A 60948-nucleotide genomic window follows, 5' to 3' on the forward strand; every position below is an offset into this window, starting at 1 on the left:
ACACGTCATCACTACATAGGGTTCACATAGCGTTCACATAGGTTCACATAGGGTCATCAATCAACATTTTGACACGTGACATCTACTTTAATCTCTCTGCCAGCGGTCACTTGGCCTCCTTTGATAATTAAAAAATTATAATAATAGCGAATCAGCATTGAGCTAAACTGAGTGAGGTCAACTGTGAATGGTCCTTTAGATTTGGCTTCAGACCAATCACATCACATCAAAAGCAAAACGTCAGAAAAAAATGTAATTGTGGCATCTCATTGTGTCATTGTCCTCCGGTGGATAGCTAGAGAGCTAAAATCTTCCCTTTCCTAAATATCCATGGATGGATTTGGACTTGTGGTTTTACTTAATTCTCCGTACTGGCCAATGACTATAATGGCAATTCTGATCCAACCATAAATGCATACATTTTGCCCCTGGTCTGAGGGGATAGAAGTTCAAAATGTTCATTGGAAAACATCTCTGGTCGTTGTAGGTGTGTTTGAAATGCATTGCTCGACTGAGGGACAGATAATTGTATGTGTGGGATACAGAGATGATGTAGACATTCAAAAATCATGTTAAAAAACTATTATTGAAGATATTTACTTCCTGACTTATTTAGGCTTGCCATAATTAAGGGGTTGAATACTTATTCTCAAGAAATTTCTGCTTTTCATTTTCAATTATTTTTTATTTTTTTTAACAAATAAACTCAGCAAAAAAATAAACGCCCTCTCCAACTGCGTTTTTTTCAGCAAACTTAACATGTGTAAATATTTGTATGAACATAACAAGATAGAACAACTGAGACATAAACTGAACAAGTTCCACAGACAAGTGACTAACAGAAATGGAATAATGTATCCCTGAACAAAAGGGGGGAGTCAAAATCAAAAGTAACAGTCTGTATCTGGTGTGGCCACCAGCTGCATTAAGCACGGCAGTGCATCTCCTTCTTGTGGACAGCACCAGATTTGCCAGTTCTTCCGGCTTGTGGCCGGAGACTTTAATGTAGGGAAACTTAAATCAGTTCTACCAAATTTATATCAACATGTTAAATGCACAACCAGAGACGCGTACAAATCTCTCCCTCGCCCTCCATTTGGGAAATCCAACCACAACTCTATCCTACTGATTCCTGCTTACAAGCAAAAATTAAAGCAGGAAGCACTTGTGACTCGGTCTATAAAAAAGTGAAAAGCTGAAGCAGATGCTAAACTGTTTTGTTAACATGTTCCGGGATTCTTCCGATGGCATTGAGGAGTACACCACATCTGTCACTGGCTTTATCAATAAGTGCATCGAGGACGTCGTCCCCACAGTGACTGTATGTGCATACCCCAACCAGAAGCCATGGATTACAGGTAACATTCACACTGAGCTAAAGGGTAGAGCTGCCGCTTTCAAGGTGCGGGACTTACATGCTCCGGGCATGTGCTGACCAACTGGAAGGTGTCTTCACTGACCTTTTAAACATGTCCCTGATTGTGTCTGTAATACCAAAATGTTTCAAGCAGACCACCATAGTCCCTGTGCCCAAGAACACAAAGGCAACCTGCCTAAATGACTACAGACCCATAGCACTCACGTCCATAGCAATGAAGTGCTTTGAAAGGTTGGTAATGGCTCAAATCAACACCATTATCCCAGAAACGCTGGACCCACTCCAATTTGCAGACAGATCCACAGATGATGCAATCTCTAATGCACTCCACACTGCCCTTTCCCCCATGGACAAAAGGAACACTTATGTGAGAATGCTATTCATTCACTACAGCTCAGCGTTCAACACCATAGTACCCTCAAAGCTCCTCACTAAGCTAAGGATTCTGGGACTAAACACCTCCCTCTGCAACTGGATCCTGGACTTCCTGACGAGGGTAGGTAGCAACACATCTGCCACGCTGATCCTCAACACTGGAGCTCCACAGGGGTGCGTGCTCAGTCCCCTCCTGTACTCCCTGTTCACCCACGACTGCATGGCCAGGCACGATTCCAACACCATCATTAAGTTTGCAGATGACAAAACAGTGGTAGGCCTGATCACCAACAATGACGAGACAGCCTATAAGGAGGAGGTCAGAGACCTGACCGGGTGGTGCCAGAATAACAACCTATCCCTCAAAGTAACCAAAACTAAGGAGATGATTGTGGACTACAGGAAAAGGAGGACCGAGCACGCCCCATCTACGGGGCTGTAGTGGAGCCGGTTGAGAGATTCAAGTTCCTTGGTGTCCACAACAACAACAAACTAGAATGGTCCAAACACACCAAGACAGTAGTGAAGAGGGCACAACAATGCCAATTCCCCCTCAGGAAACTAAAAAGATTTGTCATGGGTCCTGAGATCCTCAGAAGGTTCTACAGCTGCAACATCGAGAGCATGCTTCCATCACTGCCTGGTACAGAAATTGCTCGGCCTCCGACTGCAAGGCACTACAGAGGGTAGTGCGTACGGCCCAGTACATCACGGGGCTAAGCTGCCTGTCATCCAGGACCTCTACACCAGGTGGTGTCAGAGGAAGGCTCTACAAATTGTCAAAGACCCCATCCACCCCAATCATAGACTGTTCTCTCTACTACCGCATGGCAAGATGTACCGGAGTGCCAAGACTATGACAAAAAGGCTTCTCAACAGTTTTTACCCCCAAGCCATAAGACTCCTGAACAGGTAATCAATTGGCTACCCGGACTATTTGCATCATGTGACCCCCCCAACCCCTCTTTTTACACTGCTGCTACTCTCTGTTTATCATATATGCATAGTCACTTTAACTATACATTCATGTACATACTACCTCAATTGGGCCGACCAACCAGTGCTCCCACACATTTGCTAACCGGGCTATCTGCATTTTGTCCCACCACCCACCAACCCCTCTTTTACGCTACTGCTACTCTCTGTTCATCATATATGCATAGTAACTTTAACCATATCTACATGTACACACTACCTCAATCAGCCTGACTAGCCGGTGTCTGTTTGTAGCCTCGCTACTTTTATAGCCTCGCTACTGTATATAGCCTTTCTTTTTACTATTGTTTTATTTATTTACTTACCTATTGTTCACCTAACATATTTTTTGCACTATTGGTTAGAGCCTGTAAGTAAGCATTTCACTGTAAAGGTCTACACTTGTTGTATTCGGCGCACGTGATGAATAAACTTTGATTTGAGATGTTACCCCACTCTTCCACCAAAGCACATTTCTGGGGGGGAATAGCCCTAGCCTTCACCCTGGTGAGGATCTGCCTTACAACAGACCTACAATCCCTCAGTCCAGCCTCTCCCAGCCTATTGTGGACAGTCTGAGCACCGATGGAGGGATTGTGCATTCCTGGTGTAACTCCGGCAGTTGTTGTTGCCATCCTGTACCTGTCCGGTGGGTGTGATGTTCGGATGTACCGATTCTGTGCAGGTGTTGTTACACGATCAGCTGTCCGTCCTGTCTCCCTGTTGCGCTGTTTTAGTCATCTCACAGTACGGACATTGCAATTTATTGCCCTGGCCAGATCTGCAGTCCTCATACCTCCTTGCAGCATGCCTAAGGCACATTCATGCAGATGAGCAGGGACCCTGGGCATCTTCCTTTCAGTAGAAAGTCCTCATTAGTGTCCTAAATGTTTAAACCCTTTACAATGAAGATCTGTGAAGTTATTTGGATTTTTACTAATTACTTTGAAAGACAGGGTCCTGAAAAATTGTTGTTTCGGTTTTTTTGTATTTTGTAATAATTCCACTTTGACATTATAGGGTATTGCGTATAGACCAGTGATGGAACAAATCACAATTTAATACAAATGTGGAAAATCTAAAGAATCTAAAGACGGTGACATCTTGTGGAAGCCCTAGGAAGTGCATTCTCATCCATATCTAAGGTGGACATCCAATGGCACTGTTTTCTAAATTGAGTTCTCACTTCCTGTTTGAATTTCTTTTCAGGTTTTTGTCTGCCATATGAGTTCTGTTATACTCACAGACATAATTCAAACAAAAAATATTTTCCACCAAAATTTGCAAATAAATTTATTAAAAATCCTACAATGTCATTTTCTAGATTTTTTTTCTCTCATTTTGTCTGTCATAGTTGAAGTGTACCTATGATGAAAATTACAGGCCTCTCTCATCTTTTTAAGTGGGAGAACTTGCACAATTGGTGTCTGACTAAATACTTTTTTGCCCCACTGTATAAAAGCAACAGATACCATTAATAAGAAGGGGCTAGAAGCATCTTATATGGTGAGCTACCAAGTGGCTGGGACAGGCAAGCCCCGTACTATTGTGGAGAACTTAATTCTTCCTGCTGCCGCGGATATGGCTGGGTCAATAATGGGGAGAAAAGGCCCAACAAACTACAGACAATTCCTTCATCAAACAACACTGTTTAATGACGCATCAGTGACATGGCGGGAGATGTTTTGAAACAGTTACCGCGTCACATACAAGCCAGTGAGTTCTATGCGTTCCAGCTGGATGAGTCAACAGACGTGGCAGGCCTGGCACAGATCCTGGTATATTCCAAGCCGGTCATGGGTGCATCTCAGGTCCTAAACGATATCATAACCATAACAGGACTGTGCAGCCGTCTTCATCGACTTGGCCAAGGCTTTCGACTCTGTCAATCACCGCATTGTGATCAGCAGACTCAACAGCCTTGGTTTCTCAAATGACTGCCTTACCTGGTTCACCAACTGCTTCTCAGATAGAGTTCAGTGTGTCAAATCGGAGGGCCTGTTGTCCGGACCTCTGACAAACTGGCCCGTCTATAGGGGTGCCACAAGGTTAAATTCTCGGGCTGACTGTATACATCAATGATGTCGCTCTTGCTGCTGGTGATTCTCTGATCCACCTCTACGCAGTGTGAGGTTATTTTCCTGACACCACACTCCAAGGGCCCTCACCTCCTCCCTGTAGGCCGTCTCGTCGTTGTTGGTAATCAAGCCTACCACTGTTGTGTCGTCCGCAAACTTGATGATTGAGTTGGAGGCGTGCGTGGCCACGCAGTCGTGGGTGAACAGGAAGTACAGGAGAGGGCTCAGAACGCACCCTTGTGGGGCCCCAGTGTTGAGGACCAGCGGGGAGGAGATGTTGTTGCCTACCCTCACCACCTGGGGGCGGCCCGTCAGGAAGTCCAGTACCCAGTTGCACAGGGCGGGGTCGAGACCCAGGGTCTCGAGCTTGATGACGAGCTTGTAGGGTACTATGGTGTTGAATGCCGAGCTGTAGTCGATGAACAGCATTCTCACATAGGTATTCCTCTTGTCCAGATGGGTTAGGGCAGTGTGCAGTGTGGCTGAGATTGCATCGTCTGTGGACCTATTTGGGCGGTAAGCAAATTGGAGTGGGTCTAGGGTGTCAGGTAGGGTGGAGGTGATATGGTCCTTGACTAGTCTCTCAAAGCACTTCATGATGACGGATGTGAATGCTACGGGGCGGTAGTCGTTTAGCTCAGTTACCTTAGGTTTCTTGGGAACAGGTGGCCCTCTTGAAGCATGTGGGAACAGCAGACTGGTATAGGGATTGATTGAATATGTCCGTAAACACACCGGCCAGCTGGTCTGCGCATGCTCTGAGGGCACGGATGGGGATGCCGTCTGGGCCTGCAGCCTTGCGAGGGTTAACACGTTTAAATGTTTTACTCACCTCGGCTGCAGTGAAGGAGAGACCGCATGTTTTCGTTGCAGGCCGTGTCAGTGGCACTGTATTGTCCTCAAAGCGGGCAAAAAAGTTATTTAGTCTGCCTGGGAGCAAGACATCCTGGTCCGTGACTGGGCTGGATTTCTTCCTGTAGTCCGTGATTGACTGTAGACCCTGCCACATTCCTCTTGTGTCTGAGCCGTTGAATTGAGATTCTACTTTGTCTCTGTACTGACGCTTAGCTTGTTTGATAGCCTTGCGGAGGGAATAGCTGCACTGTTTGTATTCGGTCATGTTACCAGACACCTTGCCCTGATTAAAAGCAGTGGTTCGCGCTTTCAGTTCCACACGAATGCTGCCATCAATCCACGGTTTCTGGTTAGTGAATGTTTTAATCATTGCTATGGGAACGACATCTTCAACGCACGTTCTAATGAACTCGCACACCGAATCAGCGTATTCGTCAATATTGTTATCTGACGCAATACGAAACATGTCCCAGTCCACGTGATGGAAGCAGTCTTGGAGTGTGGAGTCAGCTTGGTCGGACCAGCGTTGGACAGACCTCAGCGTGGGAGCCTCTTGTTTTAGTTTCTGTCTGTAGGCAGGGACCAACAAAATGGAGTCGTGGTCAGCTTTTCCGAAAGGGGGGCGGGGCAGGGCCTTATATGCGTCGCGGAAGTTAGAGTAACTATGATCCAAGGTCTTTCCACCCCTGGTTGCGCAATCGATATGCTGATAAAATTTAGGGAGTCTTGTTTTCAGATTAGCCTTGTTAAAATCCCCAGCTACAATGAATGCAGCCTCCGGATAAATCGTTTCCAGTTTGCAGAGAGTTAAATAAAGTTCGTTCAGAGCCATCGATGTGTCTGCTTGGGGGGGGATATATACGGCTGTGATTATAATCGAAGATAATTCTCTCGGTAGATAATGCGGTCTACATTTGATTGTGAGGAATTCTAAATCAGGTGAACAGAAGGATTTGAGTTCCTGTATGTTTCTTTCATCACACCATGTCACGTTAGCCATAAGGCATACGCCCCCGCCCCTCTTCTTACCAGAAAGATGTTTGTTTCTGTCGGCGCGATGCGTCTCTCTGGTGAGCCATGTTTCCGTGAAGCAAAGAACGTTGCAGTCTCTGATGTCCCTCTGGAATGCTACCCTTGCTCGGATTTCATCAACCTTGTTGTCAAGAGACTGGACATTGGCAAGAAGAATGCTAGGGAGTGGTGCACGGTGTGCCCGTCTCCGGAGTCTGACCAGAAGACCGCCTCGTTTCCCTCTTTTTCGGAATCGTTTTTTTGGGTCGCTGCATGGAATCTACTCCGTTGTCCTGTTTGTAAGGCAGAACACAGGATCCGCGTCGCGAAAAACATATTCTTGGTCGTACTGATGGTGAGTTGACGCTGATCTTATATTCAGTAGTTCTTCTCGAGTGTATGTAATGAAACCTAAGATGACCTGGGGTACTAATGTAAGAAATAACACATAAAAAAACTAAAAACTGCATAGTTTCCTAGGAACGAGAAGCGAGGCGGCCATCTCTGTCGGCGCCGGAAGGCTTGTTAGGCTATGTGTGGAAGCCAGGAGATGCTAAATATATTTGTTAATTAATGGTCAATTACCGTGAGACTGACAGTTATTTGCTTGACAATCACCGGCTGACTAAATGTTGTGAACGCCACAGCCCTAGTTGTGTCAATGCCAGGCTATAAAATAAAGTGTTACCAAATTATCTATTAATCCTACATAATTTCATAAGAACTACTAGATGGCCTAGGACTGCGTTTCTGAGAAAGGGTTTCCCAAACTGTTCATGTTTCTCATGGGGTTGTAGGGTGTGTTATTCATAAGGGGCGGCAGGGTAGCCTAGTGGTTAGAGCGCTGGACTAGTAACCGGAAGGTTGCAAGTTCAAACCCCGAGCTGACAAGGTACAAATCTGTCGTTCTGCCCCTGAACAGGCATTTAACCCACTGTTCCTAGGCCGTCATTGAAAATAAGAATTTGTTCTTAACTGACTTGCCTGGTTAAATAAAGGTAAAATAAAAATAAAATAAATAAGGGAAATAGTTTGTACTTAAATAGTGAGGTAAGAGTCAGTAATGGTGACACATTATTTGAACCCGTTATTTGAATCTATTAAGAAATAAGTGATCAGAGAAAAGCTTTAGAAAAATCACAAAAGCTTTATTTTCCCTCTCACATGAATTGTCATTGAAAAATAACTTGACATTATATTATACAAATACTGTAAAACTCCCCCTGTAAAAATTCTAATACAAGATTTATGCTGCCATCATATAAAATGAAGTCCCTTGAGCAGTATCTTCTTCAATAAAGTACCTCATACTGTGAAATTATTACAAATTATTATTGTTTCAGTCAAAATGTTCCAGTGAAATGACTTTCCTTACTGATCCACAAATGTCCAGACATCCAGCTGGTGAGACACTAAGTCAGTAGCTGCTACTTGATATGGCCTTGTTACATGAATGATTTCTTTACAACAGTACCAAACATGGTGCCTCTCACTGGAAATAGAAGATCATCCTTATTCCAGAAACTACAGAACGTTGGATGCTATTTAAACATTCTCTCAGTTAACTTGCAACATATTTTTGATTTGCTTGGAGGTAGTCTCGTCATTCAGATGTTTTGTTGTGTACCTGAACGTGAAGAAAGAGAGTACAGTCTGAACATCTATCCAAAACAACTCTAGTGTTACCTAAAAACAATATTAACAGTAGATTGCAGCTAAATGGTATAAATCATCTTAACATCCACATATTTGCTCTGAAGAATTGCTGAGTCATTTGATGTACTGATGGAAAGGTCTGGACTCTAGGGTAAGATAACATAGATAAGGAAGCATTTTATTGTCTGCTTCACAGAAATGTGCCTCATAAATAAACTCCTTACAGGACATAAAAATAGATACCATACAACATACAAAAGCATGTGGTGGGCAGGGGACTGAACAGAGTGGTGATAACATATTATCACTTCTGGCAAAACAGTGTTCAAGAACAAATCAACAACATGCTAGTATAGTAGTGGCCTGAGGGCACACACTTAATGTGTTATAGCTGCTGCCTTACCAGGAACTAACAAGGATCCTTAATAAATACAAATACAAAACACAAACAATGTAATATAACATGGGTGGACAACTTCAGTCATGGGTGGCTGCAATGCCAAACTCTTACACATCTGATTAATCTAATCATGGTCAACTTTGAAGACCCATAAATTGGTTGATTACATGAGTCAGGTGTGTTAGTGTGGCCCTTTAACACGGAAGTTGTGACCCCTGTCATTGAAAAGTAATTTAACATGTAGTTAGCATGTAAGTACACACACACTATTATACATTCAAGATGGCAGATAACCATAGCATGTATAGGACAGAGAAGCCACTTACCTGAGAGCATTTAGCAGGCCTTCCACACTGCTTTGAGGCTGATCCTTTAAGACTTTGATGCACCCTTTCATCTATATCAAAACAAAGTCAGTTACACATTTATGGTTCCATATGTCAGTGTCCCTGTATGTAATTCCTGCGGGATCCCTAGGAGGTGCACATTTTTGTTTTAGCCCAGCAGTAACACACCTGATTCAACTAATCATGGGCTGGTTGTTAGTGGATTATTTAATTTGTGTTGTTGGACTAGAACAACGTTTCCCCTCCCTGTTGATACAACAGTGATATATTAAGTCGTTTTTCAGGTATGACAACATCTGGGGCTGTATGTATTAAGCATCTCAGAGTAGGAGTGCTGATTAAGTATCAGTTTGGCCTTTTAGATCACAATGAATCAGATTACATAGACAGGGGAGACCTGATCCTAGATCAGCAGTCCTGCCCTGAGACGCTTGATACATACGGCCACAATAAATGTCATAAGAACTCTGTTAACGCACCTCGATCTTGGAGGACTTGACGAAGGCTCCAGCAGGGTGAACATAGTCATAAAGAATGATCACTCCCACCATCACACGCAAACAGAAGGACACAGTATCCTCGCTGGCAAAACGGCTACGGTATTCCCTGTGGACGCACACACACACAAACACGCGTGCGCAAAGACACGTGTGTAGACACACAAGCGAACACACGCAGTCACATGCATGCCCCCAAACACACAGACAAACCAAAAAACAAACAGCATTTATAAATAGATGTTTAGTGTTCAAAGAAATTAAAATTCAAAGCAGATGCAACAAAGCAGACAGACTTCATGGTAGAAAGTACAGTACAGAGTCATTTGTGATCTGATTTTCTGAATGTCACAGAGGGGAAAATAAATTGGACTAGAAAAGAGGTCTGTCTCACGGAGTTTCCAGCATGACTTTGCATACGCTGGCCATCGTGCACAAGCAGTCCGTTGTGTTTTCAATGGGTAGATCTGTGTTCTGGTCAAATCAACAGAAAACACCATCTTATTGACACAGCTTTTGTAACCTTTCACATTGATGTTTTCCTAAAGCAAAACAGCACTAAACGGTGCAATTTTATTTGACTGTGCGATACTGTTTGAAGAAAAACTGCTGTACGATAAGCCAGAAGATGAGAATAAACTACGTAGCTAACATATTTTGCCATGTCTGTTTTCCATGATCACTGTCAAATAAACTGATACTGTAGCTCCCTCTTTATCAGAGACAGATGCTGCCCTGTTCCATTACATTTGGCAAATTACAATTCAACTAAAGTATCATCAAGTTGTCCAGTGAACTGCCTATCCAGGACTTTCACACTATGAAATAGGAGCTATTATTCTTAAACAATGTAATGCTTTTTCACTTACGTCTGAAACAAACTTTGTTGTAGCGTCGCTTAGCGTTTTCAGCATGGGCGTGGCATTGGCGTAGAACAGAGACATCCGATTGGCCAGCTCATTGTTGACTTCGTTCTCCTCCTCTGCCTGAAAGCAAAAGATTTGGGCCAGGATTGAATCAGATCAGTGGTAACCCATGTTAGCAGACAAACACGTAGCTTTTCATGGATTTTGTTTCAGCGGTGTCTGAGATGTAACTGCGTTAGAGCTGTCAAATCGGTGACCGCATGGCTGATCATTGTCACAAAACAACACCGTCCTTATAACCCACAAGAGTTAGAAGCTCTAAACAAGAATGTCAGGCTATGTAAAATCATTAAAGAAACTGATAGGGATTTCTATCAGCCTAATTGAGGTGTAGAGTACATCATGCATTCCTGTGTTCAAACTTGTAATGTGGCTGCATGGGATTTCTACTAATGCGACTTAGTGAATCCAATGGCAATGTCCACGATAAGTAACATAAGGAGCCGCTTGTGTATTTGACAGATCTAATGTAGTTATACCTCAGACACCGCCTAAACAAAAGCAATGAAAAGCTATGTGTTTGTCGGCTAACATGGGTTACAGCTGATCTAATTGAATCCTGGCCTTGGGTGTCTTTCAAACAAAAATAGAATTGAAAGAAGTATACAACAGGATTAGTGCTGTTAGGATGTCATAAATGTTTTATAATTCTTTAAGTGTTAATATAACACCATACTTCACAAGAAGGCCGGACAGAAAAAACACCAGCATCAAAACTTATGCTATATCCTTAAATATATATATTTTTTTTACAAATATTGAATTTAGTATATAATTTCAAATTCATATGCAAAATACAGTTGAAGTTGGAAGATTACATAGACTTAGGTTGGAGTCATTAAACATAATTTTTCAACCACGCCACAAATGTCTTGTTAACAAACTATAGTTTTGGCAGGTCGGATAGGACATCTACTTTGTACATGACACAAGTAATTTTTCCAACAATTGTTTACAGACAGATTATTTCACTTATAATCCACTGTATCACAATTCCAGTGGGTCAGAAGTTTACATGCACTAAGTTCACTGTGCCTTTAAACAGCTTGGAAAATTCAAGAAAATTATGTCATGGCTATAGAAGATTCTGATAGGCTAATTAATGTAATTTGAGTCAATTGGAGGTGTACCTGAAGGTACCACGTTCATCCGTACAAACAATAGTACGCAAGTATAAACACCATGGGACCACGCAGCCGTCATACCGCTCAGGAAGGAGACGCATTCTGTCTCCTAGAGATGAACGCACTTTGGTGCGAAAAGTGCAAATAAATCCCAGAACAACAGCAAAGGACCTTGTGAAGATGCTGGAGGAAACAGGTACAAAAATATCTATATCCACAGTAAAATTAGTTCTATATCGACATAACCTGAAAGGCCGCTCAGCAAAGAAGAAGCCACTGCTCAAAAACCGCCATAAAAAGCCAGACTACGGTTTACAACTGCACATGGGGACAAAGATTGTACTTTTTGGAGAAATGTCCTCTGGTCTGATGAAATAAAAATATAACTGTTTGGCCACAATGACCATTGATATGTTTGGAGGAAAAAGGGGGAGACTTGCAAGCCGAAGAACGCCATCCCAACCGTGAAGCACGGGGTGGCAGCATCATATTGTGGGGCTGCTTTGCTGCAGGAGGGACTGGTGCACTTCACAAAATAGATAGGAAGGAAATGTAGGAAGGAAATGTATGTGGATATATTGAAGGAACATCTCAAGACATCAGTCAGGAAGTTAAAGCTTGGTCGCAAATGGGTCTTCCAAATGGACAATGACCCCAAGCACATTTCCAAAGTTGTGGCAAAATGGCTTAAGGACAGCAAAGTCAAGGTATTGGAGTGGCCATCACAAAGCCCTGACCTCAACCCTATAGAAAATTTGTGGGCAGAACTGAAAAAAGCATGTGCGAGCAAGGAGGCCTGCAAACCTGACTCAAACCAGCTCTGTCAGGAGGAATGGGCCAAAATTCACCCAACTTATTGTGGGAAGCTTGTGGAAGGCTACCTGAAACGTTTGACCCAAGTTAAACAATTTAAAGGCAATGCTACCAAATACTAATTGACTGTACTGTATGTAAACTACCCACTGGGAATGTAATGAAAGAAATAAAAGCTAAAATAAATAATTATTATTACTATTATTCTGAAATGTCACATTCTTAAAATAAAGTGGTGATCCTAACTGAACTAAGACAGGGAATTTTTACTAGGTTTAAATGTCAGGAATTGTGAAAAACGGAGTTTAAATGTATTTGGCTAAGGTGTATGTAAACTTCTGACTTCAAGTGAGGGAATTTTTACTAGGTTTAAATGTCAGGAATAGTGAAAAACAGAGTTTAAATGTATTTGGCTAAGGTGTATGTAAGTGCAACTTGTGAATTTTGGGCAATTCATTCTATCAAAACTGTAATAAGACATTACACAGTCAGCACACTACTTGCTGTGCTGTTCTGCATGCATTCTACGTGTCATTTTACATGCGCTCTTCTGCCTCATTTACATAGGCCCTCAAGTAATTATTCACAAGTCGCATGGGCTCTTAATTGGAGACACAAGGTCAATGCTCCCCCTGTCTCGTCAACACCCATGGGGCTTTCCCTTTGACCAATGGGAGGATGAGGTGACTAATGTACTACTGTTAGAATCCATATACTGTGGGTATGTTTAACTCTGTGTGTGTGTGTGTGTGTGTGTGTGTGTGTGTGTGTGTGTGTGTGTGTGTGTGTGTGTGTGTGTGTGTGTGTGTGTGTGTGTATACAGTATCAGTCAAAAGTTGATATGAAAAAGTATGCACTCACAAATGTAAGGCGCTCTGGATAAGAGCATCTGCTAAATGACTTAAATGTAAATGTACACTCACGGCAACATTGTTGATGCGCATGCGGTTGAGTGTTCTCCTGTAGTAGCTGAAATCATTCTGGATGGCAGGGTTCGTCATCTGTAGTAGAGGGTGCAAATGTCAACACAAAATCACTCATGATTATCTTCAATGTCCCACAGTGGGGAGTTGAGGAGGGATTGTGCCAATTTGAAATCCAGTTATTAGTACTTAGCCTGTCGTACTAGCCTATCTCCTGAACTCTGACTGTCTTGATGGCTAGTTGACTATTTAAAACAGGTGTGTTCATGCTGCGCTGGAACAAAAGTGTGACAGCAACACTTAGCTTGCTTAAAAATATATAATTCTTGTTCACAATTCATTGTATCCTCTGTCTCGCAAACAAACATAACAACACCTTAGCCAGCTGCACAGACGAAATATAGCAATTTGATGGCATTTCAAGCTGAGGAGTGAGATTACCAATCAATCTAGAATGGGTAACTACTAATAGGCTGGTGCTATTTATCTAACTAAAAGCTTCGCTCAACCCTAAACCTCATCTGGATCTATTATTGAATAATGTGGCTATTGAGCAAGTTGAAGAGACTAAACTGCTGGCTTTCACACTAGATAAACCAACTGTCATGGAGAAAACATATAGCCTCAATGGTACTAAAATGGGAAGAGGTCTGTCTATGATAAGGCATTGCTCTTTCTTGACATCTCAATCAACCAGACAGGTCCTACAGGCCCTAGTTTAGTCGTACCTGGACTACTGTCCAGATGTGTGGTCATGTGCTGCAAAGAAGGACATAGGCAAATTGCAGTTGGTCCAGAACAGAGCAGCATTTAGTTGTCCACATATTGCACTTAGATGTCCACGAATGTCAATGACATGCATGTCAATTTCTCCTTGCTCAAAGTTGAAGAGAGATTGACTGCATCACTATTGATCTTTGTGCAAGGTGTTGATGTGTTGAAGGTACCGAACTGTCTGTTCCAGCAGTTGGCACACAGTTTGGACACTAACTGGTATCACACACATAACCAGAGGTCTACTCACAGGTCTACTCACAGTCCCCAAGTCCAGAACAGAAGCTGGGAAACACAATATTAAATAGAGCCATGGCTACATGGACGTTCTGCCACCCCAGGTAACTCAAGCTAGCAATAAAAACAGAAAATAACGGATAAAAGAACACCTTACGACACAACGGGGACTGTGAAAAGACACACATTTTGATATATTTTGAATGGTATAATGTATTGTAATGTATATTATGTATTGCTATGTATATTATGTATTTTATATATTGTTATGTATATTATGTAATGTATTATGTTGTGCTATGTATATGATGCATTGTATTATCATGCCGTGTATTATGGATTGTTTTATGTTGTGCTATGTATATGATGTGTTGTATTATAGTGTATTGCATTATGTATTGTATTATGTAGTGTTATGTATATGATGTGTTGTATTATGTATTGTGTTATGTATATTGTGCATTGTATTATGTAGTCTATTATGTATTGTATAATATGTTATGTACAGTATAATATGCATTGTATTATGTAGTGTTATGCATAATTACGTATTGTATTATGTAGTGTAGTATGCAATGTTATGTATATTATGTATTGTATTATGTAGTGTTATGTACTGTATATTATGTATTGCTATGTATATTATGTATTGTTTTATATATTGTTATGTACATTATGTCATGTATTATGCATTGTATTATGTTTTTTAATTCATTTTAATTTTATTTCACCTTTATTTAACCAGGTAGGCTAGTTGAGAACAAGTTCTCATTTGCAACTGCGACATGGCCAAGATAAAGCATAGCAGTGTGAACAGACAAACAGAGTTACACATGGAGTAAACAATTAACAAGTCAATAACACAGTAGAAAAAAAGGGGAGTCTATATACATTGTGTGCAAAAGGCATGAGGAGGTAGGCGAATAATTACAATCTTGCAGATACACTGGAGTGATAAATGATCAGATGGTCATGTACAGGTAGAGATATTGGTGTGCAAAAGAGCAGAAAAGTAAATAAATAAAAACAGTATGGGGATGAGGTAGGTAAAAATGGGTGGGCTATTTACCGATAGACTATGTACAGCTGCAGCGATCGGTTAGCTGCTCAGATAGCAGATGTTTGAAGTTGGTGAGGGAGATAAAGTCTCCAACTTCAGCGATTTTTGCAATTCGTTCCAGTCACAGGCAGCAGAGAACTAGGACGAAAGGCGGCCAAATGAGGTGTTGGCTTTAGGCATGATCAGTGAGATACACCTGCTGGAGCGCGTGCTACGGGTGGGTAGCAAACTGAGATAAGGCGGAGCTACCTAGCATGGAATTGTAGATGACCTGGAGCCAGTGGGTCTGGCGACGAATATGTAGCGAGGGCCAGCCGACTAGAGCATACAGGTCGCAGTGGTGGGTGGTATAAGGTGCTTTAGTGACAAAATGGATGGCACTGTGATAAACTGCATCCAGTTTGCTGAGTAGAGTGTTGGAAGCTATTTTGTAGATGACATCGCCGAAGTCGAGGATCGGTAGGATAGTCAGTTTTACTAGGGTAAGTTTGGCGGCGTGAGTGAAGGAGGCTTTGTTGCGGAATAGAAAGCCGACTCTAGATTTGATTTTCGATTGGAGATGTTTGATATCAAATCAAATCAAATCAAATTTTATTTGTCACATACACATGGTTAGCAGATGTTAATACGAGTGTAGCGAAATGCTTGTGCTTCTAGTTCCGACAATGCAGTAATAACGAACAAGTAATCTAACTAACAATTCCAAAAAACTACTGTCTTATACACAGTGTAAGGGGATAAAGAATATGTACATAAGGATATATGAATGAGTGATGGTACAGAGCAGCATAGGCAAGATACAGTAGATGATATCGAGTACAGTATATACATATGAGATGAGTATGTAAACCAAGTGGCATAGTTAAAGTGGCTAGTGATACATGTATTACATAAGGATGCAGTCGATGATATAGAGTACAGTATCTACGTATGCATATGAGATGAATAATGTAGGGTAAGTAACATTATATAAGGTAGCATTGTTTAAAGTGGCTAGTGATATATTTACATAATTTCCCATCAATTCCCATTATTAAAGTGGCTGGAGTTGAGTCAGTGTCATTGTCAGTGTGTTGGCAGCAGCCACTCAATGTTAGTGGTGGCTGTTTAACAGTCTGATGGCCTTGAGATAGAAGCTGTTTTTCAGTCTCTCGGTCCCAGCTTTGATGCACCTGTACTGACCTCGCCTTCTGGATGATAGCGGGGTGAACAGGCAGTGGCTCGGGTGGTTGATGTCCTTGATGATCTTTATGGCCTTCCTGTAACATCGGGTGGTGTAGGTGTCCTGGAGGGCAGGTAGTTTGCCCCCGGTGATGAGTTGTGCAGACCTCACTACCCTCTGGAGAGCCTTATGGTTGAGGGCGGAGCAGTTGCCGTACCAGGCAGTGATACAGCCCGACAGGATGCTCTCGATTGTGCATCTGTAGAAGTTTGTGAGTGCTTTTGGTGACAAGCCTAATTTCTTCAGCCCCCTGAGGAGGCTGCTGTGCCTTCTTCACGATGCTGTCTGTGTGAGTGGACCAATTCAGTTTGTCTGTGATGTGTATGCCGAGGAACTTAAAACTTGCTACCCTCTCCACTATTGTTCCATCGATGTGGATAGGGGGGTGTTCCCTCTGCTGTTTCCTGAAGTCCACAATCATCTCCTTAGTTTTGTTGACGTTGAGTGTGATGTTATTTTCCTAACACCACACTCCGAGGGCCCTCACCTCCTCCCTGTAGGCCGTCTCGTCGTTGTTGGTAATCAAGCCTACCACTGTTGTGTCGTCCGCAAACTTGATGATTGAGTTGGAGGCGTGCGTGGCCACGCAGTCGTGGGTGAACAGGGAGTACAGGAGAGGCCTCAGAACGCACCCTTGTGGGGCCCCAGTGTTGAGGATCAGCGGGGAGGAGATGTTGTTGCCTACCCTCACCACCTGGGAGCGGCCCGTCAGGAAGTCCAGTACCCAGTTGCACAGGGCGGGGTCGAGACCCAGGGTCTCGAGCTTGATGACGAGCTTGGAGGGTACTATGGTGTTGAATGCCGAGCTGTAGTCGATGAAGAGCATTCTCACATAGGTGTTCCTCTTGTCCAGATGGGTTAGGGCAGTGTGCAGTGTGGTTGAGATTGCATCGTCTGTGGACCTATTTGGGCGGTAAGCAAATTGGAGTGGGTCTAGGATGTCAGGTAGGGTGGAGGTGATATGGTCCTTGACTAGTCTCTCAAAGCACTTCATGATGACGGATGTGAGTGCTACGGGGCGGTAGTCGTTTAGCTCAGTTACCTTAGCTTTCTTGGGAACAGGAACAATGGTGGCCCTCTTGAAGCATGTGGGAACAGCAGACTGGTATAGGGATTGATTGAATATGTCCGTAAACACACCGGCCAGCTGGTCTGCGCATGCTCTGAGGGCGCGGCTGGGGATGCCGTCTGGGCCTGCAGCCTTGCGAGGGTTAACACGTTTAAATGTCTTACTCACTTCGGCTGCAGTGAAGGAGAGACCGCATGTTTTCGTTGCAGGCCGTGTCAGTGGCACTGTATTGTCCTCAAAGCGGGCAAAAAAGTTATTTAGTCTGCCTGGGACCACGACATCCTGGTCCGTGACTGGGCTGGGTTTCTTCCTGTAGTCCGTGATTGACTGTAGACCCTGCCACATGCCTCTTGTGTCTGAGCCGTTGAATTGAGATTCTACTTTGTCTCTGTACTGGCGCTTAGCTTGTTTGATAGCCTTGCGGAGGGAATAGCTGCACTGTTTGTATTCAGTCATGTTACCAGACACCTTGCCCTGATTAAAAGCAGTGGTTCGCACCTTCAGTTTCACACGAATGCTGCCATCAATCCACGGTTTCTGGTTAGGGAATGTTTTAATCGTTGCTATGGGAACGACATCTTCAACGCACGTTCTAATGAACTCGCACACCGAATCAGCGTATTCGTCAATGTTGTTGTTTGACGCAATACGAAACATCTCCCAGTCCACGTGATGGAAGCAGTCTTGGAGTGTGGAGTCAGCTTGGTCAGACCAGCGTTGGACAGACCTCAGCGTGGGAGCCTCTTGTTTTAGTTTCTGTCTGTAGGCAGGGATCAACAAAATGGAGTCGTGGTCAGCTTTTCCGAAAGGGGGGCGGGGCAGGGCCTTATATGCGTCGTGGAAGTTAGAGTAACAAGGATCCAGGGTCTTTCCACCCCTGGTTGCGCAATCGATATGCTGATAAAATTTAGGGAGTCTTGTTTTCAGATTAGCCTTGTTAAAATCCCCAGCTACAATGAATGCAGCCTCCGGATAAATCGTTTCCAGTTTGCAGAGAGTTAAATAAAGTTCGTTCAGAGCCATCGATGTGTCTGCTTGGGGGGGGATATATATGGCTGTGATTATAATCGAAGAGAATTCTCTTGGTAGATAATGCGGTCTACATTTGATTGTGAGGAATTCTAAATCAGGTGAACAGAAGGATTTGAGTTCCTGTATGTTTCTTTCATCACACCATGTCACGTTAGTCATAAGGCATACGCCCCCGCCCCTCTTCTTACCAGAAAGATGTTTGTTTCTGTCGGCGCGATGCGTGGAGAAACCCGCTGGCTGCACTGCTTCGGATAGCGTCTCTCCAGTTAGCCATGTTTCCGTGAAGCAGAGAACGTTACAGTCTCTGATGTCCCTCTGGAATGCTACCCTTGCTCGGATTTCATCAACCTTGTTGTCAAGAGACTGGACATTGGCAAGAAGAATGCTAGGGAGTGGTAGGAAGGAGAGTTTACAGTCTAGCCAGACACCTAGGGACTTATAGATGTCCACATATAAAAGGTCAGAACCATCCAGGGTGGTGATGCTAGTCAGGCGTGCGGGTGTAGGCAGCGAACGGTTGAAAAGCATGCATTTGGTTTTACTAGCGTTTAAGAGCAGTTGGAGGCCACGGAAGGAGTGTTGTATGGCATTGAAGCTCGTTTGGAGGTTAGATAGCACAGTGTCCAAGGACGGGCCGGAAGTATATAGAATGGTGTCGTCTGTGTAGAGGTGGATCAGGGAATCGCCCGCAGCAAGAGCAACATCATTGATATATACAGAGAAAAGAGTCGGCCCGAGAATTGAACCATGTGGCACCCCCATAGAGACTGCCAGAGGACCGGACAGCATGCCCTCCGATTTGACACACTGAACTCTGTCTGCAAAGTAGTTGGTGAACCAGGCAAGGCAGTCATCCGAAAAACCGAGGCTACTGAGTCTGCCGATAAGAATATGGTGATTGACAGAGTCGAAAGCCTTGGCAAGGTCGATGAAGACGGCTGCACAGTACTGTCTTTTATCGATGTCGGTTATGATATCGTTTAGTACCTTGAGCGTGGCTGAGGTGCACCCGTGACCGGCTCGGAAACCAGATTGCACAGCTGAGAAGGTACGGTGGGATTCGAGATGGTCAGTGACCTGTTTGTTGACTTGGCTTTCGAAGACCTTAGATAGGCAGGGCAGGATGGATATAGGTCTGTAACAGTTTGGGTCCAGGGTGTCTCCCCCTTTGAAGAGGGGGATGACTGCGGCAGCTTTCCAATCCTTGGGGATCTCAGACGATATGAAAGAGAGGTTGAACAGGCTGGTAATAGGGGTTGCGACAACGGCGGCAGATAGTTTCAGAAATAGAGGGTCCAGATTGTCAAGCCCAGCTGATTTGTACGGGTCCAGGTTTTGCAGCTCTTTCAGAACATCTGCTATCTGGATTTGGGTAAAGGAGAACCTGGAGAGGCTTGGGCGAGTAGCTGCGGGGGGGCGGAGCTGTTGGCCGAGGTTGGAGTAGCCAGGCGGAAGGCATGGCCAGCCGTTGAGAAATGCTTGTTGAAGTTTTCGATAATCATGGATTTATCGGTGGTGACCGTGTTACCTAGCCTCAGTGCAGTGGGCAGCTGGGAGGAGGTTCTCTTGTTCTCCATGGACTTCACAGTGTCCCAGAACTTTTTGGAGTTGGAGCTACAGGATGCAAATTTCTGCCTGAAGAAGCTGGCCTTAGCTTTCCTGACTGACTGCGTGTATTGGTTCCTGACTTCCCTGAACAGTTGCATATCGCGGGGACTATTCGATGCTATTGCAGTCCGCCACAGGATGTTTTTGTGCTGGTCGAGGGCAGTCAGGTCTGGAGTGAACCAAGGGCTATATCTGTTCTTAGTTCTGCATTTTTTTAACGGAGCATGCTTATCTAAAATGGTGAGGAAGTTACTTTTAAAGAATGACCAGGCATCCTCAACTGACGGGATGAGGTCACTGTCCTTCCAGGATACCCGGGCCAGGTCGATTAGAAAGGCCTGCTCACAGAAGTGTTTTAGGGAGCGTTTGACAGTGATGAGGGGTGGTCGTTTGACTGCGGCTCCATAGCAGATACAGGCAATGAGGCAGTGATTGCTGAGATCCTGGTTGAAGACAGCGGAGGTGTATTTGGAGGGCCAGTTGGTCAGGATGACGTCTATGAGGGTGCCCTCGTTTACAGATTTAGGGTTGTACCTGGTGGGTTCCTTGATGATTTGTGTGAGATTGAGGGCATCTAGCTTAGATTGTAGGACTGCCGGGGTGTTAAGCATATCCCAGTTTAGGTCACCTAACAGAACAAACTCTGAAGCTAGATGGGGGGGCGATCAATTCACAAATGGTGTCCAGGGCACAGCTGGGAGCTGAGGGGGGTCGGTAAGCAGGCGGCAACAGTGAGAGACTTATTTCTGGAGAGATTAATTTTCAAAATTAGTAGTTCGAACTGTTTGGGTATGGACCTGGAAAGTATGACATTACTTTGCAGGCTATCTCTGCAGTAGACTGCAACTCCTCCCCCTTTGGCAGTTCTATCTTGACGGAAAATGTTATATTTGGGTGTGGAAATCTCAGAATTTTTGGTGGCCTTCCTGAGCCAGGATTCAGACACGGCAAGGACATCAGGGTTAGCAGAGTGTGCTAAAGCAGTGAGTAAAACAAACTTAGGGAGGAGGCTTCTGATGTTGACATGCATGAAACCAAGGCTTTTTCGATCACAGAAGTCAACAAATGAGGGTGCCTGGGGACATGCAGGGCCTGGGTTTACCTCCACATCACCCGCGGAACAGAGGAGTAGTATGAGGGTGCGGCTAAAGGCTATCAAAACTGGTCGCCTAGAGCGTTGGGGACAGAGAATAAAAGGAGCAGATTTCTGGGCATGGTAGAATATATTCAGGGCATAATGCGCAGACAGGGGTATGGTGGGGTGCGGGTACAGCGGAGGTAAGCCCAGGCACTGGGTGATGATGAGAGAGGTTGTATCTCTGGACATGCTGGTTGTAATGGGTGAGGTCACTGCATGTGTGGAAGGTGGGACAAAGGAGGTATCAGGGGTATGAAGAGTAGAACTAGGGGCTCCATTGTAAACTAAAACAATGATAACTAACCTGAACAACAGTATACAAGGCATATTGACATTTGAGAGAGACATACAGCGAGGCATACAGTAATCATAGGTGTTGAATTGGGAGAGCTAGTTAAAACAGTAGCTAAAACAGTAGGTGAGACAACAACAGCTAATCAGCTAGCACAACAACAGCAGGTAAAATGGCGTTGACTAGGCAGGGAGGGTCGGATTAACTACACACAGAGCCTGAGTGCGGCTGGGGCCGACAGATAAAACATAAACAAGCAGAATGGAGTACCGTGATTAATGGACAGTCCAGCATGCATCAGCTATGTAGCCAAGTGATCAGTGTCCAGGGGGCAGTGGTGGATGGGACAGGGAAGCTAGACTGGCGAGTATTATCCAGGTAAAAAAATAAAAAAATGTCTGGCTGTGCAGAAGGTAAAAGCCGCTAGCAGTGGCTAACAATGACTAAATAGTTTGTAGCTAGTTAGCTGGTTAGCTATCTGCTATCTGAGCAGCTAACCGATCGCTGCAGCTGTACATAGTCCATCGGTATATAGCCCACCCAATTTACCTACCTCATCCCCATACTGTTTTTATTTGATTTACTTTTCTGCTCTTTTGCACACCAGTATCTCTACCTGCACATGTTCATCTGATCATTTATCACTCCAGTGTTAATCTGCTAAATTGTAATTATTCACTCCTATGGCCTATTTATTGCCTACCTCCTCATGCCTTTTGCACACACTGTATATAGATTATTTTTGTTCTACTATGTTATTGACTTGTTTATTGTTTACTCCATGTGTAACTCTGTGTTGTTGTCTGTTCACACTGCTATGCTTTATCTTGGCCAGGTCGCAGTTGCAAATGAGAACTTGTTCTCAACTAGCCTACCTGGTTAAATAAAGGTGAAATAAAAAAATAATATACGGTACATAACTGTACATTTTTTATTTTATGTATTGTATTATGTAGTGTTATGTATATGATATATAGTATTATGCATTATGTATTGTATTATATTATGTAGGGTTACGTATATTATGTATAGTATTATGTATTGTATTATGTAGGGTTATGCATATTATGTATTGTATTATATTATGTGGTATGTCCAGTGCATTCAGAAAGTATTCAGACCCCTTCACCTTTTCCACATTTCGTTACATTACAGCCTTATTCTAAACTGGATTAAAACAAATATTTCCCTCAATCTACATACAATACTCCCCCAAAAAACATGTTTTTTTTATTTGTGCAAATCTATTAAAAATAAACAACTGAAATATCACATTTACATAAGTATTCAGACCCTTACTCAGTACTTTGTTGAAGCACCTTTGGCAGCGATTACAGCCTTGAGTCTTCTTGGGTAGGAAGCTATAAACTTGGCACACCTGTATTTGAGGAGGTTCTCCCATTCTTCTCTGTAGATCCTCTCAAGCCCTGTCAGGTTGGATGGGGAGTGTTGCTGCACATCTATTTTCAGATCTCTCCAGAGATCTTTGATAGGTTTCAAGTCTAGGCTCTGGCTGGGCCACTCAAGGATTTTCTGAGATTTTGTCACGAAGCAACTCGTGCATTGTCTTGGCTGTGTGGCCTGATTGATGGAGTTCTGCAGAGATGGTTGTCCTTCTGGAAGGTTCTCCCATCTCCACAGAGGAACTCTAGAGCTGTCAGACTGACCATCGGGTTCTTGGTCACCTCCCTGACAATGGTCTTTCTCCACCAAATGCTCAGTTTGGCCGGGCGTCCAGCTCCAGGAAGAGCCTTGGTGGTTCCAAACTTCTTCCAAGAAGAATGATGGAGACCACTGTGTTCTCCAAACTTCTTCCAAGAAGAATGATGGAGACCACTGTGTTCTTGGGGACCTTCAATGCTGCAGAAAAGTTTTGGTAGCCTTCCCCAGATCTGTGACTCGACACAATCCTGTCTCGGAGCTCTACGAACAATTCCTTCGACCTCATGGCTTGGTTTTTGAACTGACATGCACTGTCAACTGTGGGACCTTTATATGGACAGAGGTGTGTGCCATATAATGTCAAGAACAGCTCAAATAAGCAAAGAGAAATGACAGTCCATCATTACTTTAAGACATGAAGGTCAGTCAATCTGGAACATTTCAAGAACTTTGAAAGTTTCAAGTGCAGTCGCAAAAACCATCAAATGCTATGATGAAACTGATTCTCATGAGGACAGGCACAGGGAAAGGAAAACCCAGAGTCATCTCTGCTGCAGAAGATAAGTTCATTAGAGTTAATTACACAGATTGCAGCCCAAATAAATGTAGTAACAGACACAGTAACAGGCACATATCAACATCAACTGTTCAGAGGAGACTGCGTGAATCAGGCGTTCATGGTCAAATTGCTGCAAAGAAACCACTACTAAAGAACACCAATAAGAAGAAGAAGAGACTTGCTTGGGCCAAGAAACACAAGCAATGGACATTAGACCTTACACACCTCCAGGCTGTGTAAGGGCTATTTGACCAAGGAGAGTGATGGAGTGCTGCATCAGATGACCTGGACTCCACCATCACCCGACCTCAACCCAATTGAGATGGTTTGAGATGAGTTGGACCACAAAGTGAAGGAAAAGCAGCCAACAAGTGCTCAGCATATGTGAGAAGTCCTTCAACATGGTTGGAAAATCTATCCTCATGCACCTGTTTGAGAGAATGCCAAGAGTGTGCAAAGCTGTCATCAAAGATAAGGGTGGCTATATTTGGGGTGGCAGGTAGCCTAGTGGCTTGAGCGTTGGACTAGTAACCGGAAGGTTGCAAGATAGAATCGCCGTAGCTGACAAGGTAACAATCTGTTGTTCTGCCCCTGAGAAGGCAGTTAACCCACTGTTCCTAGGCTGTCATTGAAAATAAGAATGTGTTCTTAACTGACTTGCCTAGTTAAATAAAAATCTATTTTGATTTGTTAGACACTTTTTTGGTTACTAAACTCAGCAAAAAAAGAAACGTCCTCTCATTGTCAACTGCTTTAATCTTCAGCAAACTAACGTGTAAATATTTGTATGAACATAACAAGATTCGACAACTGAGACATAAACTAACAGAAATTGAATAATGTGTCACTGAACAAAGGTGGGGTCAAAATTCAAAGTAACAGTCAGTATCTGGTGTGGCCACCAGCTGCATTAAATACTGCAGTTCATATCCTCCTCATGGACTGCACCAGATTTGCCAGTTCTTGCTGTGAGATGTTACCCCACTCTTCCACCAAGGCACCTGCAAGTTAATGGCCCTAGCCCTCCTCCTCCGATCCAACAGGTCTCAGACGTGCTCAATAGGATTGAGATCCGAGCTCTTTGCTGGCCATGGCAGAACACTGACATTCCTGTCTTTTAGAAAATCACGCACAGAACGAGTAGTATGGCTGGTGGTATTGTCATGCTGGAGGGACATGTCAGGATGAGCTTGCAGGAAGGGTACCACATGAGGGAGGAGGATGTCTTCCCTGTAACGCACAGCATTGACATTGCCTGCAATGACAACAAGCTCAGTCCGATGATGCTGTGACACACCACCCCAGACCATGACCCTCCACCTCCAAATCGATCCCGCTCCAAAGTACAGGCCTCGGTGGAATACTCATTCCTTCGACGATAAACGCGAATCTGACCATCACCCCTTGTGAGACAAAACCGTGACTCGTCAGTGAAGAGAACTTTTTACCAGTCCTGTCTGGTCCAGCAACGGTGGGTTTGTGCCCATAGGCAACATTGTTGCCGGTGATGTCTGGTGAGGACCTGCCTTACAACAGGCCTACAAGCCCTCAGCCCATCCTCTCTCAGCCTATTGCAGACAGTCTGAGCACTGATGGAAGGATTGTGCATTCCTGGTGTAACTCGGGCAGTTGTTGTTGCCATCCTGTACCAGGTGTGATGTTCGGATGTTCCGATCCTGTGCAGCTGTTGTTACACGTGGTCTGCCACTGCGAGGATGATCAGAAGTCCGTCCTGTCTCCCTGTAGCGCTGTCTTAGGTGTCTCACAGTACGGACAATGCAATTTATTGCGCTGGCCACATCTGCAGTCCTCATGCCTCCTTGCTGCATGCCTAAGGCATGTTCACGCAGATGAGCAGGGACCCTGGGCATCTTTCTTTGGTGTTTTTCAGAGTCAGTAGAAAGGCCTCTTTAGTGTCCTAAGTTTTCATAACTATGACCTTAATTGCCTACCTACTGTAAGCTAGTGTCTAAGTTAGTGTCTTAAAGACCATTCCACAGGTGCATGTTAATTAATTATTTATGGTTCATTGAACAAGCATGGGAAACAGTGTTTAAACCCTTTACAATGAAGATCTGTAAAGTTATTTGGATTTTTACAAAATCTTTGAAATACAGGGTCCTGGAAAAGGGGCGTTTATTTTTTTGCTGAGTTTACATGATTCCATATGTGTTATTTCATAGTTTGGATGTCGTCACTATTATTCTACAATGTAGAAAATAGTCCATATAAAGAAAGACCCTTGAATGAGTAGGTGTGTCCAAATTTTTGACTGGTATTGTATGTAAATAGGTATTTATGTTTTATATTTTTAATACATTTGCAAACATTTCTAAAAACCTGTTTTCACTTTGTCATTATGGGGTATTGTGTGTAGATAGCTGAGGATTTTTAAAAAAATGTATCCATTTTAGAATAAGGCTGTAACGTAACAAAATGTAGAAAAAGTCAAGAGGTCTGAATACTTTCTGAAGGCACTGTATATTGTATTTGTTGTGTATATTACATTTGTTGTGTTTTTTTTCCTGTTTGGACCTCAGGAAGAGTAGTCGCTGCCTTGGAAGCAGCTAATTGGCGGATCGTAATAAAATGCTAAATACTAATACGAACTCCATTACAAAATCATGTATGGTAGTGTCAATTAAAGGTTTGGATGAGGTTTTAGGAAGACAGTGTGGATGGGGGGAGGAGAGGGAATATACCTGTGTTCCAGCACAGCTTGCATTTAAAAAGGTATTCACTAATGACCCAGGCTTCCCCTCCAGGACAAATCCTTTCCATTTTGAAGTGATATTTACCTATTGTATACAAGCTGCCTTTACTCCAACTTAAATTTTTCCTTAACATTTCTTATTCCCCCTTTCTAGTTTTCTATTGTGCTCTGCTATCTCTCTCTCCCTTCCTCCTCACTTCGGCCTAAATTCAATCATATCCCAGCTAGCCGACACTCGCATAGCTGTTGTTTTGGCAGTGTCGGAGGTGGAACTGTGTTAGAGCTGTGAAGATCCACAAGTGGCTCCCGGCATTACACCTAAAGCGGACATTGCCATTGGATGCACCGAGTTGCATTAGTAGAAATCTCATGCAGCTGTGTTACAAGTGTGGACACTTGTGAAGTAATCTACACCTCAAATTAGGCTGATAGAGATCCGTATAATTTGGGGTAATGGTTTTCAATTTGAGCATCACTGTTTCTATATAGCCTACACTTTTTTGTTCTGAACATAATATGCAGGTGGAAAGGGTGTGGCTTCATGATAATGACCACAAGAGAAGCCACTCACGGTTTTGACAGCTCCAACGCAGTTACTCCTCCGAGACTGCCAAACATATATATGCGGGTGTTGGCAAGTACAAGTAAATACTTTGTCTGATTGAAACTAGGCTTTGCTCACACATTGTCCTCCCTTTCTGCCTTATTTTATCTGACTCTTGTCTCCTCTTTCTTGTGTTTATATTCAGTCCCTCTCAGATTCAGTTCCCCTGGTTCGTTTTCTACATTGCACTGAATGATGACATAGATATTCAGCTAGCAGGATACACACTGCTCCGGCTAGATAGAACAGATAGAACAGCACACTCCGGTAAGAAGGGGGGGGGGGCGGTCTGTGCATATTTGTAAACAACAGCTGGTGCACGAAATCTAAGGAAGCCTCTAGATTTTGCTAGCGTGAAGTATTTTATGATAAACTGCAGACCACACTATTTGCCAAGAGAGTTTTCATCGATACTTTTCGTGGCTGTTTATTTACCACCACAGACGGACGCTGGCACTAAGACCGCACTCAGTCAGCTGTATAAGGAAATAAGCAAACAGGAAACCACACACCCATAGGCGCAAAACCTAGTGGCTGGAAACTTTAATGCAGGGAAATTAAATCAGTTTAATCTAATTTCTATCAACATGTTAAATGCGCAACCAGAGGGAAAAACATTCTAGATCACCTGTACTCCACACACAGAGATGAGTACAAAGCTCTCCCTCGCCCTCCATTTGGAAAATCTGACCACAATTCTATCCTCCAGATTCCTGCTTACAAGCCAAAATTAAAGCAGGAAGCACCAGTGGTCTACAAAAAAAGTGGTCAGATGAAGCAGATGCTAAACAACAGAACTGTTTTTCTATCACAGACTGGAACAGGTTCCGGGATTCTTCCGATTGCATTGAGGTGTACACCCAATCAGTCACTGGCTTTATCAATAAGTGCATTGACGACATCGTCCCCACAGTGACTGTATGTACATACCCCAACCAGAAGCCATAGATTACAGGTAACATTCGCACTGAGCTAAAGGGTAGAGCTGCCACTTTCAAGGTACGGGACTCTAACCCCGAAGCTTATAAGAAATCCTGCTATGCCCTCTGACAAACCATCAAACAGGCTAAGCTGCCTGCCATCCAGGACCTCTACACCAGGCGGTGTCAGAGGAAGGTGTCAAAGACCCCAGCCACCCCAGTCATAGACTGTTCTCTCTACTACTGCATGGCAAGCAGTACCAGAGTGCCAAGTCTTGGACCAAAAGGCTTCTCAACAGCTTTTACCCGAAAGCCATAAGACTCCTGAACAGGTCATCAAAACCAAACCCCTCTTTTACGCTACTGCTACTCTCTGTTTATCATATATGCATAGTCACTTTAACCATACCTACATGTACATACTACCTAGCCCGACTAACCGGTGCCTGTATATTTATTTTTTATTTCACCTTTATTTAACCAGGTAGGCTAGTTGAGATCAAGTTCTCATTTGCAACTGCGACCTGGCCAAGATAAAGCAAAGCAGTTGTGGCACAGACAACAACACAGAGTTACACATGGAGTAAACAATAAACAAGACAAAAACACAATAAACAAGTCAATGACACAGTAGAAAAAAGAAAGTCTATATACAGTGTGTGCAAAAGGCATGAGGAGGTAGGCAATAAATAGACCATAGGAGCGAATAATTACAATTTAGCAGATTAACACTGGAGTGATAAATGAGCAGATGGTGATGTGCAAGTAGAGATACTGCTGTGCAAAAGAGCAGAAAAGTAAATAAAATAGAAACAGTATGGGGGTGAGGCAGGTAAATTGGATGGGCTATTTACAGATGGACTTATGTACAGCTGCAGTGATCGGTTAGCTGCTCAGATAGTTGATGTTTAAAGTTGGTGAGGGAAATAAAATTCTCCAACTTCAGCGATTTTTGCAATTCGTTCCAGTCACTGGCAGCAGAGAACTGGAAGGAAAGAGTCGGCCCCACCAAATGAGGTGTTGGCTTTGGGGATGATCAGTGAGATATACCTGCTGGAACGTGTGCTACGGGTGGGTGTTGTTATCGTGACCAGTGAACTGAGATAAGGCGGAGCTTTAGCTAGCATAGACTTATAGATGACCTGGAGCCAGTGGGTCTGGCGACGAATATGTAGCGAGGGCCAGCCGACTAGAACATACAGGTCGCAGTGGTGGGTGGTATAAGGTGATTTGGTAACAAAATGGACGGTACTGTGATAGACTGCATCCAGTTTGCTGAGTAGAGTGTTGTAAGCTATTTTGTAGTTGATATCGCCAAAGTCGAGGATTGGTATAGGATAGTCAGTTTTACTAGGGTAAGTTTGGCGGCGTGAGTGAAGGAGGCTTTGTTGCAAAATAGCCGATTCTAGATTTGATTTTGGATTGGAGATGTTTAATATGAGTCTGGAAGGAGAGTTTACAGTCTAGCCAGACACCTAGGTCCACATATTCTAGGTCGGAACCGTCCAGGGTGTGATGCTAGTCGGGCGGGTGGGTGCGGGCAGCGAATAGTTGAAAAGCATGCATTTGGTTTTACTAGCGTTTAAGAGCAGTTGGAGGCCACGGAAGGAGTGTTGTATGGCATTGAAGCTTGTTTGGAGGTTAGTTAGCACAGTTTCCAAGGAAGGGCCAGAAGTATACAGAATGGTGTAGTCTGCGTAGAGGTGGATCACGGAATCGCCCGCACCAAGATCATTGATATATACAGAGAAAAGAGTCGGCCCGAGAATTGAACCCTGTGGTACCCCCATAGAGACTTCCTTGAGGTCCGGACAACAGGCCCTCCGATTTGACACACTGAACTATGTCTGCAAAGTAGTTGGTGAACCAGGCGAGGCAGTCATTAGAAAAACCAAGGCTATTGAGTCTGCCGATAAGAATACAGTGATTGACAGAGTCGAAAGCCTTGGCCAGGTCGATGAAGACGGGTACACAGTACTGTCTTTTATCAATGGCGGTTATGATATCATTTAGTACCTTGAGCGTGGCTGAGGTGCACCTGTGGAGTTTGGAGTTTGGAGTTAGAGCTACAGGATGTGAATTTCTGCTTGAAAAAGCTAGCCTTTGCTTGCTAGCCTTTGCTTTCCTGACTGCATGTAATGGTTCTTGACTTCCCTGAACAGTTGCATATCGTGGGGACTATTCAATGCTATTGCAGTCCGCCACAGGATGTTTTTGTGCTGGTCAAGTGCAATCAGGTCTGGAGTGAACCAAGGGCTATATCTGTTCTTAGTTCTGCATTTTTTGAATGGGGCATGCTTATCTAAGATGGTGAGGAAATTACTTTTAAAGAATGACCAGGCATCCTCTACTGACGGGATGAGGTTAATATCCTTCCAGGATACCCGGGTCAGGTCGATTAGAAAGGCCTGCTCACAGAAGGGTTTTAGGGAGTGTTTGACAGTGATGAGGGGTGTTCGTTTGACCGCAGACCCATAGCGGAAACAGGCAGTAAGGCAGTGATCGCTGAGATCCTGATTGAAAACAGTGGAGGTGTATTTGGAGGGCAAATTGGTCAGGATCATGTCTATGAGGGTGCCCATGTTTACGGATTTAGGGTTGTACCTGGTGGGTTCCTTGATGATTTGTGTGAGATTGAGGGCATCTAGCTTAGATTATAGGACTGCGGGGCGTTAAGCATATCCCAGTTTAGGATATGACACGGCAAGGACATCCGGGTTGGCGGAGTGTGCTAAAGCAGTGAGTAAAACAAACTTAGGGAGGAGGCTTCTGATGTTGACATGCATGAAACCAAGGTTTTTGCGATCACAGAAGTCAACAAATGAGGGTGCCTGGGGACACGCAAGGCCTGGGTTTACCTCCACATCACCCAAGGAACAGAGGAGGAGTGGGATGAGGGTACGGCTAAAGAATAAAAGGAGCAGATTTCTGGGCGTGGTAGAATAGATTCAAGGCATAATGCGCAGACATGGGTATGGTGGGGTGCGGGGGTAAGCCCAGGCACTGAGTGATGATAAGAGAGGTTGTATCTCTGGATAAGCTGGTTATATAGCCTCGCTATATAGCCTCGCTACTTGTTATAGCCTCGCTACTGTTATTATTTCTCGCTACTGTTTTTTATTTCCTTACTTATCTATTGCACACCTAATACCTATTTTTTACTTAAAGATTGCACTATTGGTTAAGGCCTGTAAGTAAGCATTTCACTGTAAGGTCTACACCTGTTGTATTTGGCACACGTGACAAATAAACTTTGATTTGATTTATTCTCCCTGTCATCTTCTCTCCCTCTTTCATTCTCTCCGTATCATCTCATTCATTTCATATCTCTATCACTTTCTTTGTTGCTGATAATTTACACTTAATACCATTATACAAAAAAATGACCACAGTGGAGATCATTGAGAAAATCGATTTAGTGTTTCATCCATACTATTTCCTCATGATCTCTGATTTCTTGTAGTCTTTCATTCAGAATATCGTTCTTTTCTCCCTTTGAAAATAATGCTATGCAGAGGAATATGCATTTGAAAGGAGTTGAGGATACAGTCGCTGACAACCGCAGACTAAAACATGGAAACTCTTCTATTCTTACCAGTAGGAAAAAATATATATATAACCCATTCCCAAACAATGTTCTGCGCTTACCTCTATCGTTTGGTTAAAAACAAACTTGACAACTATCTCTTCTCTTTCGGCTTCCTACTTATGAAATGTGTCTTCCGCGTTTAATCCAACCCCTCAATTAGAGAGGTGTGGTGGGCTGCCTTTACCGACACCCACGTCTTCGGCACCTTGGGAACAGTGGGTTAACTGCCTTGCTCAGGGCAGAATGACAGATGATTACCTTGTCAGCTCAGGTATGAGCATTTAAAGAGATAAACATTTAAAAGAGGTGGAGGGTATAAAATCAAGGGAGAACTACCCTCTCCCCTCTCTCTCTATTCCCCTTTCTTCCCATGAATAATCCTAAAGATCAAAGACGGAGAGAAAGAGTACAACTTGAGATGAAGGGCAGAAAGGTGGTTCTCATATCCATAGCAGTGCAGTTGACAGTCAGAAGTCTGGTACATGGGGAGGTTGGTAGAGATGAGTCAATCTACAGTACCTTCAGAAAGTATTCACATCCCTTGAATTTTTACACATTTTGTTGTTACAAAAAGGGAATAAAATGGATTTAATTGTATTTTTTTTGTCAACGATCTACACAAAATACTCTGTAATGTCAAAGTGGAAGACAAATTCATGAAAAATAAAACACATATCTTGATTAGATAAGTATTCAACCTCCTGAGTCAATACATGTTAGAATCACCTTTGGCAGCAATTACAGTTGAGTCTTTCACGGTAAGTCTATAAGAGCTTTGCACACATGGATTGTACAATATTTGCACATTATTTTTTTTTTTAAAGTATTCTTAAAGCTCTATCAAATTGGATGTTGATCATTGCTAGACAACCATTTTCACTTCTTGCCATAGATTTTCAAGCAGATTTAAGTCAAAACTGTAACTCGGCCCGTCAGAAACATTCACTGTCTTCTTGCAATCGCTATTGCAACAAGCGTTTCTGTGAAAATGTAATTTAATCAGAAGCCACTGCCAGATTTCTGGATAGGGCTGCACTCAGAGTTTCTTGCCTTGGCAAATCGCGCTGTTAGGACACTGATGCCCTTTGCAACCACATACCTATGTGAGAGTGGATTCTTGGCCCTCACTAGCATGAAACTAAATACAGGCACAGACTGTGTGTGGAAAATTATTTAAGACTGAGACTCTTCTCCAATACAACCCAACATTGCAGAGTTATGTGCATCCTTTCAAGCACACCCTTCTCATTAACCTGTGTTTTGAGTTAATCACCATTTGTTATGAACAAATACGGTTTTATATGTAAGATGGCTAAATAAAGAGCAAAATTATTGATTATTATATTAGTATTTGTGCCATGGTCCTATAAGAGCTTTTTGTCACTTCCCACAAGCCGGGTTGTGACAAAAACTCACACTCAATCTTATGTATAATAAATGTCTCGTAAAGTGTGTGTGTGGAAGGCTTACAATAATGGCAAAAAACAACATCTGTGAGTGTGATGACCCTGGTGATAAAGGGGGAACGCAGCTGGAGGTAGAATTTTTGAAGGGGTATGGGACTATAAAAAGTTTGGGAACCACTGCCATAGAGAAAGAGGTAGGTGAAGTGAAATTAGCTTGGTTCATTAGAAATGGTAGGTTGTTAATATTGTGTGGTAGCCAGGCTGTGTGGTATATTGGTATATTGGTATATTGTGTGGTAGCCAGGCTGAAAATTGAAAAACTTGATGGGAAGAAGATTAAAAGGCAGGTCCCTGGTGCTTATGGTAGATTGAGAGGAGTTTTCACTGGGGTCCCAATATCTATGTCCACTAGATATTAAAGAAAATGTGTGAAGGGAGGCAGAGTGATTGAGGCCAAAAGGTTGATCAGTAGGAAAGAGGGACAAAGAAGTGAAAGCTTATCAGTGCTGCTGAGGTTTTAGAAGGAATTGACTGGAAAAGTACAGATAGGATTCCTTAGTTTCAATATCAGAGAATTTGTCCTATCCCCATTGCGGTGTTTCAAATGCCAAAGAATGGGCCATGTAGCTGCTCAGTGGAAAGGAAAGAAAAGATGTGTGGATGAAAACATGATTACGGTGACTGTGGAAGCAATGTGAAGTTTAACTATTGTAAGTGTGGGGGGGAACTTAGTGCAGCATTTGCTGGATGCCAGGTATAGAGAGAGTAAAGAATGGCCGAGAGATATAGAAACAATCATGATGTATCATACGCAGAGGCTGTAAGACAGATTGGTGGAACTACTAGGCAGACTGATGGAGCTACTATGGCTGCTCCTGTAGTGAGTGGATCTACTGTTAGACTGATGGAGCTTCTATGGCTGCTCCTGTAGTGAGTGGATCTACTGTCATACTGATGGAGCTACTATGGCTGCTCCTGTAGTAAGTGGATCTACTGTCAGACTGATGGACTGATGGAGCTACTATGCCTGCTTCTGTAGTAAGTGGATCTACTGTCAGACTGATGGAGCTACTATGGATGCTCCTGTAGTAAGTGGATCTACTGTCAGACTGATGGAGCTACTATGGCTGCTCCTGTGGTAAGTGGATCTACTGTCAGACTGATGGAGCTACTATGGCTGCTCCTGTGGTAAGTGGATCTACTGTCAGACTTATGGAGCTACTATGGCTGCTCCTGTAGTAAGTGGATCTACTGTCTGACTGATGGAGCTACTATGGCTGCTCCTGTAGTGAGTGGATCTACTGTCAGACTGATAGAGCTACTATGGCTGCTCCTGTAGTAAGTGGATCTACTGTCAGACTGATAGAGCTACTATGGCTGCTCCTGTAGTAAGTGGATCTACTGTCAGACTGATGGAGCTGCTATGGCTGCTCCTGTAGTAAGTGGATCTACTGTCAGACTGATGGAGCTACTATGGCTGCTCCTGTAGTAAGTGGATCTACTGTCAGACTGATGGAGCTACTATGGCTGATCCTGTAGTGAGTGGGATCTACTGTCAGACTGATGGAGCTACTATGGCTGCTCCTGTAGTGAGTGGATCTACTGTCAGACTGATGGAGCTACTATGGCTGCTCCTGTAGTGAGTGGATCTACTGTCAGACTGATAGAGCTACTATGGCTGCTCCTGTAGTAAGTGGATCTACTGTCAGACTGATGGAGCTACTATGGCTGCTCCTGTAGTGAGTGGGATCTACTGTCAGACTGATGGAGCTACTATGGCTGCTCCTGTAGTGAGTGGATCTACTGTCAGACTGATGGAGCTACTATGGCTGCTCCTGTAGTGAGTGGATCTACTGTCAGACTGATAGAGCTACTATGGCTGCTCCTGTAGTAAGTGGATCTACTGTCAGACTGATGGAGCTGCTATGGCTGCTCCTGTAGTAAGTGGATCTACTGTCAGACTGATGGAGCTACTATGGCTGCTCCTGTAGTGAGTGGATCTACTGTCAGACTGATGGAGCTACTATGGCTGCTCCTGTAGTGAGCGGATCTACTGTCAGACTGATGGAGCTACTATGGCTGCTCCTGTGGTAAGTGGATCTACTGTCAGACTGATGGAGCTACTATGGCTGCTCCTGTGGTAAGTGGATCTACTGTCAGACTGATGGAGCTACTATGGCTGCTCCTGTGGTAAGTGGATCTACTGTCAGACTGATGGAGCAACTATGGCTGCTCCTGTAGTGAGTGGATCTACTGTCAGACTGATGGAGCTACTATGGCCGCTCCTGTAGTAAGTGGATCTACTGTCAGACTGATGGAGCTACTATGGCTGCTCATGAATGTACGCTGTCAAATGTACGCTGTCAAAGGACAATTTGATAATGAATAAAGTTGACTTCATAGCTTTTATTGGTAAGGTTATCAATACAACTCAGGTTGTGGAAATCAGAATTGCCAGGTTGAAGGTTATTGTGGAGACAACAAAAGAGATATCGGGGGTAACAGATGTTACTGTTGAAATGGTTGTTGACATACTAAACAATCCTAAGGGTGTGTTTCGGCATGATATAGATAACGTTTCATGGGGTAGCATGGTTGGGGAGGTGTTTTTGGAGGAGGGTGTGGTAGAAGTTAGGATTGATTTGGTTTAGAGTTTTATTACCATGGTTGTACAGAATTGAGCAGATCATGATTGATCGTACATTCCAGCACAGTAGGTGGCGGCAAGTTCTTAAACGATAGTTTGCGGACCGCCATGACATTATAGAAGAAGAAGAAAGGGGAACTGTTAAAAAAAACGTTTAAATTAAAATAGTTCAGTAATTGTTCTGTTAAAACCTGTTCCACTGGGCTATTTGCCGGGAAAAGGGGAATTACTGGACACATAAGCACAAGGATTAAACACCAAGGAGTAGAGAGCGTATCAGATTGCATGTCTCTCCTGCTCTTCCCATTGGATAATAATGTCCCATTGAATAATAAAGTCTCTTTTTTGTGTATTTGCATTTTTGGGGAAACAACTCTTAAGAACTGAATTTAATTATTTTAGCGAATCTTGAATTGAAAGAGATTTTTGGTTGAACTGAATATCTTTGACCATTGAACTTTAGACTATTGACTTTGATTTGATTACTGGATATTTCCAGTACAAAAAACCCCATTGCATCAATATTGAGTTGGTTTATGATTGCTGTTGCTGATCTATTGCTGCTTTATCAGAGCTTTAATATGATGCTTCAAAGTGGCAATCAGCAGTAGAAACAATAACAAAGCGGCCTCCCCACCCCTGGTTTGGTAAAAAGCTGGGGGATGGGGCTAGAGAAATGTAACCACTCTCAAACTCATTAGCGCAGCTATGGATGCAGGGACTGAATATCCATGATATCACAATTATAGTTTTAACCATGTTTTGAGGCTATATGATGTTTGTTTACATTTCCTTTGTTTAGAAACAAATAAGTTATATTCTTCAAGGATCAGTAGGTAATATTCATTTCTAATTTTAAAGAAATGGCTGTAGCAACTGCTTATTGCCCCTTTAAAGTAACCAGCAGATTTAATAAAATGGTACGTCACGTTGAACAACAAACAAGCTGATTGGCTGACACTGCTATTCCACAATGGCGGCATTGGCTACTGCTAGCTAGCATGTGGACAAAAAAATAACAATTTTCAGGATAAACTAGCAGCTCAGCTCAAATCTGCTGGCTAACATTAAAGGTGCTTTACTTTTGGTTGGGGTTGTGCATATTTTTACTTTCTCTAAATTGCAAATAGGTCTAGGGGTCAAGCTATTGCTTATAAGTGAACAGGGTGAGTGGAGGGCAATGCTTCCTTGCTGTTACCTGTGTGTATTCACCAGGTACTACTTAGACTGACCAAACTAACAAAAATCTGTACATTTCAACACAAAAAAGTCAGCTATCCATACATTTGTTAAGAGTTGTGGCAGCATTGGATGTGGTTACAGGGAGGAGTATCCTGGAGAAGTTAAAAGGCTACAAATTGCCACAATCACTTCTCACCTCTCCAGTGTGATAATTGATATGTGGTGAGCATTCTGATACAAACCTTCACCTTCATTTACTCTCATAATTTAAAGCTTTTTGGATTGTAAGAAAAAGCATTTTATTATTTACTTGACATGTTTATTTTAAGTGTACATTTAAGATAAATGATAAGGAGATTATTTCATAAAAGCAAAGAAGGAAGAAGCACTCTGTATATCTTGCTCATTGGATGGGATAGAAGTACCTTGAGCTCATCGAAGCGCAGGGTGAAATGCAGGATCTCTGCAAACTGTCGAGCCAATGCCTGCTCCTGCTCCAGATGCTGGGTGGGACTGCAGCGAGCACTCGTCAGAGCCTTCAGGAGACCATGCAATGACCCCTCTGTATCAAAGAGATGGGGGGATGGAATTAGGGGAAGTGAGAGAAAGAAAGGAGAAAGGGAATGAATGGAGAAAGAGATAACGGGGGGTGAATGGTGAAAGGGAGGGAGAGAGAGAAAGTAAGGGAAGAAAATAGGGGATATAATGGATAGATATACAGGGGGAGAGAGGAAAATAGAGGGTAGAGAGGGAGGGAGACCAGGTGAAAGAGAGGGGAAAGTGGGAGATAGAGAAATGACATGGAGGGATTAGAATGAGCATATGCAGGCCAGATGGGATGAATGCGATCAGGATAGATGGACAGAGGAGGTGGAGGAAAAGATGGAGGGACATAGCCAAGGAGGGGTAAAAAGAGGGGAAGATTCAAGTTAAATGAGAACTTGGAGAGGTGGATTAGAGATGGAGGGAGAGTGAGATGCAGAAATGGATAGATGGATAGGCAAAAGTAAAACTAGGATATGGAGTAGTGTAACAGGAAATTATAAATATGAGAAGGACAGATGGAGCTACAGTAAAGGAGAATGGAAGGATGGAGGAGAAATGAAATAGAGCGGTAAAGCTAGAGAGGGCAGGATAGTGCAAATTATACTGTCAGTGAAAGTTGTCAAACATTGTAGGCAATAAGTAGGCAGTTCAACTTCATGGGAATTAACTGCAATTCAACATAATTACCATTGACCACCAATGACCATTATTCTCAGAATTACAATGGAATTGACTCAATCCCTTTCAAAATTCTGCAGAAGATTCTGACAATATTTCCTTGTCCCTATAAAATAATAATGGGAAAGAGAAAAGACTTGATCCTAGCTGCTAGCTAGACTATAATATTGGTCTTTGAGGAATGACGTAAATGTGCTCCGTACAATGGGCGGTACTGCCTTTACCAAGCTGTCAATCATTTGCTTATTTGACTCAATGACCTTATCAAGCTCATTTTGATGTAGGAAGCAAATGGCCTTTTTTGAATAAGAGTAACAACCGTATTGTGGCGGCCCTGAAATTTTCTGAACCGTCTCAGTGCTTCTCCTTCCAATAGGGCGCTTGCCCTTCAAATCCTAATGAAATAGTGCTTCTCCTTCCAATAGGGCGCCTCCCCTTCAAATCCCAATTAAATAGTGCTTCTCCTTCCAATAGGGTGCTTCCCCTTCAAATCCCAATTAAATAGTGCTTCTCCTTCCAATAGGGCGCTTCCCCTTCAATTCCCAATTAAATAGTGCTTCTCCTTCCAATATGGCGCTTTCCCTTTAATTCCCAATTAAATAGCCAGCATCAGCTGCGCAAAAGGGGGGTTGTGATGGAGACGTGAACGATGATGTGTTCATCCCTCAGTTCCAAAGCTTCTCTATTCCGTTTGTTTTGTAGCCTAATAGAGTTTACCCAGGACCGGATCCACTCTTTGCGTCCGTGGACTACACCTCTCTGTTCTTCGTGGCCTTTCTCCGCTGGAGATCTGTTAGTGGATTGATTATTTAATTGACTATTTAATTGGGGATTGAAGGGGAAGCCCCTATTGGAAGGAGAAGCACTGAGACGGTTCAGAAAAATTCAGGGCCGTTACAGTATGCAACAATGGACAGTACAAGGTAAACCCATTGACTCAGTGGCCTCATCTGAACTGACCATCAGATGGATGGTGAGAAACAGCCCTCCCTCTAGACTCACCATCAGATGGATGGTAAGAAACAGTGTTATTTCATAGTTTTGATGTGTTCACTATTATTCTACAATGTAGAAAATAGTACAAATAAATTAAAACACTGGAATGAGTAGGTGTCCCCAAACTTGACTGGTACTGTATACATATTATTTATATAATGAAAATGTATCTTTTGTATTACATTATATATAGACAATACATCATATTATTATTATAACAATGTCATCTTTCAGTCACGCATAAAAACTCAACTTTAAACACTTTTTTCTCACCCATCTACACACAATACCTCATAAACATGTTTTTATACAGTTTTGCTAATTTATTAAAATTGAAATTCCCAAAATATCTCATTAACATAATTATTCACACCCCTGAGTCAATACTTTGTAGAAGTACGTTTGGCAGCGATTACAGCTGTGAATCTTTCTGGGTAAGCCTCTAGCAGCTTTCCACACGTGGATAGTGCAACATTTGCACATTTTATTTTCAAAATTCTTCAAGCTCTGTGGTTGTTGATCATTGCTAGAAAAAAAAAGTTGATTTTCCCCAAACATAACACTTTGTATTCAGGGCAAAAAGTCAAGGGTTGTGAACACTTTCTGAAGGCACTGTACATGGGCTCTGATACAATACAGAAATTATACGTTTTAGTTTGAAATTATTTGGTGCGATTCGGGTTTATTAGAGGAACGAATCGATGCGGTTCAATATGATATGATGCACTAACATTTGTTGCATAAGCACATTCATTTTTCATTCTAAATTTAAATCTGCTGCTGATGGAGCTCTTCAGCTGGGCCTCTCTGTGCTGTGTGTGTGTGTGTGTGTGTGTGTGTGTGTGTGTGTGTGTGTGTGTGTGTGTGTGTGTGTGTGTGTGTGTGTGTGTGTGTGTGTGTGTGTGTTGAGAACTGTGTAGCACAAATGGAATCACTTCAATGTTGTTGATCCATCCTCAGTGCTCTCCCATCACAGCCATTGAACTCTGTAGCTGTTTTAAAATCACCAATGGCCTCATGGTAACATCCCTAAGCAGTTTCATTCCTGTCCTGCAGCTCAGGATGACTGTGTCTTTGATGTGTCTGGGTGGTTTAATACATCATCCACATAATAATTATTAATTAATAATTATTAACATGACCATAGTTAAAGAGATATTCTATGTCTGATTGGTAGATGTGTAACAATAAACAATCACTGCCCTTCTTTGATGCTTTTGAAAAGCTCTCTGGTCTTTGATGTTGACTCTGTGCTTTAAATTCAATACTTGACAGATGTTGTATGTATGGGAGACAGATAAATTGTTAGTCATTCAAAAATCATGTCAACCACTATTATTTCACACTGAGTGAGTCCATATAAATTATTATGTGATTTGATATGCCACATTTTTGTCCTGAAGTAATTTAGTCTTGCCTAAACAAAGGGGATAAATACTTATGCAAAGACTATATTTTAGTTATCATTTATATTAATCTTGAAAATATATATATAATTCTACTTCTACTACTAGAGTATTTTGTGTGCATGGTTGACCAAAAAAGTACAATTAAACCCATTTGAATCCCACTTTGTATGAATACTTTTGCAAGGCACTGTAATTAGAGTGCTGATGTGCACCTTGTGTATTCTATATACTATCCTAACTCACAACAGTAAGTTGAGACCCCAACTGAGTCCCCCACCAAAAATAATAATAATAATAATTTGGAAGTTGATCCGAGGGTGTTAAAAGGGGGGACGGAGTTACCCATCCCTTACCCATGCTGTCAATTGCCCAACTTATAGGCATGCCCAATTAAGGCATATCTTTTAACAACGTGATGTTGTGCTCCAAAGGAATATCTTGAAATAACATGTAGGTTGATCAAATAATCAAAATAAAAAGATGATTATGTATTAGCCTAGTGGTCATATGTATTTAGGCACATCATGTAAATTAAGTCGCAATGGATAGCCTACTGTTGCATGTAACTGGTTAGAACAGCTCAAAATATATGTCGACTAGGTGTGACTATTATGACTAAAGAGGCTTCATGTGAAGCTTTTATTTTTACCCATAAAAGTAGGAGTAAAATGTCTCTATTCTCAGCACTTATGACCGCTTTGGGGTTGTCAAGGCATACTTACCCAACCTCAGAGAGAACTCATAGAACTTCTTTAGTTTCCCGACCAGTGGGACCACAGCAGCCCAGGCTCGCTCCTGTACCTGGTCCTCACTTGGGTTCTGTATCGCCTGGATGAGAGTGAATGAGTGAGTGAGAGGATTAAAATGTCAGATGAAACTCCTCAATGGACCCCCTTTACACACAATGAGACGGTTTGAACAACAACAACAACAAACAAAAAAACATTTCTAAGAAGAATTCAGAACATTTGCACAGAAAAAAAGTGATCAGTAGCTGAAGACAAACTGGCTCCCCTGTTTCCATGGCAACCCTGAACAGTAGCCTGTATCAAGCCATAATTGGCTACTGGTAATGAAAGCCATAGAGTTTGGCATAACATTTCTAAATGTCCTTTGCATTTAATTCAGTGGTATTAAAATGTTGTGCAATAGGCGACACAGGGACCCCCATCATATGTTAGCAAAATGTCCATGTCAAGAAAGCTAACCAGCTGCCAGCGGCACTTGCCGCGACAGGTACTCGTGGGAGCTTTTTCAAAGCCTGGCAGATACTCCAATGAGTGTAATTTGCTCAATATTAGAAATTGAGAAATAAAGTTCACATCTTAAAAAATATGAATACTGAAGGTACATTCATAAAATAATATTGCCTACTAACTGCTGGTACCTCAGGTTGAATACCTCTGCACTAAGCATGCTAAAATATTCCAGTATTTTTTCCAGAACATTTGCTAAGATTGAGGAAATTTAACCAAACTCTGGTGTTTATTAACTTAACCCACCTGTCGTATCTCTTCTCCTGCTCCGTTGTAGGACTGCAGGTCATCTAGGATAGCCAGAGCCTCCATCAGTACCTCGTTCACCTGCTCCCATACTGCCCTCTCTGCCTCTGTAGGCTGGGCATCTGGAGTAGGTCAGGAAGCAATTCAGAGCAAACATTGATACAACTTTTATAGTATGTTGAAGCAAAGTGGCGCAGAGTACCAGTATTCGTCTGTGCATCAGTGAGAGCATTGGGCATTTTTTGGTGTGATTCCTTTTTAGTTGTTAATTATCTCTACATGCAAAATAGACAAAAATAGTGCAGGGTAGCACTTAATAATAACATCATGTAATAAAGCATTTATAATGGATTAGTAGATAGTTTATTCATCATTTAGTAATAATTACTCCCAAATTTGTAAAGTAAATTTGTAAAGTTAGTAACCTAGGTATTCACACATTTATAAACTCTTTTATAGTGTTTAATAATGATTCCATTTATAAGATGTTTAATACAGGTTCTTATAAACCATTCACTAATCATTAGTTGAGTATTTTTGCGTGACCTCATCTAAATTGTGGGCTATTTATGAATACCTTATAAATGTATTGAGTGCCCAGTGTAATTTCTCACAAAACGATGGACATGCCATTTGTAGACATTCCAGCAGTACCTGATGATCCTTAAGGATTTATTTTGAGACCTTAAGGAGCATCAGGTAGTCTCGGAATGTCTACCAATGGCAAGCCCATCTTTTTGTGAGAAATTACACTGGTCATTCAAAACATTTATAAAGTATTTATAAATTATAAATAGCCCACACTAGATGAGGTCATACAGACTTAACTAATGATTAGTAAATGGTTTATAAGGATATTAACATCTTAAAAATGGAGTAATGATTACTAAATAATGAATAAACTATTTACTAATCCATTATACAGTACATTAAGTGGAGATATTATTAAGTGCTGCAAAATAAACGTATTACTTGATTGTCTGTACATTAGAAATAGTGTGTATGATTTCCCACCCAAGCTCGTCCCCTCACCCCAAAGGGCATGGCTACTCCCTCACCCTACTCCCCGATATCTAAAGAAAGAAAAACAGAGAGCTTTTTCCAAAAATATCAAATTATGGATTTTTTATTAGGGAAAATGTTTGTTTTTTCTCAAGCCCATTTTTGCCAGCTTTTGTACACTCGGGGGTGCTCTTGCAATCATTTCATCAGCAACACTGCCTTCTTGAATTCATTTGATACGGAATGTTTCTTTGACTAAATGCATCTTGTATGGGCTAGTCTCCCCGGTCCTATTAATATGATCATTAATCCTTTTGTTGTCACGGAGCAGGTAGCTCTTTCCTTCTCTGTATCCTACCTATCCTACCCACAGCAGGGTCTGGAAATGCTACCTGGCATGAAATCTGATTGGAGGATCAGATTGTGCCTTCAAAAACCTCTCCCAGCTCTCTCTATTCCCCCCTCATCTTGGAATTTGCAGCTTAGGTCAGAATTTGGAATTAGCTGAGGGTTAGTTTATGGGATTTAGCAGAGCGAGAGAGGGAGAAATGCAGAGAAGCGAGTTGGGATTAAAAAATATGGTAGAATGGATCAAATAATCTTTAGAAGGCCTGCGGGTAAGCCTGATGCTCCTATGCTTTTCGCATCCCAATCCAATAGATTCACCAGATACTCTGTGAGGAAAAAACCTCCAGTTTTTATGGAAACGTGGATAAATAGAACAGACTGGTATTTTAGCCTTACCATGAATTGTTGCCTTAAGAGAACTATGCAAATCAAGGATCTGAATTGAACCGGATGGAAGTCATAAGTATTCTCCAACATGTTGGACCAGAATTAAGAGGAAAAAGAGGGCCATGGATTTGATACTTTGCTAATAACATGGTTGAGTTTGTACAGGGACGAGCTGAATGCATGGAACGCAATCTTTTAGACAACTTCCGGATAACATCAGGGCTGAGGATATTTTAGGCTTGGGGACAATTTGTAGTTTAGAGTAGTCAATTCAGGAAATAAAATGAAAGTAACAAGTTTGTTTTAAATATCATTTCACCCCAATACACCACCCTACCAGTACTTTTTTCTTTGGAGGAATCAGTGACGCTATAGATGTGGTGTGTGCATGAACGCGTGTAAATCACTTACTCTCAAAGTCCAGGAAGAAATTCCCTGCATTGTTGTCTATGTCCCTGGTCAACACCTTGATCAGGTTCCCCATACTGGCAAATCAAGAACCTAAACACAGGGGGGTGGGTAACATTAGACATGCATGACAGGCTCATCCTTATTTAGTACCCTCACCATTCCTGTGGGCATTGCGGGGCATGTACATCTGTGTGATTGTGTGTCTTTGTGAGACCATCAGTCCAGAAAAACGTGCATATTGCATGACGACTTCAAGATGAACATACAACAGAGTCTGCTTGTTTGAGTGTGTAAAATGCGTGTGTGTACGTGCCTGCCTAACCCTCTCTCAGCCACCTGCTCAGTCACGATGGACACATCTGGACGCCACAGAGAGCGTGACAGAAAACAGCTTGGGGACAGGAACAGGGGGAGAGGAGTGTGTGAATATGTTTGTCGTGTGTGTGTGTGTGTGTCAAGCGTTCATGCGACACCACATTAACTCTTCCCTCACTGCCAACTGCCACCTACAACAGGGCTTAACCTGACTAATTCATCGTAAGCACAGGGCTATACTACAAAGAAGGATCGATGAGTTAGCCAGCTAACTTGCCTAAATAATGTGAAATAACTTTTTATTTTGAAGATGGATAAGCTTGAAATGGGCATGGTTTAATTGATGTAACAAATGAAAATACATACAGTTGAAGTCAGAAGTTTACATACACCTTAGCCAAATACATTTAAACTCAGTTTTCAATTCCTGACATCTAATCCATAAACAATTCCCTGTCTTAGGTCAGTTAGGAACACCACTTTATCTTAAGTATGTGAAATGTCAGAATAATAGTAGAGAGTATGATTTATTTCAGCTTTTATTTATTTCATCACATTCCCAGTGGGTCAGACGTTTACATACACTCAATTACTATTTGGTAGCATTGCCTTTAAAATCTTTAACTTGGGTCAAATGTTTTGGGTAGCCTTCCACAAGCTTCCCACAATAAGTTGGGTGAATTTTGGCCCATTCCTCCTGACAGAGCTTGTGTAACTGAGTCAGGTTTGTTGGCCTCCTTGCTCGCACACACTTTTTCAGTTCTACCCACACATTTTCTATAGGATAGAGGTCAGGGTTTTTTGATGGCCACTCCAATACCTTGACTTTGTTGTCCTTAAGCCATTTTGCCACAACTTTGGAAGTTTGCTTGGGGTCATTGTCCATTTGGAAGACCCATTTGCGACCAAGCTTTAACTTCCTGACCGATTTCTTTGAGATGTTGCTTCAATATATCCACATAATTTCCCTTCCTGATGAAGCCATCTATTTTTTGATGTGCACCAGTCCCTCCTGCAGCAAAGCACCCCCACAACATGATGCTGCACCCCCCCCCCGTGTTTCACGGTTGGGATGGTGTTCTTCAGCTTGCAAGCCTCCCCCTTCTTCCTCCAAACATGACGATGGTCATTATGGCCAAACAGTTCTATTTTTGATTCATCAGACCAGAGGACATTTCTACAAAAAGTATGATCTTTGTCCCCAAGTACTGATGCAAATCTTACTCTGGCTTTTTTTATGGCGGTTTTGGAGCAGTGGCTTCTTCCTTGCTGAGAGGCCTTTCAGGTTATGTCGATATAGGACACGTTTTACTGTGGATATTGATACTTTTGTACCCGTTTCTTCCAGCATCTTCACAAGGTCCTTTGCTGCTGTTCTGGGATTGATTTGCACTTTTCGCGCCAAAGTACGTTCATCTCGAGGAGACAAAACGCGTCTCCTTCCTGAGCGGTTTGCGTACTATTGTTTGTCCAGATGAATGTGGTACCTTCAGGCTTCTGGAAATCGTTCCCAAGGATGAACCAGACTTGTGGTGGTCTACAATTGTTTTTCTGAGGTCTTGGCTTATTTCTTTCGATTTCCCCATGATGTCAAGCAAGAGGCACTGAGTTTGAGGGTAGACCTTGAAATACATCCACAGGTACACCTCCAATTGATTCAAATGATGTCAATTAGCCTATCAGAAGCTTCTAAAGCCATGACATCATTTTCTGGAATTGTCCAAGCTGTTTAAAAGGCGCAGTCAACTTAGTGTATGTAAACTTCTGACCCACTGGAATTGGGTTTTACACATGCAATGCAGCCCAGACAATGCTCTCAACACCATAGTACCCTCCAAGCTCGTCATCAAGCTCGAGACCCTGGGTCTCGACCCCGCCCTGTGCAACTGGGTACTGGACTTCCTGACGGGCCGCCCCCAGGTGGTGAGGGTAGGCAACAACATCTCCACCCCGCTGATCCTCAACACTGGGGCCCCACAAGGGTGCGTTCTGAGCCCTCTCCTGTACTCCCTGTTCACCCACGACTGCGTGGCCACGCACGCCTCCAACTCAATCATCAAGTTTGCGGACGACACAACAGTGGTAGACTTGATTACCAACAACGACGAGATGGCCTACAGGGAGGAGGTGAGGGCCCTCGGAGTGTGGTGTCAGGAAAATAACCTCACACTCAACGTCAACAAAACTAAGGAGATGATTGTGGACTTCAGGAAACAGCAGAGGGAACACCCCCCTATCCACATCGATGGAACAGTAGTGGAGAGGGTAGTAAGTTTTAAGTTCCTCGGCATACACATCACAGACAAACTGAATTGGTCCACTCACACAGACAGCATCGTGAAGAAGGCGCAGCAGCGCCTCTTCAACCTCAGGAGGCTGAAGAAATTTGACTTGTCACCAAAAGCACTCACAAACTTCTACAGATGCACAATCGAGAGCATCCTGGTGGGCTGTATCACCGCCTGGTACGGCAACTGCTCCGCCCACAACCGTAAGGCTCTCCAGAGGGTAGTGAGGTCTGCACAACGCATCACCGGGGGCAAACTACCTGCCCTCCAGGAAACCTACACCACCCGATGTTACAGGAAGGCCATAAATATCATCAAGGACAACAACCACCCGAGCCACTGCCTGTTCACCCCACTATCATCCAGAAGGCGAGGTCAGTACAGGTGCATCAAAGCTGGGACCGAAAGACTGAAAAACAGCTTCTATCTCAAAGCCATCAGACTGTTAAACAGCCACCACTAACATTGAGTGGCTGCTGCCAACACACTGACTCAACTCCAGCCACTTTAATAATGGGAATTGATGGGAAATGATGTAAAATATATCACTAGCCACTTTAAACAATGCTACCTAATATAATGTTTACATACCCTACATTATTCATCTCATATGTATACGTATATACTGTACTCTATATCATCTACTGCATCCTTATGTAATACATGTATCACTAGCCACTTTAACTATGCCACTTTATTTACATACTCATCTCATATGTATATACTGTACTCGATACCATCTACTGTATCTTGCCTAAGCTGCTCTGTACCATCACTCATTCATATATCTTTATGTACATATTCTTTATCCCCTTACACTGTGTATAAGACAGTAGTTTTTTGGGGGGATTTGTTAGTTAGATTACTTGTTGGATTATTACTGCATTGTCGGAACTAGAAGCACAAGCATTTCGCTACACTCGCATTAACATCTGCTAATCATGTGTATGTGACAAATAAAATTTGATTTGATTTGATTTATTTAAAAAAAACTGTGATATTCTAAATAGACAGAATGCAGCTCGTGATTACGGCATGTAATGCTTATTCGTGCTGTTGACCTCATATCCACATCCATATTGTCATTGAGAATATTAAGGTCTTTTAAATGCTGCCCAGACAGTAATTCAAACACACAGTATTTTAGATATGTTTGTAGCATACAGTAAATCCAAAATGATTGATTTTATACATGTATAGTACCAATCAAAAGTTTGGACACATCTACTCCCATTCAAAGGGTTTTCTTTCTTTTTAAAATGTTCTACGTTGTAGAATAATAGTGAAGACATCAAAACTATGACATAACACATATGGAATCATGTAGTAACCAAAAAAGTGTTAAACAAATCAAAATATATTTTATATTTCAGATTCTCCAACGTAGCCACCTTTCGCTTGATGACAGCTTTGCACACTCTTGGCATTCTCTCCACCAGCTTCATGAGGTAGTCACCTGGAATACATTTCAATTAACAGGTGTGCCTTGTTAATAGTTCATTTGTGGAATTTCTTTCCTTCTTAATGCATTTGAACCAATCAGTTCTGTTGTGACAAGGTAGGGGGAGTATACAGATAGCCCTATTTGTTAAAAGACCAAGTCCATATTATGACAAGAACTGCTCAAATAAGCAAAGAGAAATGACAGTCCATCATTACTTTAAGACATGAAGGTCAGTCAATCCGGAGAATTTAAAGAACTTTGAAAGTGCAGTCGCAAAAACCATCAAGCACTATGATGAAACTGGCCATCATGAGGACCGCCACAGGAAAGGAAAACCCGGAGTTACCTCTGCTGCAGAGGATAGGTTCATTAGAGTTACCAGCGTCAGAAATTGCAGCCCAAATAAATGCTTCAGAGTTCAAGCAACAGACACATCTCAACATCAACTGTTCAGGGGAGTCTGCGTGAATCAGGCCTTCATGGTTGAATTGCTGCAAAGAAACCACTACTAAAGGACACCAATAATAAGAAGAGACTTGCTTGGGCCAAGAAACACTAGCAATGAACATTAGACTGGTGGAAATTTTTATTTTGGTCTGAATAGTCCACATTTGAGAATGTGGGGGTGCTGTACTGGTGACACTGTCAGTGATTTATTTAGAATTCAAGTCACACTTAACCAGCATGACTACCACAGCATTCTGCAGCGATACGCCATCCCATCTCGTTTGTGCTTAGTGGGACTATCATTCGTTTTTCAACAGGACAATGACCCAACACACCTCCAGAAGGAGAGTGATGGAGTGCTGCATCAGATTAACTGGCCTCCAAAATCACCCGACCTCAACCCAATTGAGATGGTTTGGATGAGTTGGACCGCAGAGTGAAGGAAAAGCAGCCAACAAGTACTCAGCATATGTGGGAACTCCTTCAAGACTGTTGGAAAAGCATTCCAGGTTGAAGCTGGTTGAGAGAATGCCAAGAGTGTGTGAAGCTGTCAACCAAAATGAACTACAGATGTTCTGGTTCATTAAGAAAGCTTAACTTTGATAAGCAACCAAAATGAACTACAGATGTTCTGGTTCATTAAGAAAGCTTAACTTCAATATGTGTGTTTGGTTGTTGTATCAATTAGATCATGTCCACTTAAAGCTTACCTTTCAAAAATGTAATTAATAATATTTAGGAACATTTGCTGGCTAACTCCTTGATCCTGCTTTGTAGTTTACCCCTCTAGTCTACTGCATACCCATGTATCTGTGTATCTTTGTAGTTTACCCCTCTAGTCTCCTGCATACCCATGTATCTGTGTATCTTTGTAGTTTACCCCTCTAGCCTACTGCATACCCATGTATCTGTGTATCTTTGTAGTTTACCCCTCTAGTCTACTGCATACCCATGTATCTGTGTATCTTTGTAGTTTACCCCTCTAGTCTACTGCATATTCATGTATCTGTGCCATGGAATAAAAGGGGAACGAGAGAGCACAGAAAAATGCCAAGAGCAGGAGAGGTGTGATCCGCAACTTGGGGGAAACCTGTGTGAACTTGCCACCCATCGCGTGACTGTGCATACATGTCTGACTGAAACATGCGTCTGAATGAACATACTTTGCAAATCTAGTTGAATGCTTTAGTGGGATCCACAACAAAACATTGTGACATACTAGACAGAATGAACATTTTGTAGAGGTGTACTATTTACGCATCGCAGGTGTAGGCCTATGGACTTGTGTGCTTGAAGTACAACTCAATGCATCATTTCACCAGTTATTCAATTAGGGAGAGGCCTACATACAGTATTGTTTATTCCACCAAGGCATGCTACCACCAACTATTGAATCTGAGCATTAGCCTCCTTTTTGCAGAGGCAGGCCTGCTATGCAGCCTCTGTGTCTTGAGCTCATGTACACACACACACACACACACACGTACACACACACACACGTACACACTAGAGGTCGACCGATTATGATTTTGCAACGCCGATACCGATACCCATTATTGGAGTTCCAAAAAAAAGCAGATACCGATTAAATCGGTCAATTTTTATATATTTGTAGTAATGACAATTACAACAATACTGAATGAACAATGAACACTTTTATTTTAACATATTATACATAAATAAAATAAATGTAGTCTCAAATAAATAATGAAACATGTTCACTTTGGTTTAAATAATGCAAAAACACAGTGTTGGAAAAGAAAGTAAAAGTGCAATATGTGCCATGTAAGAAAGCTAACGTTTCCGTTCCTTGCTCAGAACATGAGAACATATGAAAGCTGGTGGTTCCTTTTAACATGAGACTTCAATATTCCCAGTTAAGAAGTTTTAGATTGTTGTTATTATTGGAATTATAGGATTTTTCTCTCTACACCATTTGTATTTCATATACCTTTGACTATTGGATGTTATTATAGGCACTATAGTATTGCCAGCCTAACCTCGGGAGTTGATAGGCTTGAAGTCATAAACAGCGCTGTGCTTCAAGCATTGCTAAGAGCTGCTGGCAAACGCAGGAAAGTGCTGTTTGAATGAATGCTTACGAGCCTGCTGCTGAATGCCGATTACTGATTGTTATGAAAACTTGAAATCGGCCCTAATTAATCAGTCGACCTCTAGTACACATGCACAAACAAAACTATTTTTTTTACCATGGACACTTCTACAAAGGTTTTGTAAAGGATTTATAAAATAGTAAAACGCAACTACAAAGGAGCTACTTTAGCTTCATAACCAATTTGAATGCTTGCCAAATATTGAACCTCAGCAACATAAAGCATTCACAAAAGATTATGGAGCAAACATGAAGCAAAGCCAAGCATGTAACTAAATTCTTTAGGAAGTGTGTACATTATGTACAGATAATATCTAATTAATATGTATAAACAACAGAAATCTCTTTAGAAAACTACATCTTATTGACCAAGCACAGTGTTTAGAATTTTAAATCTCGGAGCTCTGAGAAGGTGTAATATTAGGCATTGTTATTGCCTAGGGGTTTAAACTCAGTGATGCACAACAGCAATAGTTGCTTTGACATTCTGACTGCCGATACCACATTTTACAATAATTATTATGGTAAACACATTAAAGGGCACCCTCCCACTGTTTTAGTACAACGCTGAGGGATGGGGCCTGGGAAATGTAACCACTCTCAAATTCATAGACAGAGCTATTGATGCAAGGACTGACCATCCATGGGATACAAATTATAGTGTTATCCTTGTTTTGAGGCTAGACAGTGTTTGTTCACAAACAATGGAGTACAAAATGCTAATATATGTTGATACACAGATACATGGGTATGCAGATGACTAGAGGGGTAAACTACAAAGATACACAGATACATGGGTATGCAATAGACTAGAGGGGTAAACTACAAAGATACACAGATACATGGGTATGCAGTAGACTAGAGGGGTGAACTACAAAGATACATGGGTATGCAGTAGGCTAGAGGGGTAAACTACAAAGATACACAGATACATGGGTATGCAGTAGACTAGAGGGGTGAACTACAAAGATACACAGATACATGGGTATGCAGTAGACTGGATTCTGATGGGTTAGACATTTGAACTATTATAACTATTTTAAGTTATATTCTATTCTGAATTAAATAATAAAATATAATTATTTAAAAGTCCAAAAATGGATGTACCAATCACAGATTGGCACTGTAAATGGATACATTTCAGAAGAATGTAACTTTACTAGAGTCAAGCTGGGATTCAATCCGATCATACTTGTAGACCATGTGTATTTTAAAGAAAATGTTACGGTTTCTGCAGAGATCGCATTCAAGGTAAATGCTGCAGATATTGGCTCAATTGAAAATTACCTTTAAAGCCACAATGTGTAGAAATGTCTCCGCCATTTCCTGGTTGCTAAAATTCTATCATGTTTGACTAATTTCACTTTTTGACTAAATCATTGTACAATCTAAATCACTGAGAAATAGCGCACACAGAAGGGATCTACCGCTTGCTGTCAATGAGAATGACAGATCGATAAACACACATCTATTTTTGCATTTGGTCAGGTCGCCCACAAAGCTACATACTGGAACTTTAAAATGTCAAGCATGCTACAGCGTAATTTTGGATTGAACCCTGCCTAAGTGTTACCCTCAATTCAATTTATCATGCTAATTTCTAAAGGAGGGTAAGATGATGAAAAAGACAACTCAAAATATGTTGAAGGCTTCTGGGGACCAGTTCACATTGCTTTAGTCCTGCAGCGTGTTGCAGAGTGTTTAAAGACGGATGTGTCAATTTTATAGTGTGACAAATGTGCTACATCAGACACAAGCCACCCAGGAAGTTACAAAGTATCAGACTGGCATTTCCTCTGTATTTGTGTTTGGCTGTCTCTCTTGTCTTCTCCACTCAATTCTTTTTTTGGCAATGTGTCAGTGTCTATCTTCAGTCTGTCAAACAGACATGCCAAGCTTAACAACACATTGAACAAATTGTAGCCAACTAACAAAGGTAAACGCTACATCTGTTGGTGACATACACCAGAGACAAACTCCAATTTCTCTTTCAGACCAGCAATAGACCATTAGTATAGCAGCAATGTGGTCTAGGAAAATCCAGATGTTTACTTAACAGATGTGAAATGCAGTGTATGATTGTGATAACATGTTGTTGTATTCATGATGTAATCATCATGCTACATTCATGTTCTCTGCAACTTTATGTAAAAAATTATATCACAGGTAAACCTAAAACATTCAAGGAAGGAATAAAAACTTCATAACACCAGTACAAGCAGTGCATCTTCATTACCAAAACACTAGCATCCATGAAAGACCCCTGGCATACAGGAGAGAGACAAGAGGCCAAACACAAATCAACACTTACAGAGCTAGCTAGTCAGACAAGTATCTTTGCCTTAAGGCTATGTCAAGCAGCACTTAAGTTACGCTGCAGCACATAGGAATGCACAGCCAAAACCAAGATTTTCACTGACACAATAATGGCCACCTTCTGGTCCTGCCCTATGCAGACTAAACCATGCTCTCCTATCATTTTGATTTCCATAACACTTCTTAGGCTCAACATTATAGTATTCACACTCCAGAGATACAGTTACCTCTACATACAGTGCCTTGAACACGTATACATTCTTCTGCTGCAAGGTAAATGTTAAGGCAGAATCTACAGTTGAAGTAAGAAGTTTACATACACCTTAGCCAAATACATTTAAACTCAGTTTTTCATAATTCCTGACATTTAATCCTAGTAAAAATGCCCTGTCTTAGGTCAGTTAGGATCACCACCTTATTTTAAGAATGTGAAATTTCAGAATAATAGTAAAGATAATTATTTATTTCAGCTTTTATTTCTTTCATCACATTCCCAGTGGGTCAGACGTTTACATACACTCAATTAGTATTTGGCAGCATTGCATTTACATTGTTAACTTGTGTCAAATGTTTCAGGTAGCCTTCCACAAGCTTCCCACAATAAGTTGGGTGAATTTTGACCCATTCCTCCTGACAGAGCTGGTGTAACTGAGTCAGGTTTGTAGGCCTCCTTGCTCGCACACTCTTTTTCAGTTCTGCCCACAAATGTTCTATAGGATTGAGGTCAGGACTTTGTGATGGCCACTCCAATACCTTGACTTTGTTGTCATTAAGCCATTTTGCTTGGGGTCATTGTCCATTTGGAAGACCCATTTGCGACCAAGCTTTAACTTCCTGACTGATGTCTTGAGATGTTGCTTCAATATATCCACATAATTTTCCTGCCTCCTGATGCCATCTATTTGTGAAGTGCACCAGTCCCTCCTGCAGCAAAGCACCCCCACAACATGATGCTGCCACCCCAGTGCTTCACAGTTAGGATGGTGTTCTTCAGCTTGCAAGCCTCCCCCTTTTTCCTCCAAACATAACAATGGTTATGGTTAGAACAACAGTTCTATTTTTGTTTCATCAGAACAGATGACATTTCTCCAAAAAGTACAATCTTTGTCCCCATGTGCAGTTGCAAACCGTAGTCTGGCTTTTTTATGGTGGTTTTGGCTTCTTCCTTGCTGAGCGGCCTTTCAGGTTATGTCAATAAAGGACTCATTTTACTGTGGATATAGATACTTTTGTACCTGTTTCCTCCAGCATCTTCACAAGGTCCTTTGCTGTTGTTCTGGGATTGATTTGCACTTTTCGCACCAAAGTACGTTCATCTCTAGGAAACAGAAGGTGTCTCCTTCCTGAGTGGTATGACGGCTGCGTGGTCCCATGGTGTTTATACTTGCGTACTATTGTTTGTACAGATGAACGTGGTGCCTTCAGGCATTTGGAAATTGCTCCCAAGGATGAAACAGACTTGTGGAGGTCTACAATTGTTTTTCTGAGGTCTTGGCTGATTTATTTAGATTTTCCTATGATGTCAAGCAAAGAGACACTGAGTTTGAAGGTAGGCCTTGAAATACATCCACAGGTACACCTCCAATTGACTCAAATGATGTCAATTAGCCTCTCAGAAGTTTATAAAGCCATGACATCCTTTTCTGCAATTTTCGAAGCTGTTTGAAAGCACAGTCAACTTAGTGAATGTAAACTTCATGCACAAAGTAGATATCCTTAATCGACTTGCCAAAACTATAGTTTGTTAACAAGAAATTTGTGGAGTGGTTGAAAAATGAGTTTTAATGACTACAACCTAAGTGTATGTAAACTTCCGACTTCAACTGTATTTCCTGCTATTCAATGGCCATTTAATTTAATGATACCGAATATTTTGAGTAGAGTATAACTTATAAACGCCTCAGAATAACCCAATAATGTAATTTTTCACCCCCAAAGATATTGGTAGACCGAGAGCTGTCTATTCTTTCGACCAATCAATTGGTTGACATTTCTTAATTCGATTGTGCTCAGACATGCTGTGCTGTGTTTAAAAAATGACAGCGAGTGAATGTGTGACTAGCACCCGTTGTCTCTCTGTCCTCCCTGCTGCTGCGACAACTACAGAACTTCATCAGTGTTTATCGTGCTGTCCATGTTGCTGAAGCTGCAACATAATTACAGCAATTTCTGACTCAACTCTTGCTGTCTTTACATGACACATGTATGCATCGCATGTAGGTGACCAATAGGGCCTACACTATAGCATATCATAGTCACATCAATATATTGGTTATAACAAACTCCGAACACATGTGACAACAAAATGGATGCAGAGGACGTGGCAAATAAACTCTAAACAGGGGCATGTTTACTGGTTGCTCGCGAGGTAAAGGGGAAGTAAGATGTGTGGAATAAATTTGACTAGTTGTGGAAAATACTGGAGATCAAGAAAAAGAAGGTAAAGAGAAAGTACTGCGTGCATAATATGTGGGTCAAACATGTGCTGTTAGATTACAATATAATTTTCTGACCATTTGGAACAATGTAAACAACACTAAATACATGACAAGCGTACCAGAGAGTCTGTCGTAATGTTTTTTTTGTAAAGCCTTTATTACAGCGAAGACTAAAAACAGTCACATTCAGTTGTGAATGCAATTTCCAAAATGGAACGGTGTATGTTTTGTTTATGCTAATTCTCCAAGGGTCGCTTTATTTTAAAACTAAAACTAAAATGCTTGATTGCATTTCAAATCATGAATGACTCGTCTGCTGTGTGATGACATGAACAAATTAATGACTGACTGATACAGTAACCTATATAATTTTAAAATATAGGCCTAAGTGAGTTACGGTTTTAAGACTAAACAGGATGCACTCTTTGGCCTGCTGCTCGGTGGTGGTTACACAAAGCTGCTATACTAAGCCTACTAATAATAACGACATAATAATAACGATACGGAGATCAAGAAAAAGGAGGGTTATTATTATTATAAATATTACTTTTCTGACAATTTAGAAGAGTGTAAACAACACTAAATAAATGATAAGTGATACCAGAGAGGCTGTTCTAACAAATAAAAAGTGTAAAGCCTTTAGTACAGCTTAGCAAACATTAAAAACAGACACATTTGTGAAATTGTTAAACCGACATGTGGTTGTGTGAAGCTTGGTGTGAAGCTTGGTGCTCACTGAAACAGTAGGCTATTAAAAAAACACAAGCAGAAACAGGATCTGTCTTATTTCTGTAGATATATATGGATGATTTATAAAGCCAGCCACATTTAACAGTTAGATTATTGATTACAGACCTAATTAAGTTGGGGTTTCCTCTCTCCTCACATTTCTTAGACAATAAGGCAATAACTCCTAACTCCGCTTCTCCCTCTAACGCATTGTTCTCAACACCAATATGCTGGTTAACTTTGCTATTATGCACATAGCAACATGGTCTAGGAAAAGGCGCAATTCAACAGCGCACTGATGTTTCAGAACCGCAGACAATGACCGCTATCCAATGCAGGAGAAAGTGCATTTGTTATAAAATAATAAAATGTTTATTAGTATTGCACCATTGTTCTTACATAATAAAACATTATACCATTTCAGTAGCACATGTCTTAGTGATGGACCGTGCCATCCTCCACAATGGATTAGTCCACTCAGACAGGAACCAATCAGACTGGTGTCTTGTACACCATTCAATTATTTAATTGGTTTGCTACTGCTCGACTAAAGAAATCTGTCAACATACTATCGACCAAACAATCAACCAGTCAACTAAATGGAGACGGCCCTATTTAAAATGATGTCAGTCTTTACATCTATGAATTTGAAAATGGTTAGATTTCTCTAGCCCAGTGACAGGGCTGCCGTTGGGCGATTACATCTAGAATACCATGATGTGTAAACATTCTGCCAGAGCAGATGTAGAAGCATGAACAAACTCCATCACTATGTTACAACTCATAATCATTCCAATATTAGGAACTTCATCATTATGTTACAACTCATAATCATTCCATTATTAGGAACTTCATCACAATGTTACAACTCATAATCATGAAAATATTAGGAACTTCATCACTATGTTACTACTCATAATCATTCCAAGTTGAACTGGACTGACCACTTGCTCAGATTCTCTGCACCTTGGCACACATGCACCCACAATATTAGGAACTTCATCACTATGTTACTACTCATAATCATTCCAATATTAGGAACTTCATCACTATGTTACTACTCATAATCATTCCAATATTAGGAACTTCATCACTATGTTACTACTCATAATCATTCCAATATTAGGAACTTCATCACTATGTTACTACTCATAATCATTCCAATATTAGGAACTTCATCACTATGTTACTACTCATAATCATTCCAATATTAGGAACTTCATCACTATGTTACTACTCATAATCATTCCAATATTAGGAACTTCATCACTATGTTACTACTCATAATCATTCCAATATTAGGAACTTCATCACTATGTTACAACTCATAATCATTCCAATATTAGGAACTTCATCACTATGTTACTACTCATAATCATTCCAATATTAGGAACTTCATCACTATGTTACAACTCATAATCATTCCAATATTAGGAACTTCATCACTATGTTTCAACTCATAATCATTCCAATATTAGGAACTTCATCACTATGTTACTACTCATAATCATTCAAATATTAGGAACTTCATCACTATGGTACTACTCATAATCATTCCAAGTTGAACTGGACTGACCACTTGCTCAGATTCTCTGCACCTTGGCACACATGCACCCACAATATTAGGAACTTCATCACTATGGTACTACTCATAATCATTCCAAGTTGAACTGGACTGACCACTTGCTCAGATTCTCTGCACCTTGGCACACATGCACCCACTCATGCACACAACCACACAGACGTACACACACACATCACAACTGCTGCTACCAGACTCTTAATAAACTGCAGATTTTTTTTTTTTTTTATCTCCCCCATCCCTATCCTTCCCCGATACACATGTAAATATTGGACTATAAATTGGGCCTTCCTGTATTATACTGATGCTAAAATGTTTATTCTATTCCACTGAGCCATTTACTTTATGTTCGTATTCTTATAATTTATAATTTATTATTGTTGTTGCATTGTCTAGAAGGAACCTGCAAGTAAGCATTTCGTTGGACAATGTATACCATGTGTACATACGACTAATAAAACTTGAACTTAATTTAGCAAAAGGTTTACTCTAAAACATGACTTCTTACTTAGAAAAATCAATATCAATAAAAGTTAAATCTCCCAAGAAGACTTCCACTATTGGCTGGCTGTTCCAAATGTGGACAGACCTGAAAGGACGGCACAAACTGAGAAGAGCCAGTAGCGGCAGTCTTGCTAGATTTGAAGGAAGTCACCTTGCTGTGGATCTCATGTAGCTGAGTAATAACTCTAACCACAAAGTGGTCCCACTTTGAAATGGAATTACAGTCTAGTATACTACATACACCAATATAGTACTTATAACTGCAATACCTGTTTGCAGCATGCACAATTTCAAGGGTTTGCAAATAAACAGACAATAGCTGAACATGAGGTGTTTACTCTACCCACTAGTAACTGACACCACAGCAAAGAGATTGAGAGTTTGATCTCATTACAAAGGATTTATACCAAAAGATAGCATTGCAGTAGAGTCAGACATCAACTCCCACACTGAAGCTTTCAGTAAGTTCTCTGCACAGGTTTTTAACTCAAATATAGCATGATCTGTGAAGTACAAGGCAATACACAACTCCAGCAAGCAGAACTAACAGACTAAGATCATTCTTAGTATGATGAGCCTTTAAAGCTGCAATATGTAACTTTTTGGGCTGTCAGACCATATTCACATAGAAATATAAGTGTTAGATCTATCATTCCCATCGAAAGCAAGTCTAAGAGGCGGTAGATCTGTTCTATGTGCGGTATTTCTATACTTCCCGTTCTTAAGTTTCGTTTTTGCGTCTTGTACTTTCAGTTTTGTACACCAGTTTCAAACAGGTGAAAAAAACTATATTTTTGGTTCTGGAAAATATATTTCGCCGCTGTTTAGATGGTACAATGACTCTCTACACTATACTTTCTTGTCTTGTCACATAAACCGAATTTAGGCTAATTATTCGAATTTTAAGAACCAGGAAATGGAGAGGCTATATCTGCATAGCGCATCTCAAGTCCTTTAATTTCCATGCAGAATCATCAACCTTGTTCTTACAGATGAAATGTATGTCAAAGCACAGGTGACAGTGTCATTTCTGTTTCATCACTGGCTATTGCTTCCTAAAATCTGCTAAACGCCCTTCTGCATATATTGTACTATCATTCAAGTGAATGCCTATAATACCTCTTCTCTCTGCATATATCGTAGTATCATTCAAGTAAATGCCTATAAGACCGCTTCTCTCCTGCTGCCTACCTTCTTTCTCTCCTGGGAAATGTTATCAAGGCTGAATAACTGTTTGTAGTCTACTTGTAACCTTCAATAAAAAAATCTATTGTATTGTATCGTTACACAAAATTACATTGTTGCACAAAATAACACATCTCAAACTATAAGTAACAATGCATAAGATCGGCAAAGCAAATGAGAGAACTTGGCGAATTAAATGCGTGTTTTGAATAAACAAAATGAGGAAGTGGTATAATTACTTTGAAAAGCTGCCTTCACATTGAGGAAGTATGAGAATAGTTTAGCTTTTTTCCTTTCAATTTGTAGACTGGATCTATTCTCACACCAGCAGAACACCAGCTCTGTGTTCAACTATAACCATTTTGTTAATTATTTGATCATTCTTTGAGATGAGAATTTAAATTAACAAATTGCTTTCTCTTAGGCTATGCAATTTTCAGCCGTCGAGTTCATATCTGAGTTTGCTTTATCAGTTTATAACAATTTGAAGTATATATGCCTAGGCTATCACTCAGGCGCCCAATTTAATTTGTTTACAGGCAAAAGTGTTTCAACATGCTACAACCAAAACATTAACACATTTTTTTAGTCATGATACCTGTTGCTAATGCCTGAAATTATGCTGCGCGTTTGTAGTAACCCTACACAGATGAATTGAAGACACTTTAGTACCTTCAAAGTGAAAGCATAACAGTAGATTACAGTCCAGATAAACACATACCTTCAAGATCGAGAAAGTATAGGTCTACACCTGGAATCGATAAGGAAATCTTCGTATTAACACGTAGAACTCAAAACAACCAGGTGCGCGGTCCCGTGTGCCTCCTTTTGCATGACAGGCCAACCCGGAAAAATTATGGTTGTCAATTGCACAGGTTCCTTCTAGTACTGCGGATTATTTGTATGACGTCACCAGCCATCACCGAGAGGGCTGAACCGAGGTAAAGTAGGTTTTATATCAGACATTCAACAGACATTTGACGTTAAATCTCTTGCTCACAATCACTTTTGCATTGTCATAGAAACATCAAAACAAGTGCTAATTATTTAAAAAATGGCTGGCCTACTTTTACAACCTTTGATTTGCATAAAAAGTTGTGTTGATTTGATAGAAATAATCAAATCATATAAAATGCTTTTTAATCTTTTATCCTCAATACATTTTTCATGGATCATCATAGAAGCATCAAACTAAAACGAAATGATTCAAACCATCAATGGAACTGACACAAGGCA

General features: G+C 41.7%; 1 protein-coding gene across 1 annotated transcript; it reads right to left on the minus strand.

The window, feature by feature from the left end:
* Positions 1–7799: 7799 nt before the first annotated feature.
* Positions 7800–60612, minus strand: fam49ba (family with sequence similarity 49 member Ba). Its single transcript, XM_020467031.2, has 11 exons — positions 60434–60612; positions 44352–44441; positions 42204–42325; positions 41424–41529; positions 37498–37634; positions 13359–13436; positions 10442–10558; positions 9967–10046; positions 9555–9681; positions 9055–9125; positions 7800–8299 (listed from the first exon to the last, which is right to left on the minus strand). The coding sequence occupies exons 2-11, from the start codon at positions 44422–44424 to the stop codon at positions 8230–8232; spliced, it is 981 nt and encodes a 326-aa protein (XP_020322620.1). The 5' UTR covers positions 44425–44441; positions 60434–60612; the 3' UTR covers positions 7800–8229.
* Between the last annotated feature and the right edge of the window lie 336 nt (positions 60613–60948).

The sequence above is a fragment of the Oncorhynchus kisutch genome, linkage group LG30 (genome assembly GCF_002021735.2).
Source record: "Oncorhynchus kisutch isolate 150728-3 linkage group LG30, Okis_V2, whole genome shotgun sequence".
Taxonomy (NCBI): Eukaryota; Metazoa; Chordata; class Actinopteri; order Salmoniformes; family Salmonidae; genus Oncorhynchus; species Oncorhynchus kisutch.

Bases quoted from the DNA above. Each gene is read 5' to 3' on its own strand.
- fam49ba (XM_020467031.2), bottom strand. From the start codon at position 44,424: ATGGGGAACCTGATCAAGGTGTTGACCAGGGACATAGACAACAATGCA. The intron at 10,047-10,441 runs GTAAGTGAAAAA...TGATTTGACCAG, and splicing joins CAACAAAGTTTGTTTCAGAC to AACACAGATCTACCCATTGA. The intron at 9,682-9,966 runs GTGAGACAGACC...GTGCGTCCACAG, and splicing joins AAAGTCATGCTGGAAACTCC to GGAATACCGTAGCCGTTTTG.